Genomic DNA, 55,458 nt, shown 5'->3' on the forward strand with positions numbered 1-55,458 from the left:
ATTAGCTGGTAATGAGACTAACCCATTCTTGAAGAAACTTGAAGAACGTGAAAGAATCAGATCTTTCTAATTATTAAATCTCTGGCCTTTAACAATCAGGTCCATTGAAATCTCTGACCTTTATGAACAAAAGCAACTCAAGGAAAGATTTTAGATGGTCTTTTTGTTCTCGTTGCTACTTCTGCCTTTTCACTGAACCCTGTTGCATCAATTCAGCGTCAGCGTGAGGCCAGTCACGAGATGTGCTTCAGTGAATCAGTTTTCAGTCACAAATGTTTTGCCTCCCTCTACTGTGAGATTATGTCTGCAGCTGTAGACTTCCTTCCAGAAATCTTGAGTACAGGGGACTACTTTCATCATTTTGGTTAAGAATTTTTATGGTGTGGTATGATTTCAGATATTAAGATAATTTGGGTTGAGCAGTATAGATAAAGGGGTATGTCCTCGTAATAATAGAGAATTATTAGAAAATGACCTTTTGAATGATTAGTGACAACAAATGCACACCGTAGTTATAGGAATCAACATAAATGTTTAGAAGCTCTGTAAGTTTGGGCTTTTGTTATTATTGGTAGATGTCTATTTATTCATGCTGTTCAACCCAAAGTCATGCAGTTTCAAAACACAAGGTTGGTTAAGATGAAGTGAGAGGGGCTAGAGAAAAGCATCATAAACCTAAGTTTTCTGATCCGTGGTGCCTCCTTTAAAATGAAGAGAACTTCTGTCAGAACATCTGATGGTTACAGTTTAAAACAACCTTGACTTCCCTGAATCTGTGCTATCAAAGTGCAGATGGTCAGAAGACTTGTGAGAGCCCAGGTTTTAGAAATAAAGAGCTGACAAGGGGCTCACAATCTTTTAAAAACTAAAAAGTGCTCAAATGATAACTCGAACTGTAACTTTCTTATTGTAATGGGTTGATACTGGTTCACAGATTGTGACCGATTGTTGTGTTTTCCATCTAATTTCAAACAAGCATTAGTCAGGACAGAACAATTATTAGGAACACCACAGGCCTGAGGGGTGAACCAAATCATGGCCACATGACAGATTTCATCACACCCAAATGATCATGTGCTTCTAGCTTTTTAATTTGTATTTTTTTATGATTAAAGGAGGGGTGATGGGAAAGGCCAGACTAGTATTAAAGCAATTAAATATTAATTAGATAATAAGTGCGTACACTTTATGGGAAGTATTTTTGTTCTTGGACAAACTGCATCTCACCCAGACCCCCCCCCCCCCCCCCCCCCCCTATTTGTGGAATTGGTACAAAAATATTATACATACACCATTGTAAAGACATTAAAAAAAAATATATATATATATATATATATATATATATATATATATACACACACGTGTGTGTGTGTATTTAGTAATAGTTAGTATGATTTATTCAGAGAAAAAACAAGCAAAAATGCTGCTGCTTGCTCTATTAAAACAAACACCAAATTTTGTTCAAACAGGTTTATTATCCTATAAACAGTATTCAGCATTGTTCCACAAAGGTTCAGCAAGTTACACATCTTGTGTTATTCCAATTGCATACCCTTTCTGTTTACAGTATTTACAACTTTCCATCAAAAATGTTTAGTACATTTGTCTATAATCAATCTTATTCTGTTCTGAAATAAAGTGAGGTGAAAATCTCTGAGAAGCATTTTAAACGTGTTATTCAAAATAACACATTTTCTGTAACATTCAGAAAAATAAACATTCATTGGGCAAAACTTCATAAAGACCAAACGTAAGCACTGCTTAAATTATACTAAGGACCGCAATATAAGTGTATGTTGAATAAGAAGCAGTTTTTTTAAGTTATTAAACTAGCATCAAGTTTGAATCAAATCTATCACTGATTTTATACAACTTGCATTCACCTCCTCATAATTTAGCTTGTGTTTCAAGTGAAAGATCTTGATCTTTGAAATACGAATACAGCTTGGGGCAGCTTAATTAAGATCTAGAGAAAACTGTATCTTTCCCATTAGATGTGTTGTAGTTATATACTTAAAAGGTGCCCAGGGTTTCCACATCCATGAATACAAGAATGTAGAAGCCTTGTGTTTTATAGTGTATGGAAATATTAGATCAAATAGGACATACCGATCTTGCATAGTCAGCTCATTTCATGCCAGCTTCTGACAAAGCTGTGATGTCTGGGAGAGAAGCTGGCTCATCAACATAAGTACTTATTCAAAAGTAATGTAGTGGTTAAAAAGCAATGGCAGGCAAACCGTGGGCCCAATGTTCTTCGCTAAAGACTGAAATGTGTTACAATTAGGAGACATTCATTGAGGGCTAGATAAAATCTAAAGTAAACAAAGCAGTTCTACCATTGAAATGGATAACGGAAATCCCAATCATGTCATGAGACACAGGGAGCAGTTAAAACGAGTACTTAAGAGAAGCAAAGACATCATCTCAGTGAAAAAAAAAATCAACGAATGCTTCATTCAGTATTTTTAAATCTATGCACTTCTAAATAAATCCATTACAAGAAAAAAAAAAAGCTAAAATAACACTAATTATCAATGTACTCCTAAAAAAAGTCAAATGTATAATCATAAAGAAGTTTTATAGCAGTGGTAGCGCTTTTTTACAAATGAGCAATTTTTAGAGTGGACATATCAGGCACTTAGAGTTTGAGACGACATCAAAAGGAGCAAAATTCCACTATGACCTTGACCTATGGTTGAGTTGTGGCTTATCAAGGGCTTTTTGTTTTTTTGGAGTCAGCCTTTTCCCAACTCTTGAAGGAAACATTCCCACACACCTGTCAAACACAGATAACAAAGCCAGGCTGCCTGTACAGAGAAATTAAGAGAAGATGTTGATGGGAAGAAAAGATTTATCTGTCCTTGGATGTGAGCTTCTCGATCAGCTCCTGAAGGGGCGCGAGTTCCTTCCGATCAATCAAATTAAACTCCTGAAAAAAAGAGAGAGAAATGTTTATATTGGAAGTAGCCAAACAATCATCTACTTGTGATAAGCAAAGTCAGCCAACTCACATCTCAAGGCCACAAGTACACACCTGAACAAAGAAGATAAAGTGCTTGAAGGAGGTGTTGAGATGTGCCTCCTCCTGCAGCTGGATAACAGAGTCAAAGTGCTGATGGTAGATGTGAGCGTAAACACGGAAAAGTCTCTTCAAAATGGTCTTGGCCACTGACATAAAGTTCTTTGGGAAAGGGACCCCTATACATGTCACAGAAAAGCAACTTCAAAATCTGTTTTATAATCCAAGCAATAGGGAATGATGAAAAAATGACCAGTAGGATATACGGAAATGGTAACTAGTATCCTTGAGAAGACTGATTTTTTTTAAAGCATGCTTTAAAAGCGCCACCGTGTGGGCAAATACCTCCATGATCATAATGAGCTGCACAAAGAAAAAGCATGGCAAATTTCTAAATCATGCACAAGAAATTAAAGGAGAGGCATACCTATTTTTGAAGGGAAAAGTGTCTCATCGTCAAGCTGATCTTGGACCCAAGTCATCAGGTAATCAATGTACTTCGGAGCTGAACATTTAATTGGCTTTTTTATGTTGGTTCCATCGGCCCAGTGATATTCATACCTGAAGACAACATAGAAGAAACGTCAAACACTTTTTAAAGTACACATTACCAGTCAGTAAGATGTTTTTTGTAAGGAAACACATACTTTTATACAAGAATGCATTTTTTTTTTCTATTTCAAATAGTTTCTTTGTAAAATTTTCTATTCCAAAAAAAACCAAACAAATGCAACATGGTTTGCACAAAAATATGTAGCAGTGTTAAACAATGTTTTCAACACTGATAAGAAATCTTTCTTAGGCACTAAATCAATATATCAGAATACATAGTATATTAGAACGACACTGAGGACTGGTGAAAATTCAGCTTTGCCATCACAGGAATAAATTACATTTGAAAATATAATCAAATAGAAAACAGTCATTTTAAACTGTAATAATATTTCACAATAATACAGTACTGTATTAAAAGTCAATTTTAAAAAAATGTAAAAATATTTCACATGATAAACCCCTGTTAATACTTACTTGGGTCCAGCAGACATTAGAGGGCAGCTTTCCTCAGTGCAGAAGTCTGTGATGGTCCCATACAGCATGTTGATCTGGTTAAAGAAGTCCACAGCTACGAGCACATAAAACAGCATTATAATACAAACCTATTCCAGCATCTTTAGCCATGTTAAAACCAATGGTCTGAAATAATCATATTGTCAATACCATATTGTATTGTTCCAAACTAAATAAATATAACAACAACATAAATATCGACCCCTGCAGTTCCATAACAAACCTCAAGGGGTTTGTGAAACCCTGCTCTAATTATATAGCAGAAGTTGGGTACACCCAAAATGTCATGAGCTGCAGCAATTAGATGAAAACCTAAACCCATGAACATCAGTGCCGCCAGAGTCTGAATTCAGCCCTCTGTCCCTGCGGCTAATAATCTAAGAAAGCGCCACTGCCTCTATTGTTAAAAATAGGAGGAGGCCAGGGGCTATGAACGAATCCAAACGAACGTTGCAAAACTGACCTACAAAGGCCTTATGAAATGGATGTTTAGTAGGAAGACCCCTTTAAACAAAAGAGTCCTGATTTCGGGTGCACCTATTTTAAAGGGTTGTAATGTTAGCATTTGTAGACAGATAATATTTGTGAAAACATTGATATTATACAATTTTTTTCATATTAAGAGGAAATACATTATACGTTTTGATTTTGGGAGCTATTTCTTTGAAGCCATGAAACTGAACGTGACAGAAGTTTAGGCTGAGATGTGCTTGGCAGGAAGGATGCATGAGGTTTTATCTACAATTGATTAACAAGAGTTAATTTGCAAAAACCGATAAACGCCACTTTAAAAAAATGAGCTGATTGCCGTGCATTATTCTCCACATATAGCACAATCTGATCCCTAAACACGTTTTGTCCAAAAAGCCTGTATTGTCAACTTTCAAGGCATCACGAATTCATGTTTTACTGCAGAAGCCGACAAGCGTCCTTGTTGTTTTTGAACAGATGCCGATAAGTCCATTTTAGCGAATCAGCGCGCTGTATTCAGGTCAGGTGACAAGGCTGCTTTCACTTTGAAAAGACGTGTTAGCTGAGAAGTGTTTTGTCAAAGCTGACTAAAAGTGATCGAGGATGGATAATTTAGATGAACTGCGAAAAAGGAAAATAAAAGTTGAAATGTTTTCACAGAGCCTTGAAGAAGCAGCGCGTTACACGGTGAGGGAAAAACTCTTGTAAACAAGACTCTTGTAAAACAGTGTATTGCGTGTAAACAACCACACAGTCTATGATCACAACAACAACAACGTTTGTAAGGCATCTACATTGTCATCCGAGGAGATTACAGAGGTTAAACATTTTTTTTAACTCTAAAACATGAAATGTGGAGTTATCTGCTTTTGCTATAAAACAAACTTTTAATATGTAAAAAATACTTTCAATTAACTTTAATTTAGTAAATTACCCGTTTTTGTTTAAATTATTATTACTTAAAGCTGCAGTCCGTAACTTTTTTTTGGTTAAAAATGATCCAAATTCAATATTTCAGCTAGTACATAACCAGCCAGTGTTCAAAACTATCCCCTTTAACCCGATTCACCATGGTAAGTTTATAATAATGTTTTCTAATTTGAGTGGTACGGGTGGGTTTTTGCGGGAAATTCGAGCATGGCACTGCATCATTAAGTCACGTCTGTAAACAAAGAAGTTGTCCCGGCTAGTAGGCTATCGCATGTGAGGATCCTGTAGGTGATGGATCATTCAGCCTTTTCTCACAGCAGCTAGAATAATTAAATGTCAAAAAAATTATTTTCATGACGGACTGTAATCCAGAAAAGATTATATGAAACACGTGAATGAAATTAAATTATATTCCAGTATTAAATGTGCTTCTGATTACAGATAGCCTGGGATTACACAAGATTTGTATTTTAAAGACAACCAGTTCAAAGGGAGCATGGTTTGCTTTTGGGGTTAAAAGAATTTATGAAATTCGAATGGTATGACAATTAGAGACTAATCTCTAAATGTGTATTAGCAGTCTAATCTGTACAGAAATTGAAATCTCCACGCTAATACAGACTATACTCACAGTCACGCAACGTTGGTGTTGTTAACATTAATAATTTGAGAATGAAGTATAACAATAATAATACTTTGCACGGTTTGATGTGATATGAGCTAACCGATCTTTAGATTAAATCACCATTGGTAGCGTGATTTATAGTAATGCTTTTTTACTCAGTTGGTCAGAACAAACGTGGCAGACTTGTTACTTGTTCAGATGACAATATACAGTGAAAATTCCTATTTGAGTCATATATTCCAAGAAATATGCTAGAATCTGTGATTACTAAATACGGGATTCACACCGGTGTGGTGACTGACAGCTACACATTAGACTGACAGCTCAAAAACATTAGTTTCATACGCGCTGGAGCCGTGCCAGAGTACAACCCACACAATGAAGATAATTCCGCAGGTAACTGCAATTCCAGGTTTTCAAACAGAGATGGCGACAAAGAGGCAACACTTATGGACTGCAGCTTTAATCAAAACAACCCAACTGCAGTTTGATTGATATTACTTGGAATGCGCAATAAAAAAAAAAGTGATTTCTGGAAAAAATAAAAATAAGAACTAATTACACTGTCATGTCATATGATTTTGTTTTACACCTTCCTGAAATTGATTTAATATTTAAGACCTATATTCAATAAGGAACAAAAAAAGTTAAAAACCTTTAAAGCCCCAGCACATTTTCAGGCTTTTAGCAAACGCTGAGGATGCAAACACAGGTTATTTTCTCCTAGATTTAAGTCACATGCTTACTGTTGACTGCCACCCATTCATTGAGGTCCTCTCCATCGGGCAGCATGACAGCCATGCGCAGGTTCCCGCTGCCCAGCGTGGCCTCTGCATGCTTCAGTAGCTCATACTGGTGTGAGCCCTCGGGAATGTTCTTCTTCGGCTTGAACGTCTTTGACGAGCGGCTTCCACTGTAGGATGGCAAAAGAGTAAGAATGCAAAATGTTCAGGCTTTAATGATCAAACTTACACTGAACCAAAAGATACTAAACTCAGTCAAGCAAACTTGCAAACCAGTAAACTTTTACATTTAGAAACTTATTTTACAAAAGTTAAAATATAAAAGGTGAATCTAAACCATGCCTTCTTTACCGTAATTACAGAAGCTACAATTACCTTTTTAATGTTGTAATGACATTTGCAATCCAGGGCATTTGATGAAATACTAGAAATGTTTAGTGTCACAATATTGACCATGTTCTTTCAACAAATTTTTGTCTGAATTATTTGATTAAGACCAGATGTATACTACAGTTTTGCAAAAATAAATCTATTAAAATTAAACTCTTGAAGAAGTGGAATTACGTTTTAATAGAAAACTTAATGAGGTTAGCAGTGTATTTATATTCCAAAAACAACAGACTCGTAGACCTATGGATAAGCCAAATGGATAGTGAAACATTCTACATAGAGGTGTTCAAGACATCATATACATATACAGTTAAAATCCCCAAAGCTTAACACCCAAGTGGCTTCATAAAACCCAGTATCCTCTGAGTTGATCCTACAAGCCTATGTGCATTTACTGGTCTATCAACACCTCAAAGTGAGCCTGTCTTCACCAATTCAACAGCTGTTCTGTTCAGTATGTCCACCTGTTCAGACCCAAACAGGACAGAATTTGCACAGCAAACAACGAAAGGGACACTGGACGGGATAAACAAATACAGGCAAACCTTCTAAAGGACCCACTTGAATGACCAACATGCTTCAAGCCAACAATAAAGAGGATCAGAACAGACCCATTTTCAGGTTGTGATGGTCCCAAATGACATTCTCTTTTACCCATAATGATATTTTCTTGAGTCAGGTGACTGCATCAGAGCATCAAGCAGAAGTCAGATGAGGAATTCCAGTCTTCCCAAAGTGAAAAACATGTGCATGCACAAACAGTTTGAGGGTATAATATAGGGCTGCAACAACTAATCGATAAAATCGATTATTATCGATTATGAAAATCATCGACAACGATTCTCATTATAGATTAATCGGGTCTGCCCACAGTGCACGTCCAACTTCAGCTGGTTAGTCAAATTACGGCACTGAATAATGCATTTCTATGGACAAAATGCATCTAAAAATAGTGGAGGAAACAGAATGAGATTCTGCCGGAGAAGCACGTGATCCAAGCTGCCCAAAACATGATAATTCTTTATTTTAAGCTTTAAGTTAATGCATAAGAGTAATGGCTTGCCCTGTCAGGCGCTTTGACAGATGCGTGTGCGTCCTCAGCGCAAAAACGTTCAGTTTACGGTCATATCCTTATCTATAAATGCCACAAATTCACGCGAGCATTTCCATTTTTGCATAAAGGTCCGTCCTGACAGTCTGTGTTAAGTTTAAAATACCGAATGAGCGCCGGCGCGGCGGGCGCGCGCACGCGCGTCAGACGGACAGAACACAGTAGAGAGGGAGACAATTAATAGGCTTTTCAGCGCAAACATATCCATTGTGCTGAATTATCTGATGTTGAAAGTTAATTTAAGGTTTAAAAGTCAACATGCAGTGCGAATATTTTATGAGAGTAGGAACTTTAAAGGGATAACAGCGTGTAATTGTTTGTCTGAATATAAACATGAGACGCTCCATAACGGCCTTTTACAGGATAAAGAAATGACGAGGTGACTGTGATCAAAGTAGTTCCTGCAGAACATTACTCTTACCTGTTGGTTAACACTGAGTTTGTGTTTTTATTCGTCTTTATTATTATCTTTATTATTTTAATTTTTAATAGAGGTTTAAACTATATTCAATTTTTACAATGCTTAACAAATTTATGTAAGTTTTTTAACAATGTGTTTATGTAAGGTTTGTGCCACTGCTGCTCTAAAGTAACAGTATTGGTGATAACCAAAATCATTTTTCGGCTTTCTGTACTGGTTAGTACTCCAATACGTGTAAGCTCTTTAGTAACAGTAGTAGGCTATTTTTAATGCTATAATATCATTATTGCTGTTATCTATGAAAGAAAACCAGAGCACTTATTTTTTTTTGTATTTTTTATTTGAGTATTTTGTTTTCGCGATACCCAATTGCAGTCAAAAAGTACATAAACAATACCAGCAAGAATGCAAGCTGTTATGAGGACATTTTTTATTATTATGTCCAATAAATGACAATAACATTTTTAAATTTAAACAAATTTTTGACAAATTTCTAAAATATGTTTTCTCTTTATTATGATAAGTGGTCTAATAAATTAAGCACTGTATGTTTTCATAGCATTCAGTTGTCACGTTTGTTTGAAGGACATTGGGCAGAATGTGGAATAGTGTTTTTTTTTGGTCAATATTTTTTTAATCCGATTAATCGATTAATCGAAAGAATAATCGGCCAACTAATCGATTATCAAAATAATCGTTAGTTGCAGCCCTAGCATAATAACGCTAGCAACAAAACAATAGCGAAAAACACACTCTTTGCACAAAGTAGTTTAAATTTAACACAAATGTCAAAGCCATGATTCCAATTAAGAGGCTTTACTGAATTGTCTTGTGAATCATACAGCCTGATTTACAGCACAGCCTACTTCCCATTTTCAACGGAAAACAGAAGAGAGAAATGCATTACACTTTGCTTACTTACATGATTATATTTATGCTTCTAAAGACATTAGAGCAAAAAATTATACTTGTTTGTTTCTATCATTTAGCAGTCACAACACAATTAAATCCATTGCAAGGTAGCATCTCCCTATAAAAATGTATAATGTTGGATAGCCTATAGAGCAGGGGTGGGCAAACTCTGCCCTTCCAGGCCACTTTCCTTCAGAGTTTAGCTCCAACTCTAATCAAGCACACCTGAACCAGCTAATCATTGTCTTCAAGACTACTAGAAGGCTACAGGCAGGTGAGTCTTATCAAGGTTGGATCAAATCTCTGCAGGAAAGTGGCCTGGAAGGGCCAAGTTTGCCCATCACTGCTATAGAGAGAAACTGATGCACGATTTTGAAGAATACCCATGTGGACACCAACACAGGTTGCAGATGAACACAAATCAACATTTAAACGCAAAATGTACAGTATTGTGACTTACTATACTGGGATATGTATAGTACAGTGCACAGTATACTGGGATTACAGTGGAATTATCCAGGTATATTGATCATATCTGTATTTCAGGTTGCAATTTGATGTCAAATGATTTTGGTGCGTTTTGCGAAGGCGAGAGAACATTTATTAGGTAGCTGTCATTGGTAATAATAGGATTTTGTAATAAAAATCGTGTATTAAACTAACAACATCTTTGGGTTATGATGAAGGGAAACATTTGAGAAAATGCTACTGTTATCCATCCACAAACTCCCGGTTACATAAATGGCATGATGTTGGGAAATACAGCTGTGTTCACATCAGATTATTGTAAAATGAATCCAAGGGCAGTCATAATGAGTAACCAAACCCGATGTCATGCAGCTGCTGATGGCCTCAGTATTCTTCATTAGCCAGACTACAGTTTAGTGTTATGATGGTCACGTACTAATCTGCTGCGACAGGATCAGACTGTGCTTCTATCAGCTGTTTTATATATCATTACTGTTAGCTTCTAATAAATGATGGCTGTGAGTCAGGATTGGTCATGTAAGTTACAGGCAGCTTCGGGACAAAAGCAGTGTTTCTACGCTTGCTAACTAGCCATCAGTGTTCCCATTTATAGAAACCAAACATACTTACAATAAAAAGCTCATCTCTCCTTGAGGAAAATGCGCTGTAGATAAGAAATCGACACTAGTCCGTTATCTTGACTGTTGAAAGGTGGTAAAGCAAAGTATTTGAGCCTTAATATCCTTAACACTCCAACAACACTGATCCTGCCCGTGCAAAAGTTATCCTTCCCATCCAAAGTCTCTCCAGAGCCACAAATCTCGCGAGATCACTACAGCTGGTGGATCCAATGGATAGCTTTTCTTCTCAAATAAGAGTCGCGTTAGCATTAGGATAAAAGAGCGTTTTAGGGAATTCAACAGATAACTGTGTTCTTAACAAACTATATAAACTATATAATATGCATATATATATATATATATACATACGCATTACTGCAATTCACAGTAACTACAATTTTTAAAGAAAATTTATGTTTGTTTATTATTATTATTGTTGTTGTTGTTGTTCATGATTGTAAAAATCGCTATATAAATAATTTTGAATTAAAATGCATATCTTTAGGTTTATCAGAATCTAATAATTGGTAAAGACAAAAACTTTTAGCTGTTAATTTATTATGAAGTTAATATTCGCCAGATAATATTCTGATCATTTGTTTGACATTTATTACAATGACAATGAAAAGCAAAAATGTAATTTTACTAACAACATGTCTTTATAATATCTAACACTACCTTAATAGTGTGTTGACAAATTATATTCTTCATCCTAATAAAAAGTAAATAATTTTCAGAAAACTATGTAATAATTTGATTTATTACAAGAATAAAAAAAACTAAATCCAAATCAAGCATCATATTTTGCAGTTTTGAACTACAACTACAAAGAAAAAGTAAAAAAAAAAAATAAAAAAAAAAATAAGATAAAATAAAATAATTCACATATTTCTTTCTCTGACAAGCAGTTTTTGCAGAAATTTTAAAATAACATTGATACATCTGGTTCTTTCTGTGAAATTTCTTTTGAAACTTTAGCTCATTTTTTGGGGGGAGTGTCCTTTTGTTCAGACTTTCTGGAATAAAGTTAATGCTTTGATTGTCCAAAATGTTTTTTTTTTTATGATTTCTCTTTGTGTTATAGACACAGTCTTTTTGGGTTTTATGCTAAAGATAAGCATTTATTTAATGCAAGTTTTTGCATAAACCTCTTATTATTTCAACATCTGTTAACAAGAAAGCTATAAAAACATCTAGAACTTGTGCCATGTTAAATATTCTTACTTAATATATACTTGTGTCTTTATTTGAGTGCACTTTCCCTCTCTCTCTTTTTTACTCCTTTCTGTCTCTTAAGAATCTTTATATTACATTATTTCTTCTTTTAACTATTAAACCATAATTCGTTTATTATTGAAAGTTTTTGTACGTACTGCATTTTACATTTGTTTTGTACATACTGGAATCTTTTTTGTTATTATTGCAATAAAAAAACCTCTGCAGTTATTAAAAAAGTACAACTAAAAAATAACTATTATTTTGAAAGGACTGTCAAGGCCAAGGGCGCGTGTTGTTGACGTCATGTTGTCCTCTGATGCCGCAGGTCAACGTGAGTTTTGGGGCAACTGAGCTGAAATATGCCGTGTTAAAGCTGTCTGTATACTTTTGGTTTTATGCTAAGTTTTAAGGCGAAGTTTTGTACAGTACAAGATGTCTGCATTCAGTAGGAGCGCGCTCTTGTTGTCTCTTGTTCGCTGTATCAGGAGACAGCAGCGGTTTCCATGCGTGGATCCTCTGAATCATATTAAAACTGCGCAGTTTACAGTAGCACGAGGTCGAGATGTTCATTCATGGACCGCGAGATATTTTGCAGACCGTGAAGTCAAGCATCCATGGACATTATATCAGCGAAGACTATTTACTGAGGTAACGTTACCTGATGCATTTATGTAAAGACAGTTCAGTGCATTTCCAGAAAGATAAAAAAAGCTGTTCTAGACGCATGACGTTTAACTTAATTTCTTTCTCCCGACACTATTCTTTTAATGTTTTAGGCACCGTCTAAGGAAGATGAGTACCCACCATTAGCAGAATACACCCCTCATGAGGAGCCCCGAGCAAACGAGGTGTTCATCATCCAGGCCAAAGGTTTCCCTTGGTCCTGTACTAAAGAGGACTTAATGAACTTCTTTTCTGGTAACGTTACTTGTTTTGATCTTTCACAGTCTCTAAAGTCTTCCCAGACATGCTTCACCTATTTGATCAAGTCAAGTCAGTTCAAGATATGTTAAAATGTAAGACCTGACATATGAAATAACAGTCAGGAAAAACCCAACGTTTTGAAATGAACAGTATCTCTAAATCTTTAATCGGTGCAGAAAGCATGTTAATAATAGACCATTTCACGGACGTAAACAATAACAAAGGCGTTGGAGCGCTACTGCGCATGTCTGGTCCTGAAGCATTTCCGGTAGCGCCATTTTAAAATCTCAGATCTATAAAAACCTATAACTAGCGCAAGCGCATCCCTTTTAAGCCTAGCGAAAACGCAAGTTAGGTATTTAAAAATAATAATAATAATAATTACCCTTTAAATATGACAGAGAACATTAAAAGTAGTGTTCCGGACGGCTCTGATTGATGCTGTGTGCGTGTACACGAGAGATGGCGTTAAACGCGTATCGCAGTCTGGATGCTTACAATTAACTCCTCAGAAGTTGGGATCATTTGTTTGTACGATGGATGACATCAGTCTTATGTTCGGTTAAACTGAAGCAAGACAAACAGTGTTACTTACGATCTTATCATGGTGTGTGCTAAGATATCCGGGGAGGTTTTTGGTGGACATTTCACTTGCATTGCTGGGTCAGTCTGTATGTCTAGCGTTCATTTTTATTTGTACAGCGCTTTTCACAATACATATCGTTTAACTGCAGCTTTACTGAACATGCATGTTTATTACAATGCTAAATGAATGCTAATAAACTAAGCACTACACATCCCATTATTACTGATTTCAATCGTTTTATAATGTGTGCTTAGTGTGGTCAAGTTGCTGTGGAACAGTGCGAGAATGCTCTATCTGAGCCATCATGTGGTCATAAATAAGATGAATGCAGTTCAATGCTGACTACCGTGTTTTGCATAAACCTTTATTAGGTTTTTTTTTTTTAGATAAAGTATAGCCTACATGCAGATTAATAAATGCACACACACGAGTTTATATGTGGGTATGTATGTTTTTATGCACATTTACTGTAAACACACATACAGGTAAAAAGTGTGGCCACTATTAATGTTTTTGAAATAAGTCGCCAATGCTCATCAAGCCTGCATTTAATTGGTCCAAAAATATAGACAAAAACAGTAATATTTTGAAATATTACAAATTAAAATAATGGTTTTCTATTTTAATATGCTTTAAAATGTAATTTATTTCTGTGATCAAATCTGTATTTTCAGCATCATTACTGCAGTCTTCAGTGTCACATGATCTTCAGAAATCATTCTAATATACTGATTTATTATCAGTGTTGGAAAAAGTTGTGCTCCTTAACATGTTTATAAACTGAGATAATTTTAGTATTCTTTGAATAAAAGAACCGCATTTATTTGTAATATAAATGTTTTGTAACAACATGCACTACTGTTCAAAAGTTTGGGGTCAGTATTTATTTTATTTTAAGAATATGAATACATTTATTCATATTTTTTTTTATTGATTTTAAAAAGACACTGTTAGAAAAGACTTCTATAATTTTGAAAATTCCTGTCTTGATTTAATTAATCAATCCTGTATAAAGCATCACAGGTTCCAGAAAAAAAAATATTAAGCAGCACAATTGTTTCCAACACTGACACTAACCAAATATCAAATCAGCACATTAGAATGATCGCTGAAGGATCATGTGACACTTAAGACTGGAGTAATGGCTGATCAAAATCCAGCTTTGCATCACAGAAATATAACGAATATTAAAACAGAAAACCGTTTGACAATATTACTGATTTTGTCTGTATTAAAAACATAAAAAATAGTAATGTGTCCAGACATTTGACCAGTACTGCATATAAACAAAAGACAGAGACTGTTTCCAGCATATTTATTAACATGATCAATATCAAAAGCAGCAGGCTGACCATATGCAGCTTTGAGTACTACATTGCATTTCATCCTCAAGTTCTCAAACACTTCTGGGTGTTCATATGGTCACATGTGGTTTGGCACTGTCCTGTCTCCCTGTAGCACTCACTGTCTTAGCTGTCTTACATTACAGATGATGGCTTTCCTAAAGACAAAAGTAGAAAAACAATTATTTTATTTAATGCACAACATTTACAAATAATACTATTATTGTTTAATACATCAGTACATGTTGGAATTAACATTAGACAAGCATAAGTGATGACAAATGTTTACCGTTAGCTTTTGTAAACTACTGCAGTTAACCGTTTCACTATTCAACATTCAAGTTTAGAGAATACATTTCTATAATGTGTTACTCACTGCATTTATCTGCTTACAAGATAGCTAGACAACTAATGAGAACTCATATTTATTTTTTATAGCCTACATAACGCTTGCAATAAAACAGAAATAAAAGCTTGGCCTTTTTCACTTAAAAAGAATCAAAACGCTAGGCGCATATGTAAACAATGACGAAAACAAAATGCAGCATCATACTTGAAGAGTTAACGTAAATAAATACAAAGAATTAGATGGAAAAAACAAGAGCTTGTCCTTACCTCAATGGAAATGTGCGCTGTATATTATAGAGTTGCTAGTGTCTATTCTGCTTCTTCACTGCTGCAATCCAGGCGCGTTTCTCGGGCATCTAACCCTTTAATTTCCGATTATTTATAAATTAATGTTAGTTCGAGCCCAGCGGGAGCACCCAACCACCGAACTACAAGGATCTAATTTTAATTTCTACATTTTAAACAGCAGGATTAAATAAATTAATCGCAATCCCACTGTGTATCAAGCACCTGCCGCCATTGTTTTGAACACTAACCGGAAACGTCCGTGGACCAAAGACGTCACTTCCTTATACCGCCGAATATCCGTTGAAATGGTCTATAGAAAGTAATGCATCAAATATGATACAGTAGTAGGCTTTTGTTAGTATATGGATTGTCAGCGCTTGAAGATGTTTAGATATGATCTACTCATGATGTGAAGTGATCATTTTATTTATATATTTGATTTTTGTATGTAGATTGTAGGATCCGAGGTGGAGTTGAGGGAATCCATATAATTTACAGCAGGAACGGCAAATCGACGGGACAGGCGATTATTGAGCTGGAGCACGAGGAGGACGTTTGCAAAGCATTGGATCTGCACAAACATTACCTGGGACGCCGCTTCGTAGAAGGTAAGTAGTATTCTGTGTTTATCACATGCCAAATTGTTCACATAGCTCATATTTAGTGAACACTGATGTTATGTGTTTCAGTGTATGAGGTAACAAACAAAGATGCTGAAGCCATATTAAAAGCTACACAGCAGGTTACAGAGTCAGATGGGGTGGTGCAACTCAGAGGGCTTCCCTTCAGCTGCTCGGAGAAAGACATCGTTCAGTTTTTGTCTGGTGAGATCCTTAACAATGTGACATTTGAATGTCATTGCTCTGATGAAAGCCATATGCTTCATTTGAGTGTTTTAATATTCTCAAAACAGGGTTGGAGATTGTGAAAGATGGAGTTACAATAGTCCTGGACAGGAAAGGAAGAAACTCAGGCAATGCCTTCGTGCAGTTCGCCACTAAGGAAATGGCTGAAGAAGCCCTAAAGAAAGACAGAGAAGTCATGGGAAACAGGTTGGTATTTTATCAAGTAATACTTGATGCAAAAGAAATGTTTTTCAGGAACATAATTTATTTTTTTTTCCAGGCACTTCTATGAGATTTTGGGCTATCATAATGTGTGGTTTCAGACAAAACATTTAGTGCTTATTTTATTGCAGTTCATCTGTTTGTGTATATATATATTTATATTATGTTAGGTTCGCAACTCTATATTGTGAAGCTTTTTACTGAGGTGTTTGTTCATATCATTTGCCTGATTTTATACATTCAGCATTATAACAAATAATTAGATAATGAATCGTTTGCATATTTAAACATACCATTTCAGAAACCTATAATACAAAGTGTTTGCCATTCTTAATGGAAGTCAGTCAACTAGGGAAGTATGGTGGTATCTATTAGTCATGTTTTATATACATCACCTGGTGTTTTTGGCCCCTGTTCAGTACCAAAAGTTTTAAAATCAAATATGTACTTTAACATTTCAGATCTGTGTTCACAATGGGGTGTTTTTCCTCATATGCAGGTATATTGAGATTTTCCCTAGCAGAAAAAGTGAGATCCAAGTCCAGTACGGAAGAAGGCGAAATGAGACGTCAGCTTTCACACCAGGAGCTGAGGACACACCACGCACAATGAAAGCAGGTGTTTATTACTGTCTTTTTACAAGCAGGCTTCAAATATTAATACAAATGTTATATACTGTGTGCAGCCCTTAACATCTGTATTTTTGTGGACAGAAAACAGTAGCTCTATATCAACAACACACAACTTCATTCACATGAGAGGTCTACCATACAATGCCACAGGAGAAGACATTGTAAAGGTAAAGTTTTATATTGAATTTATTCTATTTAAGATACAGTATGGTTTTTGATTGTTTGTGTCAATGAGGTGGTCAAGAGGAGTGGAATAAGTCCTTAAGACCTCAATTGATCTTGCCCAGTATATAATCTACACACCAAATGACTGAGGTGTAATTTCTGTTCTAGTTTTTCACTCCCATCAGACTGGTGAAGGTTCTTGTAGAGTATGGCCCTGACGGACGACCCACCAGTGAGGCAGATGCCTACTTCAGAACACATCAAGATGCCGTTTTAGCCATGTCCAAAGACAGAGAGTATATAAGTAAGCAATATGTGTGCTCATCTGAAATAACCCAAATGTGGTGTAAAATGTTAAAAACAAACATGATGATTAATCTTGCTTTGTTTTTTTCCCTGTCGTCCAGTGAAGAGATACATTGAGCTGTTCCTGAATTCATCAGCATCAAGGGAGGAACAATAGGGTGAAAGTAAACTATTTAAACTGTCTTAATGCACTGCATCCCAGCTTATTTAATGAAAGTGATTCAATGTATAGTACAAGAATACATATAACCAACATTAAAGAGAACTTTACAATTATTGCTTGTTGTGTTTTCTTTTTGGATATTTATTTCTGATTTCAGATCGACAGTGTGTTAACAAAACCGTCATATGTAGAGGAATTGTCCAAAGTTTTTTAAAGTAACCGTTCCATTGTTGAAACCCTTCTAACACGAGATGCAGATATAAATGCAGTTTTTCATTGTATCACCCAAACATGCTAAGCCATTCCTGTCTTTCATCCAGATTTAATTCTGCCATAAATATCGCATGTATGTATAAAATGACTTAGACTGAGAAATCCAAATTGTAATTATACAATTTTATTGTTATTAAGCATTAAGAATAAAATACAGTATTACACAGGCATAAAACTACCTTTTTATCTCTTTAAATAATTAAATTTTATTTCAATTTCAGTTATGGTTTTCTCTGTGACGAGTTCCATAATATGCTGTTTTGTTTGAATTGTATCTTAGGCAACTGATGAGTTTTGGACTCAAAAGTTTAAATTGTTAGTTTATGGGCATTGTTTAGTGCCATAGTTTTCAAAAAGCTGACACTATCCTGTCTACAATCCATCATCTCCTAATTCATTATATATATTATTAATACGTCACTATTTTGTTATTGTATATCCTGCTTGCTATCATGAAAGACACAGAGACAATTCAAATACTAGAACCACATAAATCCACTTGGTGGACAGCTTCACTCATCAAGAATTATATGAAAATCTTAAAAGCATTTCCCACAAGAGCTTGTAAAAATATTCCCTTTTTGGCAAATGTTGTATGCAAACAAAATAACTGATATGTTGCTAAACCGAGATACTGGTACTGATTGATGATTTAGAATGTGATGTCATTTTTCATGGATTACCCATTTAACTACTGCCAGAATAATCTGTGCTCAGAAATGAGCTCCCCCTCAGGATGGGGAAGATGCGTACTGCTGCATTAAATGCGAGTAGCAAACGTCACACACGTGTTCAGGGTTGATGGAGGAGGGCAGAGGAAGTTCATTGGCCATGCAGTTCTCACAGAACGCACCACTGCAGTTCTTACATTGCCTCTGAAATGGTTAAAAAGACATGTTGATTTGGTGCTCAAGAAACATTTCCTTACTACTATCAGTGTTGAAAACAGTTGCACTTGTGTTCTGTTACTGTGAAAGTTCAAACGAACAGCATTTATTTGGTAGAAATCTTTTGTAACATACGTTACTGACCCCAAATTTTGAACAGTAGTGTAGTTTATTATTAACATGTTATTAAAAAGCAATGATTGCTGAGGATTTTGTTTTATTGTTGCTTAGATATAAAAGTATCTGCATTTTCCTTGATTTGATACCTTGGGTGTAGTCAGAGAGTCTTGGTTTTCACACATTTGGCATACGGTAGGCTCAGTGTCTTTACAAAGAGACCGGTCCTATCAAGTAAGAGATAAAATAAATTATTGCAGGGAACCTCTCTGATAAAATAAAAAAGAAGAATTACTGATTAAATGTAGAGTACCTGTTCATCTTCATGTGACAGCGTCCTGAGAAAAAGACAGTTTCAGTTTAATTTTAATAACATTGAAGTAGATAAATAGAATTGTATGCAACTGACCCAGCATTTAAGACTTACAAACTGGAACTTAGACTTGACTTTTCCTCAAGTGCAGTACACAGTGTATCATTTTCTTTTTTAACAGACTCCAACTCCTATATAAAAACAAAAAGCCTGAATTTCAGGGAACAGCACAATCTATATTCAGAGAAAGCAACTGAATGACACTAAAGTGGAAAGCAGTTCTCACCCTTCTGATGTCCTCCACATGCTGTCTCGTGTCTCTCTGAGGTGGTGTTTTTCCTAAAAGAGCTTCAGGTATGTGGCCTCCAGGATTCTCTCGCCATTTCCTGAGCTCTTGTTCCAAAAGCCATCTATCATATCAAGAAAGAATGGCTTTATAACTGTGTTTGTAATTTTCACAACATTAGCAGTGGCTGTGCAATCATTTGGTTAAATCACAATGAAAACTATCTTGTACTTCAGTCGTGGTTCAAAAAGCACTGCTAAATAAGTGGAAAATAAAATAAAAATTCAGAAATCATTCTACTATGATGATGCTTGGTGCTTAAGTACCATTTCTTATTATTATCCATGTTGAAAACAGTTGTGTATTGATGAATAGAAAGTTGAAAAATACATGTATTTAAAACAATATTTTCTCAATGTTTGATTTAATGCATCCTTGCTGAATAAAAGTACTAATTTCTTAATAATTTTACTGATCCCAGAATTTGGAACAGTATATATCAATTAACATTAACCTGGATGATTCATTGTTAGCTCCTGATGCTCAATTACTTAACCAATAAACTGGATCTTTCTATAAAATATTAAATCACTAAATTATATAATTTACAGTCCTGCTTGAAGGTTTGTGAACCCCTTTGCAGAATCTGTGAAAATGTGCGTAATTTTAACAAAATAAGAGAGATCATACAAAATGCATGTTATTTTTTTATTTAGTACTTTCCTGAGTAAGATATTTTACATAATGTTTACATTTAGTCCACAAGACCAAAAAAAAAAAAAAAGCTGAAATTAGTCATTTTCAATGCTATTTAGGGCAGATAGGGTGGACAGTATGCACATTGGGACGCAGGGTGTGTGTGGTTACCTGGATGATCCATAATTGTTTTTTGTTTTGTGATGGTTGTTCATGAGTCCCTTGTTTGTGAATGTTTGAACCCTCAATTGTCCTCAGTGAGAAAAAAATGGATCTTAGAATCATACAGTCACTGCTGGAAAGGGTTCAAATATGCAAAAGATGCTGGAAAACTGAAGATTCTGCAGGACATGGAGGATTTTTCTGAAGAACAGTGCTCAGTTTAACTGTTCAGAACAAACAAGGGACTCATGAACAACCATCACAAAACAAAAAACAATCATGGTACATCCAGGTAACCACACACAGTATTAAGAACCAAGGGTTCCCAAACTTTTGAATGGGGTTATTTGAATAATTTCAGCTATTTTTTTGTCTTGTGGACTAAATGTAATCATCTTTTAGGTAAAATGTCTTACCCAGGACAGTACTAAATTAAAAATAACATGCATTTTGTATGATCTCTCTTATTTGAATTCTGCAAGGGGTTCACAAACTTTCAAGCAGCACTGTATGCATAACATCTGCTTGCAAGATATTAAACAAAATATATTGGTTGACCATTAGATGTAACATCACATCAATAAGTAAATCTCAGTACCTCTGTCTCCGTAACTGCTCCACCTCTTCCTGCAGACTCCCAATCTTGTCTCCAAACTCCTGCTTGAAGAGTCGATTGGCCTCGTCAGCCAGGTCTCGTTCTCGTTCCGCCTTCTTACATCTGAAGTTGGGCCACATTAACTTAATGAGGTGAAATGAAAACTAAAAGCCATGGGAAATGAAGATGAACCAAATAATAAAAGCATAAAGAAGAACTAAGGAAGGAACTTAGAGAGGACAGAAGGAAGCATGTGGCTAGAGCAGAAACTGTAAAAGCTAAAGAAGGCAAAGTAGTCCGACAAGTGTCTGATTTTTTTATTAAGCTATGCTTGTACTACATTTCAACATCTAAATTAAGTCTACATACACTTTAGTCCGTTAACAATTTAGAGGATTTCATCATCCAGACTTTTTGCAGAATCCGTAAAGCTTGGCATCACAAATATCTTTCCAAAGCTTTGACATTTGGCATCAACTACCACTGCATCAACTTCAGATTTCAATTAAGTTTACAATAAGCTGTAAAATAATTCAGGCACGCCATCCTGCACTCAACATAATTTCTTCCAAAAAAAAGCTAACATGACCTCCTGAATATGCCTGAAATAAACACACCCTTTTTGTCAGCTTGGGCATCCATCAGAGCACTTAACATCATGAAACTTAAGCAGGTTGGTCTAATATTCAGGTCCAAGACTTTTAACCAAATAATGTGGTGTTGCATACTTTTATATAGAGTATAAAATGATTGTACATTTTTGTTAGGAATGTTTCCCCGTGCTGTACTGAACTGGGTTATGGTTTGAGAAGTATTTTATCAGTATTGAGAAGTAAAGACATAAGAGAGATGCATTTCCATTACTTAAAATGTACATGTCTGCCATCTTTGTTCTAAGATGCCAAAACAGCTGCATTTTATTTTGGCTAAAACATACAGAGGGAGACTAGAGACAGGAGCACTGGATCAGGCGTACGATATTGAAAGATGAGGCTGGGGGACGACACAGAAGCAAAGATCTGTAGTTTTCAGTCCAGTTTAAAGACAGAATAACGGCAATGGATCTGAAACTCAGTAATAAAATAAACACCCTAGTCATCTATGTTATGCAAAATCAAACTGAAGATCTTTTTTTTTAATTTAAGTTTTTTTGGAAACTATCTAGTGTCTGCGATCATTTTATTGCTGCCTCTGAAGGAGTTTTCCTGCAGCTGTGTTCATGTTTCGTGCCTGTTTAGCCATGTCTTTGTCACTGCTCAGGAAAAAGGAGTAGAAACACAAGAGAATGAGCATGTGAAAAATGTCAAATTAACAGGTAAAAGCAAAGAAGTGTTTGAGAGAAGACAGAGACACAGAGCAGAAGTTATTGTAGAAACAGAAACGTTGCTGCCTCCCATAGGTTGGCAACAGAACTAAAACAGGAAAGTGCTCTATATATGTGATGTGCACTCTGTCTTTGTTATGATCATTCACCGATTAAGGAAATCTGCCCATCCTGAACAATAACCTTCCTTGGAAAATTAGTTATATACGGTGCAATTCAGAAGTTCACAGTGAAAATCTATGATTCAAAATCTAATTTTTCATTTGCAATAAAAAGTATATAAAAATTTAGTTGTATAATGCTTTAAGGTTCAAATTGTTAACTTTAAAAATGGCTTTAAACTATAAAAAAGGTAACTAACTTTTAAAGGATTTATTAAAAGGTCAACATTAATTGATAATATTGTGTCCATACAGTATATATGCTCATATGTTATATATTGTTTATTGAAATTAGAAGAGGCATTTTCACTTGTGCTCTCAGACTTTTGAACCCCATTCTTTGTTTTGCAGTGTTCATGTCATGCGTAAATGCTGTGCTTATGCAGTTAGACTCATTTTACCTGCTCTCCAGCTGTTTAATAATGCTCCCCATCTGGTTTGTTTTCTCCTCCAAGCGGCTGATGATGTCACTTTTCTGTTTTGCACCAGTCTCTGAGCTCTACAAGCCAGACAAACACAGACACCAATCACAAACACAAACACATTGCATCAAAAATAAATGCAGTTCAGCTACATTAGATAATAGAAATGAATAGAATAGATGAATAGAAATTCCTGAAATTCAAACACACTATGTGACTCGGCACCACAAGTCTACTCTACTTGCTTCTTTATTTTGGCACTGTCAAATCAGATCACTTCCTGGTCACTCCACCATAGTGTAAACTTTCAAAATGGGGAAGGAAAATAAATATGTGCTGCTTACAAGCAGCTTCTGTGTGTGAAACAAGCAAGGGCTCCAGTGTTAAACCTGTGAATTATGAGAAGCATGTTTTTTAATGCATATGTGTCTCTCTCTTTCATACCTGTGATTATTTTCTTCCTTTTTAAACACCATGTCAGCCTCTGTGGCTATGTTCAAGGCGTGAGCCAGGTTTAGTTATTCTAAAATATAACTAAAAATTAAACTAAAGTTGTTTAAGCATACCTGTGACTTAATGGAGAGCTCATGGTTGAGTGTACGCATTTCATCTAACTGTTGTCTGAGCTCCACCAAAGCATCATGTTTTTCACAGATGTCCTTCTCGAGCATCTTCATGGACAGCTCCATCTCTTGCTTCATCCCTATCTGCACCTCCAACTCCTTCTCGACATCCTAAACATAAAACATAAACGGTTTCTTTCAGGATTCAGGTTCTTCAGACATCTGCTTCAGAGGTCCTACACCAGAGATGAATTTGAAGATAAAAGATAAATGATATATACATTAATGGTTTACTCACCAGCCTGAGCTGAGTTTCCTCTTTGAGCTGTTTGCGAGTTTCTCCAAGCACTTGACCGTTTGCGGTACCATCTGCCCTTGATGCCTTCAAAGAGAAATACAGGTCACATATCAGAGCAAAGAACTACTATGAGCTTGTGGATTACTTTTGAATAATGAGTAACGATCACTGTTGTTCTATTGAATGATTGTTAACAATCAGTACTGTGGGATCAAAACAATGTTCTTCACCTTGCGACTAGACTCCACAAAGTAAGAGCTTTCCTCCTTCACCCTTTCCAGCTCCTCCTGCAGAGTGATGATCCTGTTGTTTGCCACAGCAAGCTAAATATCAAGAACAAGAAATTATTACTACTAGCATCTATTCACAAATAGTTACTTTACTAAGTTCCACCAACCGTGTCAATAAACCACATTAAAAATTCCGGGGTCAGCACTTTTTTTGGAAAGAAATTAATCATTTTACACACAAAGACACATTAAACTGATCAAAAGTAATAGTAAAGGCAGACAGTAAAGTTACAAAAATGTTACAAACAAGTAATGTTACAAAAGGTTTGTATTTGCTGCTGACAATTCAGCTTTGCCATACCAGGAATAAATTAATAAATACATTAATAAAAATAAATGGATATTAAAATATAAAATAGTTATTTTAAATTGTAATAATATTCACAATATTATATTTTTGATCTATTAAATGCAGCCTTGGTGAGCATAAGAGAATTATTTGAAAAACATAAAAAAAAAAAAATCTTACAGACCCCAAACTTTTGAACTGTAGTGTATACACAGATGTGTGCATGAAAATATCATGTGAATTCAGTTCTGCTAACATATACATGATCTATCAGTTATGTAAATCATTTGTCTCTAGTTTATTACGCTCTTGTATTTACCACAACTTCAGTAGTCTATTAAATTATAATTATTACCCACCTCCTCTGTAAGTTTTGTGTTGGATTTTTCCAGTGCATCCACTTTGGCTTGCAAGTTATTCACTGATGCACTGGGAAAGGGGAATTTAGAGTGACAATGTGAGATTGCTCATGCTTTCCAAATGAGCAGCTAGTCACAAACACACCCCACAAGTCTGATGTTGGGTAAAGGGACTGCACCTTAAATGTCTGTTCAGTTCCTCAACGTAATTCTTCTGGTCAAGAATAGCTGTGATCTGTCCATCACTGCAAGCAAAGAGCAGCTTTGAGTCCAATAACTGTCAGACTACAACAATTAGCTTCCATTGAGGGAGTTGAATATGGACTCACCCTTCTGTGCTTTTGCTGCTGTGCGCACCATCTTTCAGATACATGGAAAAATCTATGACTCCAACCTATAGAGAGAGTATTTGAGATCTTATTACCCTGTATCACCTTTTTGCCAGCACACTTTGGAGAAAAACCTTGAAAGGACAAAGAAAATGTAACAAAGATAATGCTTTGTTCCATCATTTGTTGCCCCTTCATTACTCATGTACAGTAACTAACAGATACCTGTGAGTCTAAATCTTCCCCTTTCATACACAAGTTAGCATCAATGACATTCAGGCCCACCAACAGCCCAGCGATCACAGCTCCTTCCTCCTCCATCATAAGAGCATTGGGCTCGTAGAATTCACTGAGGGAAACAAAAACAGCAAATATAATATTTACAAAACTGGGTTGCTAAATCAAAATTATGGCTTTTATACTAGAGACCAAAATCTGTAACTGTACCTGAGCAGGTCTTTTCGGTTGATGATAGTCTTCATGTAGTCTGAGAGCTTCTTCTGCATTAAGGCCAGACGAAGCCACGCTCTGCCTCTTCCTAATGGGGTTCTGGGATAAAAGAACAACTTTTGAATCAGAAACACAGTATGCATTAAAAAAACAACAACATGTACAAGTTGAAAACATCTTACTTGAGCCCAGGAAGGTCTTTGACACTGGCTGTGATCTCACCAGCTTCTGGAGTTAACTTTTCTACAAGTTCCAGAGGACCCCAAAAAGACTTATTCTGACCAAGGAACGTCTTCTTACCTAAAAAAGCGATATCTTTAGGAAAAACAGACTGAGTATACACAACATACCAAAAGTACTGTGCAATAATTATTAAAATGAATGAGCAGATGATTACATTTCTATTGCGTAAAGGACACAAATGAGGACCTGTGAATACTCGGAGGACAGTGGAATTCGGTTGGGATTTGTTGCACTTACTTTTAAGTCCGTGTTTCAGACAGTGCTCCATGACGACAAAAAACTGCTGTAGTGGGGCATAGTCTGAATCCAGTGTTCGGCCCAGGTTCAGTGCAGACTCAATCAAGCCCTTGATGCTCAGCTTGGCCATGTTCATCAGGTTAAGCCTCTCGATGGCAATGGGGTCCTTGGGATCTGGAAATCAAAAAAATTCAAGCATGAATTGAAACATCATGGTACAATTCTCTAACTCTGACATTTTCTACACACAGTATTTAACAGGTTTGATATATGCAATATATGAGGTTTATATGAGATTTTTTTCAGAGAAAGACTTCATGAGAACTTCCCATTTACTGTGGCTATGTGGTTTCCTCTATGTCTGGCAAAGACTTATGAATTGTAGTTGATGCAATGTGAAATGCATCAATTGCACACAGATTTCATCCCACCATCGCAATCATGTTACTCAGGAGACATTTTCTGATAAAAAACGAACAGATGATTGTTTTGTTGCTGTTGTTTTCAGGATAATCTCAATTCAACAATGAATCACTACAGTAAATCAGTTTTTGCTGAACTTAATTTCAAGTTTGAGTTCTCAAGCCTCACCCTGTCTAAACCAAAACACCCACAGTAATGCTATCATTTCATCATTAAGACTCTCAATCCATGTCTGTTCATGAACAGGAGTGACCTTTTTCCCTTTAAAATCAATTGGGTTGATTTTACAAATGGGCCATGATGGACTCATTTAGCATTTAGTCAAACTTCACATCTCAGTATTTTCCGATTTCAGGAGTTGAGACAGGAAAAATGATCCACGAGACAGTAGGTCATTTTTCAAAGTACACTGACTTTTAAAATTAAAAATGATGGCAAATCTGGAAGATACTCTCAGTTTAAGTCTAGTCATTTCAGTCCAAGTTTATTTTAAATGGCCATTACTCATAAAATATTGAATTGTTAATGCAACAACAAGAATGAAGTTGTTCAAAGACCTTGAAATGAATAGTAAAACCAACAGATTTTACTGGTAAAAAAAAAAAAAAAATCTGTTTTCACCAGGTATGAATGACCTCCTTGTAGCTTTGCAGAGTCACACAGCAAAGAACGAGTCAAGCTTCATGTCTATGCAAAGGTTATTCAAATTACACAAACCAAACTATTTCACTGTAAGGAAAGAGATTATTTTAATGTGTTTTTGTGCATAAGAAGTCTTTGAATCATAAATGTTTAATATCTCTACAGGGAATAAGTCCGAAGAACCAGAAATTGACCTCTGATATGCGATCAGCGTGCAGAATCAGTCAGAGAATGGGGTGGGGCAAGGAAACAGCCAAAGAAACAGGCCAGACAAGAACAATCTAACCAAATGGATAGACAAATATTTTGCTAGCTATAAAGAGAGCTAGCAAAAAAAGTCACAGAGACAAAGCTATTGTTGGAAACATCAAACCAATAGGAAGGGAGATAATAGACAATGAAAAAGAGACAAATAAAGAGAACAACAAAAGAACATGAGCACAAGAGGTAAAGCTTTAGAAGCTATGGTGCGAATGTGCCGTTCAGAGAGGCTTGTTTGGTAAAGACAGGGCTGCACGGCCATGCCAGCTGTGGTTTTAGGATGGTGCCCGAGGCGGGGATGAGGTGGACTGTGGGGAGTGATGCCACCATACGCACCTTTAAACTCATCAAGCATTTTCATTTGCTCCACCAAATCTGTGAAATCCTCCCATGAGTCTTTTGCAAAAGGCAATGGAAAACAGAAAAAAGCAGAAAAGGATTGGGACATGCACATCATGGGAGTAAACCAAAGCAACAACAAGAGGGAATACATATTATGTTGTAGGAAATTTAAGTGTAGACTCTTATTTACAGAGCCAATCTCACTCTCTCTAACTCTCAGACATTAGCGCAAATCTTACCCTAGTGAATGACTTTACAAGCATTACAACAGAAACTATTAATAGCAAACTGAGCGTTGATGGTCATTATGAGTCACTATTACAACATGTCAGCAAATCTGGATCAGAAAGTTACTATGAAGTAATTTGACAACACTAGATGTAGCTCAAACAATGCTTGCCCTGCAAGACTGTAGTGGCAACTTATCTAACCCGATTTGTTTGACAGAAGGCCTCAGGAAAGAATGTAATATTTCCTTTTTATCCACAGTACTGGAATAACATCTTTTTTTGTTAGATTCATTCCACGACAGCTTTAAAGGGACAACAACAACAACAACAACAACAAACGAAGATCTGTTACCTCACACAGTTCCAAACATCCCTGTATGACTTTCTCACTTCTTTGAAACATTATGTTCCACAGATGAAAGTCACACAGGTTTGAAATGACACGAGGGTGAGTAAATAATGACAGATCTTTTTTATTCATAAAGTTTCTATGTGGCTTGGCTGAGAGGGAAAAGAAGAAACAAAAATTAAATTAAGCAATAAGTGAAACTTAATGAGGCAGAGCACACCAAACACTACAAAGAACATCTGCATGCAGTGAAACAGATCAAGGGCAAAATGGCAACTAACCAATACCGAATGATTTGCAGTGGTTAAATTGAAGAGAATATTTGTTGTAAAACATCTATGAAAAAAAAAAATACTGGAAAGATCTGAGGGAATAGTACTGTCGTAACTTTTTTTTTTTGGCTCTGAACCCTTGGGGCTGATGTGACACTAAAAATGTCAGATGTTTAATCACACAGCCCAAAGCCAACAAACAACTACTTCTGTAGTATATAATCATCTCAGAGGATGACTCTGTAAACACACCTTATCAGATAATGTTTTCTATTTGTTGTCTTTCTACATGCCTGTTCCCTGCTTGCCCAATGAAGATAAAATAGATTAGATTGAACTGTTGCTGTTAGTGGCCCTGGTTGCATCTTCTCTATGGCCAGTTGATCACATTGCCTTCAAGACATTTGATTGAGTGGGAATCCCAGGCCCATATCCAGGGCAGCAGTGCGGTGTCCAAATGATGTTAACCTTTTAACCTTTAGCAAGATAACCCGTGACTCTCCAGTAATGCACTGGAATAGCAAAACAATTGTGAGGTCTGACACCTATCACTATTCTAGAAAATAATTTATTGCCTTTTCTTCTTCAGAAAAGTGAATAAATGAAAACCAGATGATAAGCAAATTTGCAAAATGCCATTTATTTTTATTAAACTCAACAGAAAAGAAAATAAAAGAAAATCTCAACAGAGAAAAATAACATATCAAACAATATTAAGTCATTTGTTAAAGGCCGTTCACACCAAGCACGATAACTATTAAGTTTTAATAATCACTCTAATTATGAGAATAGGGTAGTCCACACCACAGCTATAATGATACAGAGGAACAATATAGTTGGGATCACTTTCAGAATGATCGTTTTCCAGATTATGAAGAATAAAAACACTGTCACCCAATCAGAATCCATCCTGCTTTAAAGAGCTTGAACAAAACTGCAGCATGCACTAATAATAAGAACCAAATTTTATATTCTGTTGTCGTGTATGCAAATATAGTTATCATTATTGTTATCTTTACAGTCATTGCTTTTTGGTGTCAGCTTTTTTGGTGTGACGTATCGTTTAAAAAATTATGACCAACAATCCAAATAACAATAACACTAAAAGTCTAATAGTCTGTCAAAACCTATTTTCTTTTCTTACTTTTTTGTTTGTTTATTGGAGGGACTTTTGTTTTGAGGGACTTTCCGAACAGTGCAGTGCACATACTCCATTTGTTCAATGTGACAATAATTTAATTAGAATAAAACAGGATATGAATAGCTTCTCTCAAATAATTCAGTGAGAAACAAACACTTGTTCTTCATAAAAACTACATTTCCAAGCAGGCCTGTAGGAATGCTGAAAGCATGATGGAGGATGGTTGGGCGAGCACCGCCCAGTACGATAGGAGCCACAGAGGCCTAGTGATGCTGTGCGCCTACCTTCATGAGCCGGCTCGGGATCTGGCGTTAGCGAGATGTCGTTGAGCTCGCGCAGGCACAGCCATTCGCCATCCACCGACACACGGAAATTGCATAGGTAGATGGTCTCTCGGGCAGCCTGTGTGATCTTGTCAGTAGTGGGGGTGGGGGCTTCGCTCTGGGGCGTCAGATCAGACATGGTGACTCAGCTGATAGCTGCTGCGACGACAACAACACTCACGATGAGGGCCCTCAGTGAAGAGTCAGGAGCAGGGAACAGGAATGAAGATGATATATATATATATATATTTTTTTTTAATCCAGTCCAAGCAAGACTCTTCTCCAGCACAAAGGAGAAAGGAAAAAAGAGTCAAGGAAAACAAAGAAAGAGGGAAGGGGAAAAATAAGCAAGCAGTCCACCGCAAACCTGACCGAAGGGATGCTATTCTTCTGGGGCTCAATGGCCTCGCCTTGTGAATGAGCAGCGACAGCTAAAATCCTCCGTGTGAATAAAGGCTTCAGTGCTCTCTGGCTCAGCACAGCCAGGGGATTGAGATGCTGTGTGAGCCTCAGCGGAGCTACAATCAGAGATGTCTCTTTCTCTCTCTCTCAGCCCCTCCCTCACAGCCCAGCCACTTACTTTAACTGGATTGGCTGCATGTGCTGCAAATGGGAGGGTGTTGACCAAGATGGCTGCCGTGATGCTGAGGAGGATTGTGGGAATCACGTGAGCAGATGGTGGAGGTGGGCACAGCTCCCGAGAGGCCTGTCAGATGCAGGGGGGAGCTGTTGTCAAAGATCCACATGCCGCATAAGAGAAGGATGGAAGTACTACTGATTGAGAACCAGAACATTGCTGATTAAGCAGCTTTTTACTGAAAGACATCTTGAAGAGGAGCAAACTGGCCACTCATGTTAAACCATATGTGAAACAAATGTAATGAAAAAAAATGTATGGATACTCTGTAAAACCATCACATATAAACCTTTGAAAGTACCTTTGAAAAGAGAAGAACCTCATATACAAAGTCATGTAAAACGGGCTTTGAATATTAGCAGTAATCTAATATTCAAATCTTATTATTTACAAAAAAAAAAAAAAAGCACGTATGCATGACTATAAATTAATAACACATTTTTTGAAACAGCATTGGGTACGGACTGGGTCATTTTTTTAAAGAAATTAATTGAGCAAGGACACATTGAATTGAAAGTGATATTTGTAAAGTTACAAAAGAATTAGGCTATATTTCAAATAAATGCTGTTCTTTTTTTCTTTAAATAATCCTGAAAACAAAATGCACAAAAATATTAAGCAGCACAATGTTTTCACAATTAATAATAATAAGAAATGTTTCTTGAACATCAAATATGTATGTTAAAATGATTTCTAAAAGATCACGTGACACTAAAGACTGGAGTAATGGCTGCTGAAAGTTTTGCCATCAAAGGAATACATTTTAAAATATATTAAAACATTAAACAGTTATTTTAAATTGTAATATTTCACAAAATTACAGTTTTTACTGTATTACTGATCATATTACTGGTCAGTATAAAAAAACTTTAAAAACAAAAAAAATCTTACCGACCACAAAATTTTGTATGGTAGTGTAGTGTTAGTGTATCTCTAAAACTACGCATGTAAGTAATGTGGTGATGTCATATCATTCAGTGATGCGCTTCTAAGCAAGATATATCATTACAGATATTGAACCATAATACTGTGCTGCTAAATAATTCACAAAGTGCGACCAATGGGCTGCATGAGTCTGATTTAACCCTCTGAAGCAAGCCATCACAAAAAAATAAAAAATGCAATGTTTTCCTTTTCGATTTTCCACCAAAATAATATAATCATTTCCAATCTTTAATTTCTTCAAAATGTATGCTTTTTAAAAAGCTGCAATGAGTCAATTGCAACTGCATCAGCCTTCAACCAGTATGTTCTTTGACCTGTGATGTACTAAGAAAAACTGTGAAAATAATTTACCTGGGTGTTCTTAAGTATAATTTAACCCTAAATAGAAACTGTGGCTCACAGAGCTTCTCAAATCGGACAGCTAGTCGGCTCTTGTGGATTTATGGGATAGAAAACCGGTTGCACACTTGCACACAGAAATCTCAGCAGGTGCAGAAGGACTGTCATGCAAGATTACGGTTTCATAAATACTGCATATTTAGACATCCTACTCATTTGACATACTTTTTTGAAATACATATATTCATGACATAAAAAGGACAATCATAAAGAATTATGGTTAGTTTGGATGTAATATCACAGCACAAACTATTTTAAATATGCTTTTAAGAGACCTTACTTGACAACATTTCAAAGGGTTAAAAAAATAATCTCTGTAACGCGCCAAAAGAATATAAAAAGACACAGAAAACCAAGTGACAACCTACACAGAAAGCAGTTTTGGGCATCATTATGTGCATTCCAGTCATTTACAGCATGACTATGATGGCCAAAAATGTGGGCAAGGTAGCCAGCTCACTAGCTATTCAGAATCAGCCAAATCTGACCATAATAATAGCCAGGACACACTCAATCAGTAATATTTCTCATGGCGAGCATGACCTCAAGGATTAGGAGTTTATACGATTTGTGGACTTCAAGGCTGTGGATATCTACATCCATACAGTAGATGAAATATAGTTTACGAGCTGATGTTTGTGCTAGCTGTGGGTTACTGACTTATGAATTAAAAGTCATAAATTCCAAAAAAACAAAAAACAAACACCAATTGCAGAAACTGCAAACTTGCATAAACGTCGCAGTGGCTGTCATTGTGCAATGTTGTTGACATTGAAACACAAGGCTTGTGTCACATAATGCAGCATGTTCAAGAGAAGCAAACACTATCAGATCCTATCAAATAAGCCCATATGCAGACGACCATAACATATACTCACTTCTTGTTTTCTTGTTAGTCCTCTCAATCTGGAATTCATATCGCACTGGGGCAGGAAGAGAAGAGCTCGTCTTTGTAAACTGTATAACGTTACTTGAGTTATAAGTTAACGCCTCCTTAAAGTAAATCACCGAGGCAGGAGAAAGCGACTCCTCCGGGCTGTTGGCTGTATGTCCATCGCTGTCCTGCATGTGGGGTTTGAGAAATTCATTAGATGACACTAAAGTTTCTGAAACTTCACTGCTATGCTGCTCCGATGCTCCTGAGCTGGGGTCCGCCATCTTCAGTTAAAATTCACGTGACCGCTCTGCGTCAACACAACCGTCCGCTCGCGCTGCATTCAACTCTCGGTGGAAACTAACTCATGATTATTTAGAAGTGTTTTGGACAGTTATACACTACGACTCGACGCGTGTAGTCCGTCTTGTTCCTAAATCAGCAGACAAAACAACAAAGCAATAAAATGTGTATTATAATTCGGGTCATATGTTGTGACGTAGATCATCAGCTGGGTGAGGGCATTTAAAGGAACAGCAGCAGCAACATTTAACTTTGACCTCAATACAGCAGGAGGACAACCCCTACTTCACAACACTATACAGCATGTGACAACTGTACGGTTCTATGACAGGCAAAATGTTTAAATTTAAATGGCTTTTCTATCATGTTGTTATATAACTGAGCAGCAACTAATCGAACAGCAATTCCTGAGGTATGCAGGATTCAATTTTAAAGAACTGAAAGCAGCTCTTACCAATCAGGAAAAAATATATTTTCTTAAATTCTTCAATTAGAAGGACTTGTGGGCCTGTTAATTATTATTTCTCATAAATTTACTCTTGCTTTATTTCTCAGAAAAATAAATAAAATACTCTTAAATGCACTTTTCATGCTTCTAATTTGTTTAACTGTCTACTAAACAGTGGACATGTATGCACCACAAGAAAATTCTGTCTTTTTTTTCTGTCTACACACACAGTGTTATGCAGAAAAGTTAAAAGGGTGGAAACACTATAGGCTAATTTCTCATAAACGTCAAATAATTTCATTTTTACAAATATGTAGATGCACCACTAGAGAGCGCCATTGGCAGTATTTTGGTTATAAATCTGGTAACAATATTTAGTAACTTGACAAGATATTTCTAGGCCCGGTTTCACAGACAGGGCTTAGACTAAACCAGGATTAGGACATAGTTCAATTGGGACATTTAAGTAATTTTTATAATCATGCTTAGAAAAAAACATTACTGGTGTGCATCAGTCAGTCAGTGCAAGTTTATTTCAGTTGAAACAGCTGAGACTTACATTTTAGTCTAGGTTTAAGCCTTGTCTGTGAAACCGGGGGCTATAGTCTTGATCTAAATATATAGATCTAATCTTATTTGCTATCCTTTCCTAGTAATAGAACTATTGCATTAGTAGAACATGGATTTTATTTGTCATGCATTAATATACAATGTACAAGGAATTTATTTGGTTGTAGGCATACAGAAAAAAAACTATTATTTATTTATTTATCATATTTTGACTCTCCTCTTTGTTCATTTATGTGATTATCTACAATACAGCTGCATTTCCCTTCTTATGCAGAATTTTATTTTTTCCTGTGTAACTAATTCCTAGTTTTTCTGTTTTTTTTTTATCTTATGCTCATATTTGTTCCATTGTCCTTGATTCCTGGGGTTACGTTTATTGGCTTGTTGGCTTAGCTTACTCAATGACACAGGCTGTTTGTGTTGGCATACCAACACTATCTCATGAAAGTGTGTATAAATAGTATGCCAAATAAAAATGAAAACTTGTGGTATTGATACGCAAAAATGGACTTTGGCGTGTATATGCTACGGGATGGGTAGGATTAGGGTTGTGGGGTAGCCTAGATGCGTATCATATGTAGGGTGAAGTCAGCTAAAATTTGCCACGTTTTGATAAATGACTTATAATACCATAAAATAAGCTATGCATGAGATCTAATGATATTCTTATAAATTAGCATGGGTCTCTTAAATATATTTATATTTTTTTAAATGTGAAAAAGTATAAAAGTTTTAAAATTATGAAAGTTATAGTATCAGCAGATACCTTCTTGAGCCACGGCACAACATTCAGGTAAAATGGGCCAGCTGTTCAGTTAAAATTGGCCAATATAAAAAGAGAACAACACGTAATTTTAGCTTAAATCATTTAATTTTTTATCAGTAAATTGACACTATTGCCTTTAGTTTGCCATAGCAACACCATAAATGTATTTCATTAAATAGAAAGTTGAATGAATATTTAATTAAACAATGCAATTAAAAATTAACTGATCATGTTGTATAGGTGTGTCTTTCTGTGCATTGGTGTCTTTTGTGTACATGTATTTGTGTATGCTTGTATTTTTTAAAGACTGTTAAGATTTTGCATGGATACATATCTACAGTAGGCCTATAAATCTATTTTCACCCTTAATTTGTCATAAATACTGGAGGATTCAAGCTGAGGAAACAACAGCGATTTATTGAAAACACGTCAGGACCATACAAAAGTCAGGAAAGTAGCTCGTGCACCGCGTCATCTTCGCCGGTAATGCAGGGATGCAAAGGGCGGCCAAGTCTCCGGTGACGGAGTCCAGGAGACGACGGAGATCAGGAGCCGAATAACCAGGAAGCAGGAACGGCCGGAAACCACTGACCAGGACACGGCAGGCAATACAAGGATCTGACAACAAAGAACAGCGTGAAAGCGTCTAATATAGCGATGTAAATGATCCGCAGCTGTAGCGAATCGGCCTCAATCAGCCTCACCCACACCCACATACACAAACAGAGCGAGGATGACACCGTGAGCCCATAAACCGTGATACAATTTTTGTGTAAAAGTATGTGTGTGTATGCAGCCCATTTTACGGACACCTTCCTTTCTTACACTTTCTCTTCTCGTCTCTCTGTTTCCTTTCTTTGCTTGTCCTCCTGCCATACTGTCTGCAATGCAATTTTAAAAAAAAGACTGTTAAGATTTTGTATGGAAACATATCTAGGCCTATAAACCTATTTTCACCCTCAATTTTTGTGTAAAAGTGTGTGTGTGAATGCAGCCCATTTTAGCTGACAATTGTGGCCCATTTTAGCTTAACCAGCCATTTCTACCTAAAATGTCCTTTTTCACAAATATCAAAGTTTCTTTTATAAATTAAACTTTTTTATTTGAAAGAGAACCTTTGTTGGTAAACTTGCTGATTATATGGGCTCGAACGGGGGTCCCGTGAGAGCGTCAAGCACAAGCGCCAAGTCCCAAGTGGGTAGAGTAGAAGGGCGAGGAGGGTTCAGCCTTCTTGCTCCTTTTAAAAACCGTATGATCAGTTCATTTTTGCCGATCGGGCGATTTTCGACATGTGCATGAAAGGCTGTTATAGCGGCCAAATACACTTTCAATGTGGATGGCATGATACGACCACTATCAAATCGCTCTTGGAGGAAGGCAAGAATTATTGGTATCGGGCAGTTGATTGGGTTTTCGACCCGCGATACGCACCAACTTGAAAAAACTCTACATTTATGTGCGTAAAGACGCCTCGTGGAAGGAGCCCTAGCCTTAGAGATAGTGTTCAGCACGTGCTGAGGAAGTGCATCTGTTACTGGCAAGCTCCGTCGAGCGGCCAGACATGAAGGCTCCATGACCCGGATTTGGGTGCCATATCGTTCCTTGTGCTTGAGAGAGGAGGTCTCTTTTCAGTGGGATAGTCCACGGGGGTGCTACCAGCATATCCACCAGTTCTGGGAACCACGACTGATTGGGCCATTTCGGTGCCACTAACAGAACAGATTCCTTTTCCTCTCTGATTTTGCAAAGCACGCGAGGCAGAAGTTTCACTGGAGGAAAGGCATACTTGCATACTTTCGGCCAGCTGTGAGCTAGTGCATCCACTCCCAGGGGAGAGTGTGTCAGTGAATAAAACAGCGGGCAGTGAGTGTTCTCCGCTGATGCGAAGAGATCCACCTCCGCTCTGCCGAATACACTCCAAATCATTTTGACTGTCAGAGGGTGTAATCTCCACTCCCCGTGGATTACCCCGCTCCTCGACAGTAAATCCGCGCTGTAGTTCAGGCGTCCGGGGACATGTACTGCACGGATGGAGAGGAGGTGTCGATCTGCCCACAGAAGGAGGTCTCTTGCCAGCCGCAGCAGTGGTCTCGAGCATGCATCTGTCGTAACATTCTTTCTCCTGATCACTTGGCCAATACGAACACCCCGGCGATACAGAGTCATATTGCACCAAGGGGTCAGCGTGTGCAAACAGTCACGCGTCACTGTGATGCGCAAGGTGCCCGTGCGCCATGCGTTCTGTGGCACCCAGGTCTTTAGCCAGAGCTGAAGCGGTCGCATATGTAGGAACCCTAGATTGCACACTGTCGAAGCAGCAGCCATCTGGCCGAGCGTCCTCTGAAAGCATTTTAGCGGGGAAGAACGCTCTAGTTTGAAGACTGTGAGAGAGCTGATCAGTTTTTGTGAGCGCTCCTCCGACAAACGCACTCGAATATTGATTGAGTTCAACTCCACTCCTAAAAAGGAGATGTTCTGGCTTGGTACCAGCATGCTTATTTGCATATTTACAGTCAGCCCTAAAATCTGAATATGAGCGAGGAGTCTAAATTTGTCGCTGAGCAGCGCACTCTCAGATAGGGCTAAGACTAGCCAGTCGTCGAGATAGTTCAGGATGCGCATTCCGCTCTGCTTCAGAGGAGAGACAGCAGCGTCCACACATTTCGTAAACGTACGAGGGGCCAAGGATATGCCAAAGGGCAGGACTGTGAATTGGTACGCTATCCCCTCGAATGCAAATCTCAGGAAGCGCTTGTGAAACTTGAATGTGAAAATAAGCATGCTTTAAATCCACGGAGATAAACCGATCTCCCGGCCTGATATGTGAAAGGATTTGTCTCAGCGTAATCATTTTGAACGAGCGCTTAGAAAGCGCGCGATTCAGCGGTCTCAGGTCCAAGATTGGGTGGAGTCCACCGTCTTTCTTTGGCACCAGAAAATAACAACTGTAGAAGCCGCCCTTGCGGTCTGTGAGGGGTACTGCCTCTACAGCACGCTTTGCAAGAAGATTGTGTATATCCTCTCGCAGAACTAAGGCATTCCGCTCCCGCACAGTGGACATTAACACACCGTTGAAACGGGGCGATCTGCAGAAGAACTGAAGCGTGTAGTCGTTCTTTATTGATTTCATAACCCACTCTGATACCCCTGGCAGTGCCTGCCACGCTTCTGTGAACTGTGACAGCGGGCGAGGCAGACTGCACACCGTGAGGGATAACTCGCCGTTGGGGGGCGGGGAGTTTAATACCACACGAGTGTGAGAGTGAGTGATGGGGGAGAGGGGAGTGAGAGGAGGAAAATTGCCCTGATATTGAGGTGAGTTTTGTATTTTTTTTTTCAACTTTATTGCACTGCATAGTGGAACAGTCAAAACACAAACATGTCAATTACTCTCGCCACCCGCAACAGGCAGGGGTGAGCACACACAGCGGAGTGAGCGGACTTCTTCAGTGGCTCGTCTTCGGCGCTGGGTGCAGCTTTCCTCCTCCGAGAGACAGCATCAGGAACGCGGCTTTGATTCCGGTGCCGGTGGCCCTCCGTTTCTGCCAGGGCGGGGTCTCTGGCCCTTCGAGCCCTAAAGACGCTTTGCCACGGTTGTCTTGACCTCACCGCCGGCTCATGTTCGCGTCGAAGAGCAGCAAAAGGGGCGTGCGGTCTTCCCGCACGCTGCGCTGAGGAGGAGCGGGAACACGCAGGAGGCGCGCTTTGGCAGGAAGTGGCTAATGGCCTTCGACTGCTTCTGTGCTTCAACGAAGCACTCCGTGAACATCTCCACCGCCGCTCCGAAGAGACCTGAGGGGTTCACGGGAGCGTCCAGAAGGGCCATTTTCTCTGAGTCCTTCAACTCGGTCAGAGTAAGCAACAGGTGACGATCTAGTACCACAAGATTCCCCATATTGCGGCCGATCGCTCGAGCTGTCACCTTCGTCGCTCTGAGGGCCAGATCCGTGGCGCGTTAGAGCTCTTTAAACACTTCGGGGTCCGGCCCGTGCTCATCCAGAGACTTGAGCAGCTTGGCCTGATATACCTGGAGTATCGCCATCATGTGCAGTGCTGAAGCTGCCTGGCCCATCACGGAGAAAGCCTTGCCGGCAAGGTTTGCAGTGGCGCGGCAAGGTTTAGAGGGGAGAGACACGTTGTTTCTCACTCTCCAGTTCACCGCGGCTGACGGACAGAGATGGGCAGCCACTGCTTCTTCCACGGGGGGAAGTTTGACTTATCCCACTTGGTCAGCTCCATCCACAGAAGACAGGAGGGAGGATCCCGGATTATGTACCCGACTGGTGAACTTTTTTATCTCGTCGTGCACCTCGGGGAAAAAGGGGCCGAGTCTCCGTGGGGTGTCTTTGCGGCCGCAATCCGACTGGAGGTACCACTCATCCAGACGGCTTCTGGCCGGCTCGGCAGGAGGCGCCCACTCCAACCCGAGCTCATCCACTGCCTTGGACAGGACGCTTAGGAGCTCGACATCACTGTGATGGAGGTCCCCCGCGTCGCTGCCGTGGGGCGCAGTGTAATCCAGCGGGCTGTTGGACTACTCCTCTCTCGCAGACGCTGCCACCGAAATGGCATCATCCTCCTCTTCAGTGCCCTCCATGGCACCGAAAGACACCACATCTTGAGCGTCGGGGGAAGGGCGGAGATCAGCAGTCATGAAGCGCACTGGAAAAGGGGACCTGCACCAGGGGGGTGAGGAGCGCGGGGGCACTGAGCCGGCGCGGGCTCGTCACCTGATCCTGACAGATCCGCATCAGAAACTCGCGGCACTTTTCTCCTTGGCTCAAAAGAGGCTGCAAGAGCACGGCAGAGCTAGTTGGGTGAGTTCATCGCCTTGGACGATGGCCACACGGAGCCAGAGAGTCCAGAGACTCATATCTCCGCAGTGGGGGAAGTCCCTCCCCCCAAGCGCCGCCCCTGCGTGGGCACAGCCCAGGCAGAAGTCGCACGATTCGTGGCCATCAGAGAGTTCGATTGGCTCCACACAGGAGAGGCAATCACGAGTCATCTTGCTTCCAAAGCTCACCGGTACACAACAGGGGAAGAAAAGGTGTGTCCGCTGCAGCGTGTAGATCACAGTGAGTAGTCTTGTTGATAGGTTTTCTGCTTCTAGTAGAAGGTTGGCTGAAGAAAAAGATTCTGAATGGATGACGTACAAGCACTGCCTTATATAGAGTGGGATTCCCGGATTTCGCGCGCTTGAATGCCATTGGCCAGTTTCACTGGCGTGATTCAATAAGGCTTCAGTAGTATTCGAGAAAAAGGTATTTCCCATAGCAATGTAGAGTGACCGAATTGAAGGGGAACTCTTTAAATAAAAAAAAACGCTCTTAATTGTCTGAGAGGCTGCAAATATTCATTATTCAGTCTCCCTTCACTACAGTGGTACTGATATAGGCTAACTGCTAAAACACTTTGGTTAGAGTAGCAAAACCATGCCTATTTTTTTAAAGGGGAGAATACATAGCTAAATCTTAAACAGTGGATCGTTTAGCATTGTTATATATCACAATTGCCCAGTAAATCTACTCAGTGTAAAGAATTAAGACAATATAGAGGTAACATAACAAGCTGCTTTGAAACTATGTGTATTGTGGATTCTATGCAAATAAATAATGAACCAAGTTGAAGATTCCTTACTATTAGAGATGCCGAACAATGATGCAAACGATCACACCGGCTGTGCAAAGGGCTATGGCAAATGATGTAAAGTGAGCCTTAACCACTCCAATGCGATCTTAAGTAGAATAATAGAAACATTAAATAATAATATCAACGTCTATATCCACTATATTATCCAGTCTCCGCGGTAGCTCCCGTGACCTAAATTCCCAGAATGCATTGCTGCTGTGAGGACACATTCCCAGATTGTGTTTTGTTGCGCCGCTGGCGCTGGCGTCTGGTGTTGGTGTAAATTTGATTGGGGACGAAACTGATGATCCTGTAACCACAATCAAAATTTTACTGTTATTAATGTCTTTGCGTGTCATTCTTCGCCTGAAAAGACGGCGAATAAAACGAAAGAGGCCGTAGGTGAAGCAGTCTTTAAGTGAAATATGCGCATCGTCATGGGAAACGGTTCGTGGCCACGTCATTCCACAGCCCAACAAACGCCGATTTAGCATGTTCAGTCGGGTGACAACAAACTCCAACCAACGCCAACAGGGTAACAAATTCCAACAGACTAGGTTGTAGGTGTTGTAAAAACTAGTTTGTAGGTGTTGTCTGTGCAGCATTCTGGCCATTTCATCACTCACCAGTTCCCTCAATAACCTTGGCACAGGGACTGAACTGAATTTCCCCTTATCTTCACCAAGTAAGGAACAGAAAAGAAAACAAAGAGGCCACAAACAAATCTGTGTCACGTCTTATGACTGTGACCATATTTTGAGATGTAGGAAATCTTCAAACTTCTCAAATCTCACAATTTTATGTTGGATCATTTTGCTTTCAGAAATTCAAGGAACGTATACATTTTACTGTATGTTAATCTGATTACTAATTATTCCTCTTGTCCAAACACTGAACCATGTAGTTATTAATTTGATGTCACATACAGTATGTAATATCTCCGGATGTATGAAAAACATGCCTGGCTGAAGTGGAGGCAAAAATGCTTTCAGTTACAAGTGACCAGTTTGACATTTTGGCTTTGTTTCAAGTCTTAATTATTTAGTCATAATTTGTAATCATTTTAGTTGCATTTCAAGTAATTTCAGTTTTTTCTCTTTAAATCTATTCACTTCTTTTGCATAACATGCCACATGATTTGATCACTCCTATCTGTAGCACACACACACCTTTAATAATATCAGGTTTTACTAAAAACATTTGCTCATACGACCAATTACACAGAGAACAATCTTAAATCCTTTGTTGTCTGCACAGTCAAGTTAAGTTCAATACAATTAAATACTCTAAGGAAATACAGTCTCTTCCCAAAAGGCAAACATTACAAACTAAGTGACCAAATATATGCCAAGCACATGCCTGTTTTTATCATTAATTTGTGGTGAATGTTAATGTTTGACTATAAAACCTTGTTAATACAACACTCACTTCTAAAAGCTAGGTTTAGAAAAGGTTTATTCTGACTGGCAAAAAATGTATTCCTTCTTGCCTAAAGCAAAATAAATAAATATGAATAATAATGATGGTTTCTTTGTGCTGTCTTTCTCTCTACATAGTCTTTAGTGACTTTTAAGTGCAGATTTCAAATGTTAAAACAAGTGGTCATTTCTGTTCCGTCCATGCAACTTTATCCTCAAGGATGACGGATGTGTTGCTGAGAACATTTCATTGGAAGCTTGGAAAATGAAAGTAAGTCTGTGCTTTATAAGAAACGGACCGTGTAAGAAGGAAACATTTCTTTGGAGCTGCCTGTGAGGTGAATCATGAATCAGCTTGTTCTCACACTGTTGTGTGTTCTGGTGTTTGGAGTGACTCTTACACACTCTGCAGGTAAGCTGATATCTATTGTCTTACATTTGCATCATATATACACAGACCAAATAGTAAAGCCTTTTAGTTAACCCTTTAATGCATATTGTTAACATGTGTAAAAATTAATTAATGTACAAAAAAAAAAAAAAAAAAGGTGGTTGTTGTCCAGGAAGGGGTCTGAACAAAATTTCTTTTTGAAGACAATCTAAAACTAAGAAAATATTAAAACTTAAAAGATTAGCAGTTTGTGTTTCATAAGTATATGACCATGTATGCACCAAAGTATGACATTTTTAAACATTAAATTAACTGTAATAATCTACAGTCTGCTCTTATTGAAAAATTCTGTATCAGTTTGTCAGTCGTTATATAAACATGTTTGACCACAGAAAGCAGTCCAGTCAGAATTAAGTATTCCAGAGATCCACCAGATATAATGTTTTGTTAATATCATTGATTGAATGTTATTCTCAAGTGTTTCTGTTAAACATATACAATATGCATCATAACAAATAACTCCTTATACATGTGTTTTGGTATGAGGTATATTGTCTGTCAATCCAATCAGTGATTACCGGCTTGGAACAATAGTTTTCCTGCTCTGCATCTGTTGTGTACATTAGTCCTTAAATTTATCATAACTTTAATCTTATCATGTGCTATAGGGCAAGCAGGGGGGGTATCACAACGCTGCTTATGCAGAGGCAAACTGCAGAAAGCAGTGAAGCCCAGATGGATTCATGCAGTTGAATTGTTCCCACCAAGTTCCTCTTGCTCAAAGACAGAGATTATGTAAGTATATGCATACTGTGAGTCCTATCACAGATTAGATAATGTTTATAAATCTTTATTTCTTCTAGAGATTCAATACAATTAATGAGCATTGTAATGAACAATTGCAAGCCCGCAATTGCAATAAAACAATAGCTCTTGTTTCTTTTGTGTCTTTTCCTCCCCATCTTAGATTAACTGTGAGTGCAAAAGGAAAGGGAAAAGGAAAGGTTAAGAGGAAGCTAAAGGTCTGTTTGGATCCAAATGGGAGGCAAGGACAGAGATTATTGAAGGGCAAAGGGTGAGATATACACCACTGCCACGCTACTACTTACTGAATGTATACAACCAATTATAATGTATATGTTTATTATTATGTTATTAGAATTAAATTTTGTGCCATTGTGCTATCTTTATAGAAAGCAAAACAAAAAGCAAAGGAACAGAGGAAGAAAAGAGAAGATTAAGAAGTTTGACGACAAGGATGGCTATTGAAATTAATACACAAGACTTCAAAGCCTTTTAGCCATAAATGTATTCTTTTTCTTTATATCTATTTATTGTTTTGTGATTTTAAACATTTCTCTAATGAAACTAATACAGGCTCTATCAGAAATGATGAGCACATTGATATTTTTGAGTTTTGAGATGAAACACTGTTTTGGTTAAAATATTGGATATGTCCATAATTACTACTTTATTCACTTTTTAACTTTTATTAATTCATTTTTATACAAACCTTTCTAATCCAGCGGAAATCTGTGTGGGATATAACCATGAAATAAAAATAATTCATGCTAATTTGGTGTTTTGTTTACTTAAGAATATTACTATTAAACAATAAATATGTTTTTGATTACATAAGGATGAATCACAGTGGACCTTGACCATTCAGTCCCCACAATACAGTTTTTTTCATGCTCATATTCTATAACAATACACACTTTGTTATTAAAAAAGAAGAAATTGCATGTGAATTGAGTGCTTTGCTGAGTAGTACATTCAGCTGAACTTTTCTGGCAGAAAATTCTACTTATGCAGAAAAGACCTTGGAACATTTTAGCCTACAGTTCACACACTAACACAATGTGTGCATTTATGTGAAAAGACCATAGTTATCAGGAAGTGAAAGCACAAAAGGCCACTGTAGTTTTGTAACACGTATGTATTTTTAGACTTGGGGGAAAAAAGCAGTTGAAACCAAACCGATGGCACATGTTTATATCAGATGTTACCTCCAACCTAATCAGGTTGCAAAGGTAGTCAAGCTCCTCCAGGATGGCTCCTCCATATGTGTGTGTGTGGGGGGGGGGGGGGGCTTCCAGAGGTGGATGAAGAACCAGAGATGGACCAGAAACTGGAGGAGAAGGCAGAAGTTATAAAATCATGGTGGAATGACAGGTTCATTATAAAGTCCCGTTCACCCACCTGTACTGCAACAACACCCAGTCCACACAATCACAAAATACCATTGAGGTCCATCGCTAGATAGCTTTGCAGAGGCAGTTATCCAGGGAGGTTGTTTGGACAACACATTCTCACTCCCAACTCGTCACAGCCTATCACTTTTTTCGAATATATATATATATATATATATACATAGATAAATATATAAGAATGTGTTAGAGATAACGCATAAGGCAAACAATTGAAAGCAATTAAGCACTCTGTATGTCGAAAATGACGTTGAATGGATATCCTTAAATTTTGACGCTGAGGGATCCTGAATATGTGAGGAGCTGGGAGTAAAAGCATCCTGGTCTGGTCCCCTAGGGAGCGATGAGCAGAAGTCTGACGTCTGCTAGATCTATGTTTTGTATGTTTGTAGTAAAGACAATAATACACAATTTTAGTTTATCAAAAGCCACTATGCTTCTTATTACAATTATTATAACTCTTACCTATTATATATTATTCTCTTATTTTTGTTTTCTATCTGATATATGTAAAACTGTATATATGCCATATAAACCTGATGATATGGCACTTAAAACCCAAACCAAATGATGAAAACACTGCACAGTTTATTTCCCAGAAACTGAGTAAGATATAGAACGAGTAACAGGAACTAGCCGGATCTTATTCTCCACTAGAGCAGCAAACAGGGAGATTCCAGAAAGTCTCTGATGTAGACTATAAAATGAAGCAAGTCAGCTCATTAATTCACAATTGGTCAGTCAAGTGGCTTGAATTGGCTTAAAAAGACCTTCAAGAGATTGAAACAATGAAGAATGCGGCAGCTCTACTTGTTTTTGTCAGTTTGGCCATTGTTGCTATTGAAGGTAAGATTGTTTTTGCTTTTTTTAAACATTTCACTGACTCAGCACAATCTGTTGATTCAGAATAATCACTTCCATCATTTATTTCTATCATCCTCCAGGGAAGCCTGGGATTGGAATCGAAAGATGTTTATGTCGTGGGGCTGGTCTCAAAATTGTGAAGCCAAAGCTGATAGAGAAAGTTGAGATTCACCCTATTAGTCCATTCTGTGGACATCTGGAAGTTGTGTAAGTACATGATTATTTCTAATTGAATTTAAGATATTTTCAATCTATGTTTTCTTTAAATAACCTGATGATGTGTCTGAACAGTGTCACGCTGAAAAATGGTGAAGGTCGAAGATGCTTAAACACAGAGTCATTGTTTACCAAGAATATCATTAAGAGGATTGCAAAAAAGACCAGGTGAGTCTTATCAATCACATAACAGTTGATCTTGAAGACCTGAGCTTCATATCTTTCATATTTAAAAATTAAGAAATATAATGGAGTAATGTTTATTTATGTTTCTTCTTTTTTAGGAGTGCTCAGTAAAATGTGTGAAGGTTGTGGCCACTGTGGACCCTGTCATTAAAAACCTATATTGATTCTCTCATTTATTACAACAGAGTATTTTATATAATATTTACACATTATATTATGTATAGTTTAATTTATTTAAAAACAGTGTGTTGGATGTTCTTCCCTTTGTTGTTTAATGTCAGAGGAAACTTTCAAATAAAGTCTTGTGATGGTTTGATAATTTTTGCATTAATGGTCTTGGTCATTGGTTCCTGAAGAAATATTAGTTATATTTTTTTCCACATATCATTTAACACTTAAAATCAGTAGCTATGCAATTTCCACCTAATGTACACATATATAAAAAAAGTAATAGTAAGAATATACAATAAAAAGACGTATTTATATGACATCATCCAAAAAAACAAAGTTAGCGCAACAAGACACAACACAGGGAAGGGAAACTGAGAACGAAGTCCACATATTGATATAAGGGAAAATATCTCAACACCACAAATCAAGGGTGAACACAGAAATATCAAATGTCTGATGATATATATGAAAGTGGTACAAGATATGCCATAGTTAGGAAGGGGACAATAACAACACTGTGAAAAAGTTTTCATTTGAGTCTGTAAGAGTGCATTCACAGGGAAACCGTAAAAATGACCTATCACTAAAAGAAGACAATCCAAAGTTAGCAGGCTTGTTCACACAGGAAAGGGATGAATTACAATGAAATTAATTGAATTTTAAAATTTCACCTTCTTTTCACTTGACACAATGTCTTAAATGCACGGAGCACTTTATGTGTGAGATGTGGTCAAAGAAATTTGGCTAGGCTGTTCATTACATAAAATGCTTAAGTAAGTCTTACAAGTTAGTCATATTTTTTTTTTCTTTAAGACTGGTCATAACTTTTTTTAAATAAAAATGTATATTAGTCTAATTTGAATCTGAAAACTAAGACTGATTATACCTATAGCTAACTGCCACTGAGAAGCCGTTTCACTCAAAGATACATCATAATAGGGAAGAAAAGATAATCGCAATATTCATTTCGTGCAGATTTTAAAACACAGTCTTAGCATAATGGCTATGTTTATGCAACTGCCCCCCAATCACATGAGAAAATTTAACTATTTTATGTTTTGGTAAATTGGTGGCAAAATACATGAACACAAATAATCAAGACTGTAGTTTATAAGAGCCAGATTGGGTTCATATGTGTTAATCATGCTAACCAGCATGTCGATGAGGTAATATAAACATAAAATTTAACAATCAGCATAGTGTGCAGAACAGAAAAGATCTGAGTAAACATTTTTCTCATGACATCAGCATCAGCATGAGTTTGCGAAATGTTTTTCCCCTTCATAAGTGTGAGCTTCTTATTAAAACTCTATTTCATGTACAGATGTAGTGACTGATTTCTCTGAAAACAGAAGTTGGGTTCACGTTTGACGTGATGTCACAGATTTTCATCATCACAACATTGGTCATTTCATCATCCAAAATATTGTGTTTATTATATTTAAACATTTTAATAATTCATGCATGGAGCACACAGAATTTTTTGCTGACCAAACAGTATTATAATAAAGGATGATTGCCAGTATAATGGATGCTTTAGCTCTTGTGCAGGGATTTTACATTTGATCCCTTCATTTATGTTGGGCTTCAAAGAGTGTTTGAAACAATTTACAGCAACTTCCAAAATTGCTGTAAAACAAATTATAATTCTTCCTCATCGGCCAGAATAATCTTTGCACTAAATGACATGAGACAAAGTCAGGGCATTTCAAAGAAATGGGAAATCAAAACTGCTGGGCTTGTGAAATTGAAACCGGGAACTGATTCTGCACTGTAAATCCCTCATCTTCTGACAGCTATATACTGTAGCTGAACATCTCTGGCAATAACAGTCTTAGACAATCATCAAAAAAAAAAAAATAGGAAGACTGCAGCAGTTTTTGTTTTTCTTTCCTGTCTGCTTGCAACAGAAGTACAAGAGTGTTGCCTATTAAGACCTAATTTCATATTTATTATATACAGGTACATCTCAGAAAATTAGAATATTGTGAAAAAGTAAATTTTTTCTTGTAACTTTGTCACGAATTCAGCCTCTGTGGCTCCCTCCGGTCGAGACATTTCCGAGCGTTTCTCCTGTGTATGACCTGAGCTATTTACTGAACTCTGATTCTCTGCCACCTGCCTACTCTGATTCAACCTGCCTTGTTATTTGATTATCCTGGGTGTTTGCCCCCAGCCCTGATCCTCAGCCCGAACTCTGACTTTGATTCTACCCTGTCTACGTTGTGTTTGAAGCTCATGATTGAATTATACCTGTTTGATTTGCATTCTGTTTTAATAAAGCTGCACATGGATCCTAACGTCACTGACTCCTCGTTACAAACTTATTTCAAAAAGTGGAACTTTCATATATTTTAGATTCATTATATGTAAAGTAAAACATTTAAAAAAAAATATTTTGATGATTAGAGCTTACAGCTCATGAAGGTCAAAAATCAGTATCTCAAAATATTAGAATATTTACATTTGAGCTTCAATTAATGACCATCCCTACAGTATAAATTCCGGGTATCTCTTGTTCTTTGAAACCACAATAATGGGGAAGACTGCTGACTTGGCAATGATCCAGAAGACGATCATTGACACCCTCCGCAAAGAGGCTGTTTTCAGAGTGCTGTATCAAAGCATATTGAATGCAAAGTTGACTGGAAGGAAGAATTTGTGTAGGAAACGGTGTACAAGCAACGGGGATGACCGCAAGCTTGAGAATACTGTCAAGCAAAGCTGATTCAAACACTTGGGAGAGCTTCACAAGGAGTGGACTGAAGCTGGAGTCGGTGCATCAAGAGTCACCACGCTCAGACATCTTCAGGAAAAGGGCTATCAAGCCACTTCTGAACCAGAGACAACATCAGAAGCAAATTACCTGGGCTGTGGAGAAAAAGAACTGGACTGTTGCTCAGTGGTCCAAAGTCCTCTTTAAAGATGAAAGTAAATTTTGCATTTCATTTAGAAATCAAGGTCCCAGAGTCTGGAGGAAGAGTGGAGAGGCACAGAATACATGTTGCTTGAAGTCCAGTGTGAAGTTTCCATAGTCAGTGATGATTTGGGCTGCCATGTCATCTGCTGGTGTTGGTCCACAGTGTTTTCTAAAGTCCACAGTCAACGCAGCCATCTACCAGGAAATTTTAGAGCACTTCATGCTTCCTTCTGCTGACCTGCTTTATGGAGATGCTGATTTCATTTTCCAGCAGGGCTTGGCACCTGCTAACACTGCCAAAGGTATTAAAAGCTGGTTCAGTGGCCATGGTGTTACTGTGCTTGATTGACCAGCAAACTCGCCTGACCTGAACCCCATACAGAATCTATGGGGTATTGTCAAGAGGAAGATGAGAGACACCATAGAGAATCTATGGGGTATTGTCAAGAGGAAGATGAGAGACACCAGACCCAACAATGCAGATGACCTGAAGGCCGCTATCAAAGCAACCTGGGCGTCCATTACACCTGAGCAGTGCCACAGGCTGATTGCCTCCATGCCACGCCACATTGATGCAGTAATTCATGCAAAAGGAGGCCCAACCAAGTACTGAATGCATAGAAATTAACATACTTTTCAGAAGCCTGACATTTGTTTAAAATATCCTTTTTTTGATTTTATGTAATATTCTATGAGGCGCGGATTATAAAAGCAAGCAAGTACCACAGAATTTATTTGCTTTTCCATGTTTAAATTATCATCAATTTGAAAACCTAAATCTCTTACAAATGTTTTAAAATATGGTGCCAATGGGCTTACGTCTAAAAGTCATTTAGTAGAGTCTTTTGGCTGGCCAAAAACAATGACCTCAGTCTTTTCTTCATTTAGCATTAAGAAATTTTTTATATCGTCTAAACATGCTAAGAGGGAAGCCAAAGATTTCGTTGGGTGTTTAAGTGGCAAGTAGATTTGGGTGTCATCGGCAAAGCAATGGAATGGTACGCCATGCTTTCAAAAAATGCTGCCTAAGGGGAGCAGATATAAAGAAAACAGTGTAGGAGAGAGAATTGATCCCTGTGGGACCCCCCATGGTAGTAGTTTTTTCTTTGAAATTGCATCCCCATAATTAACTGAGAAATATCTGTCGCTTAAAAAAGATCGAAACCATTTCAAGACCATGCCTTTCAGGCCTACCAGATTTTCAAGGCGAGAGATGAGAATTTCATGATCTATCATGTCGAAAGCCACACTCAGATCCAATAATACTAGAATAACACAGTCTCCCTTATCTAGCGCTAAAAAGACATAATTGAAAACTTTCAATAGTGCCGACTCCGTACTGTGAGCCACTTTAAACCCAGATTGAAACATTTCTAAAATATAATTTTCATTTAAAAATTCAAGTAGTTGCTGTAAAACCACTTTTTCTAAAATCTTCAATACAAAAGGCAACTGTGAGATAGGTCTGTAATTCTTCATCTCATCCGGGGCCAAATTAGGCCATTTAAGCCGAGGTGACACAACAGCATACTTAAAATATAATGGACACAAACCTGTACATAAACTTTTGTTAATCAAGTGCAATATGCTCTGCGATAAACAATCGAAAGCCTGTTTTAACAAACGACTAGGCATCATATAATTTACACAAAAAGTAGTTTTCAGGTTTTGTACAATCGTTTGTAATATGGATGTATTAATAGGCTGGAACTCGCTCCACTCTGCACTGTAGGCAGGGGAATCTTGATTAAATATATAGTTGAGTATCATCATCATAACAATGGAAACTAATCTTACATTTTCTAATAACATTACCAAGGGGCAACATGTATATTGAAAATATAGCAGAGGGCCTAAGACAGCTCCTTACGGCACGCCATGCTTTACTGGTGTTAACTGATAACACCAGCATGCATTGTGCATGCATTCTCACTCTATTTAAAATATATATATATGTAGCAGTTGAAGTGACATTTCCAGATTTCACAAAAAATTTTCTTGTTTTTTCAGTTTCAGTTTTGCTTTTCGTCAGCATGATTGTGCTAAGTGATTATATAATGACTTAGCACAATAAAATGTAAATAAAATGTAAAAACGGTAACTTGAATGTAATGTAAGTCGCGTCTGCTAAATGCATAAATGTAAATGTAAACATTCCAGTGAAATGAGAAGTTTTGACTAATGACCTGATTTGTCTTATGTCTTAAACTATTTGGTATAGTTCAACATTGGTACTCTGATTAGTCACTTAATTTCATCATCATGATATTTCCATCACTGAAATATTTAATAATCTGCAAACAAACGTTACTTGCTTTATGTTAAGTGTTGTACATACCATACAAATATATGACAAAACTCATTTTGACAACAAACTTTCCTAAAGGTTTGGTTTATGCCAGTTTATTCTCAAACTTACCTGGCTCACCAAATAAGTCTAATTTGAAAAACACTATAGAATAACTATAAAATAATTTATGGACAAACAACTCACACACATTATTGGCCAAATATGTCATCATCTTTTTACCATCAAATGTAACAAATATTGTTTAGACTTGCCTGAAAATAAAGAGGTAGTGAAAACAACTGACCATCTTCCACAGAAAATACACGTTTTGTCCCACATCCTTGTTTGTGGTTTCTTAAATGCCTTCATAAATACATTAAACATCCACAAGCACACCAGCACAACCAAAAGATCCCAGCCACACTTTGTGATGATGGAAATGTATCATTATTGTGTTTTTTTTGTTTTTTTTATTTCACAGACCAAAAATGACTGTAACAGAACTTGCGTTAAATAGGTAAAGGTAAATATTTGTAAATTTGATCAACTTGCTAAAAAAAAGCTTTGGCTATAGCATATAACATGCTTAATATAACTTAATTAGCAAGTACATTAAATTAAGTAAAATATTCACTGGCAGAAATGGTAACCACAAAACTATAACATAACATAAACCTTCTTTAAATGTATAAAATAACAGTATTTAACATGTAAAAAAACACACATAAAATTACATCAGTTGACACAGATATTTGAGTTTAAATTACACAGTATTAAACAGATGTAAAATATAACAATATTATGTCAACAGAACTTTAAATAAAGGTTTAAGTAAGCATGATTTTTTTTTTCCAATTTGCAATCATGCATTTATTTAAGTTGTAGCAGTAGATGCTGTAGTGTTACTGTGATGTTAAAACTGTAATCTTTGGGTTACTGAAAACGTCCTTTAACCCTCTGGGGTCTGAGGTGATTTTTGGGGCCCTTGAGATGTTTTGACATGCCCTGATATGTGTGCTTATTTCAGCTACTTATAACATACTATATACCAACATGTATTTTTTTTGTAACAATCAGTAGTCAAGGAGCTTGTTTTACCATAGAATATCAGTGTAGTTGAACCTCTGATGTTGGTACAGCACTCAAGTCAAGTCAAGTCACCTTTATTTATATAGCACTTTTTACAATGTAAATTGTGTCAAAGCAACTGCACAATATCAAAAAAGGAAAATATTGTGTCAATAATGTAAAATGAAAACAAAAAAAAATAAAAATAAAATTCAGTTAAAGGCATTTCATTATTGAATTCAGTGATGTCATCATCCAGCTCAGTTCAGTTTAAATAGTGTCTTTGCAATCAGGTCGACGATATCGCTGGAAATGAAGTGTCCCTAACTAAGCAAGCCAGAGGCGACAGCGGCAAGGAACCAAAACTCCATCGGTGACAGAATGGAGAAAAAAGCCTTGGGAGAAACCAGGCTCAGTCGGGGGGCCAGTTCTCCTCTGGCCAAACAAACCAGCAGTTCAATTCCAAACTGCAGCAAAGTCAGACCGTAAGTACTAGTCAGACCTAGTACTGAGCCTTGAGGTACTCCGTACTGCACTTGTGATCGATATGATACCTCTTCATTCACTACTACGAACTGATGGCGTTCAGATAAGTACGATTTGAACCATGCTAATGCACTTCCACTAATGCCAACAAAGTGTTCTAGTCTATTTAAAAGAATGTTGTGGTCGATAGTGTCGAACGCAGCGCTAAGATCCAGTAGAACTAATAAAGAAATACAACCACGATCAGATGATAGAAGCAGGTCATTTGTAACTCTAATGAGAGCAGTCTCAGTACTATGATATGGTCTAAATCCTGACTGGAATTCCTCACAAATACTATTTTTCTCTAAGAAGGAATATAATTGCGAGGATACTATCTTTACTAGAAAGGAAAACAGTTTGAAGAAAGTTATCAGGATTCCTCTGTGGTGCAGGTATCTGATTCAATAAAATACAAACCAAAAAAAATAAAAAAATAAATTGTGAGCATGTTAATATCAGGAGCATATATATATATATATATATATATATATATAGTGGCGGGAGGAGCCAACGACAGACACAGTGGGCGTGGCGTCAAGCCTCGGAGAGGTTTTTATTAAACAAAACATTAAAATAAAGTGTCCAAAGGGGGAAAAGTGTCCAAAATAAACAGGGATCTGGTGTCCTCGTTGTGCTGCGGGGCTCGTGAAGGAGGGCAGTGTTCAGGAGGGAAGGGTCCAGGTAAGGGGCGGAGTCCGGCGGCCGCACGCGCTCCCGTCTGGAGGTCCCTGGGCGCGGGTGACGGCGGCTTCTGTGGCGGCTTCGTCCAACTCCTTGATCCCCGGGTGCTCGACGGGATTCCACGGCCCGGCGTCCTCGCCCGACGGCCGTATCGCGGCTGCGGTGTCGGCCGGACTGCGGGTCCGACCGCTCGCGTCTCTGGCGGCGGCGGGTAGTTCCCTCTACGCTCCCTTTCCTGGACCCACGAGGACACCAGCGTGCATGCACGGGGAAGAGACCGGTCTCCCGAGGAGAGGCGCGCTCGGCGTTTAAACGGCGGCGGTGATGAGGCTCCATTCACGTCAGGTGCGCCTCATCACACGCCGCCAGCCCTGCGTGTTCAGCGCCCCTCCTCTCTCACACACCCACTCCCGTCGGGAGCCAGGTGAAGGGCGGCGAATACGGGACGGGGTGGTGATGATGGACAGGGGGGAGGCAGCCGACTCGTCACATTCCCCCCCCCCAAGCAACATCCCCGTCCTAGGGTCGCCGCCCACGCAGGAGTGCTATCTTCCTCAACCAGGCTCCAGCGGTCGGAGTGGGCGGGGCAGGGATTCCTCTCCGGGCAACTCTCCCTCTCGCACCGCGCCGGAACCGGGACAGAGAAAGCGGGTTTTAGTTGACAGCCTCAACCAACCACGGGGTAATGACAAATAGACAGAATGTCACTTACCCCACTGGTGGCTGGGAGGCTGTCCCCGTCCTTCCTCCGTCCCCGTACGGGCTCTACGGCTTCTTGCGAGCGAGAGGGGATGACGTCATCAGATGTTGCCCAACTGCGCTGTCTAGGCTCCGCCTGCCCGCATTCTCCACCACTGTGGCGGGAGGAGCCAACGACAGACACAGTGGGCGTGGCGTCAAGCCTCGGAGAGGTTTTTATTAAACAAAACATTAAAATAAAGTGTCCAAAAGGGGAAAAGTGTCCAAAATAAACAGGGATCTGGTGTTCTCGTTGTGCTGCGGGGCTCGTGAAGGAGGGCAGTGTTCAGGAGAGAAGGGTCCAGGTAAGGGGCGGAGTCCGGCGGCCGCACGCGCTCCCGTCTGGAGGTCCCGGGGCGCGGGTGACGGCGGCTTCTGTGGCGGCTTCGTCCAACTCCTTGATCCCCGGGTGCTCGACGGGATTCCACGGCCCGGCGTCCTCGCCCGACGGCCGTATCGCGGCTGCGGTGTCGGCCGGACTGCGGGTAGGCGGCGGCGGGTAGTTCCCTCTACGCTCCCTTTCCTGGACCCACGAGGACAACAGCGTGCATGCACGGGGAAGAGACCGGTCTCCCGAGGAGAGGCGCGCTCGGTGTTTAAACGGCGGCGGTGATGAGGCTCCATTCACGTCAGGTGCGCCTCATCACACGCCGCCAGCCCTGCGTGTTCAGCGCCCCTCCTCTCTCACACACCCACTCCCGTCGGGAGCCTGGTGAAGGGCGGCGAATACGGGACGGGGTGGTGATGATGGACAGGGGGGAGGCAGCCGACTCGTCACAATATATATATATATATATATATATATATATATATAGGTTTTTTTAGACTCACTCATGCTTTGTATTATCGTAAACAGAAAAATGCATTTTATATCTGAGAAACTAATTATTATTGTTTAGCACGTTATTAAAATCTATTTTTGAACAGAGTAGGCTATTAATCTAAACATACTTAGACTCGTAGCATTGATCATGTTACAGTGTACTCTCATATTACTTTTATTGTTTTATATAGAGCGTGAAAACATCATCACGCCGTAAGAAATTGAAATACAATGGATTGCCCATCAATTTCAAACATTGTAGTCTGGAATTACAGTTTGGGAAAAA

The 55,458-nt window shown here is 38.1% G+C and overlaps 5 protein-coding genes across 8 annotated transcripts; 3 read left to right on the top strand and 2 right to left on the bottom strand.

Moving 5' to 3' along the window:
* Nucleotides 1-1,458: 1,458 nt before the first annotated feature.
* On the bottom strand, nucleotides 1,459-10,986 carry LOC306870997 (MOB kinase activator 1B). Of its 2 annotated transcripts, none has more exons than XM_079418634.1 (6): nucleotides 10,792-10,986; nucleotides 6,863-7,029; nucleotides 4,052-4,145; nucleotides 3,450-3,583; nucleotides 3,038-3,201; nucleotides 1,459-2,932 (listed from the first exon to the last, which is right to left on the bottom strand). In XM_079418634.1, exons 1-6 carry the CDS (start codon nucleotides 10,803-10,805, stop codon nucleotides 2,855-2,857), a joined length of 651 nt encoding a protein of 216 aa, XP_079274760.1. In that variant the 5' UTR covers nucleotides 10,806-10,986; the 3' UTR covers nucleotides 1,459-2,854. The 2 variants fall into 2 exon arrangements, with proteins under 2 accessions (XP_079274760.1, XP_079274761.1); XM_079418635.1 differs by having other exon boundaries at nucleotides 1,463-2,932; nucleotides 3,038-3,094.
* Nucleotides 10,987-12,288: 1,302 nt separating this feature from the next.
* Nucleotides 12,289-17,933, top strand: LOC306871980 (G-rich sequence factor 1-like; the record flags this gene model as incomplete). 2 transcript variants are annotated; one of them, XM_079420284.1, is made up of 9 exons in its annotated part: nucleotides 12,289-12,647; nucleotides 12,776-12,917; nucleotides 15,941-16,096; nucleotides 16,178-16,312; nucleotides 16,402-16,540; nucleotides 17,055-17,173; nucleotides 17,269-17,354; nucleotides 17,521-17,656; nucleotides 17,760-17,933. In XM_079420284.1, exons 1-9 carry the CDS (start codon nucleotides 12,432-12,434, stop codon nucleotides 17,813-17,815), a joined length of 1,185 nt encoding a protein of 394 aa, XP_079276410.1. In that variant the 5' UTR covers nucleotides 12,289-12,431. The 2 variants fall into 2 exon arrangements, with proteins under 2 accessions (XP_079276410.1, XP_079276409.1); XM_079420283.1 differs by having other exon boundaries at nucleotides 12,297-12,647; nucleotides 17,521-17,775.
* On the bottom strand, nucleotides 17,160-33,476 carry LOC306871979 (protein RUFY3-like). 2 transcript variants are annotated; one of them, XM_079420281.1, is made up of 18 exons: nucleotides 32,958-33,476; nucleotides 26,116-26,289; nucleotides 25,818-25,935; nucleotides 25,633-25,734; nucleotides 25,411-25,534; nucleotides 25,186-25,250; nucleotides 25,036-25,101; nucleotides 24,857-24,926; nucleotides 24,149-24,241; nucleotides 23,919-24,002; nucleotides 23,624-23,791; nucleotides 23,037-23,134; nucleotides 21,154-21,273; nucleotides 19,698-19,821; nucleotides 19,526-19,602; nucleotides 19,412-19,436; nucleotides 19,248-19,325; nucleotides 17,160-18,969 (listed from the first exon to the last, which is right to left on the bottom strand). In XM_079420281.1, exons 1-18 carry the CDS (start codon nucleotides 33,235-33,237, stop codon nucleotides 18,826-18,828), a joined length of 2,010 nt encoding a protein of 669 aa, XP_079276407.1. In that variant the 5' UTR covers nucleotides 33,238-33,476; the 3' UTR covers nucleotides 17,160-18,825. The 2 variants fall into 2 exon arrangements, with proteins under 2 accessions (XP_079276407.1, XP_079276408.1); XM_079420282.1 differs by lacking the exons at nucleotides 17,160-18,969; nucleotides 19,248-19,325; nucleotides 19,412-19,436; ... (1 more) ...; nucleotides 19,698-19,821; nucleotides 21,154-21,273 and adding an exon at nucleotides 21,453-22,402 and having other exon boundaries at nucleotides 32,958-33,459.
* An 8,885-nt stretch (nucleotides 33,477-42,361) lies between these two features.
* LOC306870829 (C-X-C motif chemokine 10-like) lies at nucleotides 42,362-44,050 on the top strand. The gene is made up of 4 exons (XM_079418257.1): nucleotides 42,362-42,498; nucleotides 43,146-43,272; nucleotides 43,445-43,552; nucleotides 43,671-44,050. The coding sequence occupies exons 1-4, from the start codon at nucleotides 42,432-42,434 to the stop codon at nucleotides 43,744-43,746; spliced, it is 378 nt and encodes a 125-aa protein (XP_079274383.1). The 5' UTR covers nucleotides 42,362-42,431; the 3' UTR covers nucleotides 43,747-44,050.
* Nucleotides 44,051-45,416: 1,366 nt separating this feature from the next.
* Nucleotides 45,417-46,270, top strand: LOC306871593 (C-X-C motif chemokine 11-1-like). The gene is made up of 4 exons (XM_079419653.1): nucleotides 45,417-45,533; nucleotides 45,632-45,758; nucleotides 45,843-45,935; nucleotides 46,052-46,270. The coding sequence occupies exons 1-4, from the start codon at nucleotides 45,476-45,478 to the stop codon at nucleotides 46,062-46,064; spliced, it is 291 nt and encodes a 96-aa protein (XP_079275779.1). The 5' UTR covers nucleotides 45,417-45,475; the 3' UTR covers nucleotides 46,065-46,270.
* Nucleotides 46,271-55,458: the final 9,188 nt, after the last annotated feature.

This window comes from Barbus barbus, assembly GCF_936440315.1.
Source record: "Barbus barbus genome assembly, chromosome: 6".
NCBI classification, from domain to species: Eukaryota; Metazoa; Chordata; class Actinopteri; order Cypriniformes; family Cyprinidae; genus Barbus; species Barbus barbus.

What these genes read in the sequence shown, in the direction of transcription:
- LOC306870997 (XM_079418634.1), bottom strand. An exon ending in CTAATGTCTGCTGGACCCAA is followed by an intron (nt 3,584 to 4,051) that starts GTAAGTATTAAC and finishes TGTTGTCTTCAG; the next exon opens with GTATGAATATCACTGGGCCG. An exon ending in ACTTTATCTTCTTTGTTCAG is followed by an intron (nt 2,933 to 3,037) that starts GTGTGTACTTGT and finishes TCTTTTTTTCAG; the next exon opens with GAGTTTAATTTGATTGATCG.
- LOC306871979 (XM_079420281.1), bottom strand. Translation starts at nt 33,237, where the DNA reads ATGGCGGACCCCAGCTCAGGAGCATCGGAGCAGCATAGCAGTGAAGTT. An exon ending in GAACTGAACAGACATTTAAG is followed by an intron (nt 24,927 to 25,035) that starts GTGCAGTCCCTT and finishes CCCCTTTCCCAG; the next exon opens with TGCATCAGTGAATAACTTGC. An exon ending in AGGAAACTCAGCTCAGGCTG is followed by an intron (nt 23,792 to 23,918) that starts GTGAGTAAACCA and finishes TTTTATGTTTAG; the next exon opens with GATGTCGAGAAGGAGTTGGA.
- LOC306871593 (XM_079419653.1), top strand. Translation starts at nt 45,476, where the DNA reads ATGAAGAATGCGGCAGCTCTACTTGTTTTTGTCAGTTTGGCCATTGTT. An exon ending in GGCCATTGTTGCTATTGAAG is followed by an intron (nt 45,534 to 45,631) that starts GTAAGATTGTTT and finishes ATCATCCTCCAG; the next exon opens with GGAAGCCTGGGATTGGAATC. An exon ending in TGTGGACATCTGGAAGTTGT is followed by an intron (nt 45,759 to 45,842) that starts GTAAGTACATGA and finishes GTGTCTGAACAG; the next exon opens with TGTCACGCTGAAAAATGGTG.
- LOC306870829 (XM_079418257.1), top strand. Translation starts at nt 42,432, where the DNA reads ATGAATCAGCTTGTTCTCACACTGTTGTGTGTTCTGGTGTTTGGAGTG. An exon ending in TGCTCAAAGACAGAGATTAT is followed by an intron (nt 43,273 to 43,444) that starts GTAAGTATATGC and finishes TCCCCATCTTAG; the next exon opens with ATTAACTGTGAGTGCAAAAG. An exon ending in AGATTATTGAAGGGCAAAGG is followed by an intron (nt 43,553 to 43,670) that starts GTGAGATATACA and finishes CTATCTTTATAG; the next exon opens with AAAGCAAAACAAAAAGCAAA.